At 37.5% G+C, this 61,082-nt stretch overlaps 2 protein-coding genes and 1 pseudogene across 3 annotated transcripts; 1 reads left to right on the forward strand and 2 right to left on the reverse strand.

The window, feature by feature from the left end:
• Positions 1-31,436: 31,436 nt before the first annotated feature.
• On the reverse strand, positions 31,437-36,068 carry LOC143604819 (glycine-rich domain-containing protein 1-like). The gene is made up of 8 exons (XM_077081183.1): positions 35,882-36,068; positions 35,666-35,783; positions 35,307-35,561; positions 34,774-35,229; positions 33,056-33,573; positions 32,007-32,199; positions 31,721-31,876; positions 31,437-31,634 (listed from the first exon to the last, which is right to left on the reverse strand). Exons 1-8 carry the CDS (start codon positions 36,037-36,039, stop codon positions 31,554-31,556), a joined length of 1,935 nt encoding a protein of 644 aa, XP_076937298.1. The 5' UTR covers positions 36,040-36,068; the 3' UTR covers positions 31,437-31,553.
• A 10,890-nt stretch (positions 36,069-46,958) lies between these two features.
• LOC143604818 (nodulation receptor kinase-like) lies at positions 46,959-52,402 on the forward strand. The gene is made up of 15 exons (XM_077081182.1): positions 46,959-47,081; positions 47,352-47,865; positions 47,929-48,401; positions 48,473-48,623; positions 48,694-48,765; positions 48,838-48,906; positions 48,998-49,069; positions 49,158-49,232; positions 49,774-49,955; positions 50,030-50,259; positions 50,340-50,466; positions 50,654-50,722; positions 50,824-51,013; positions 51,099-51,231; positions 51,996-52,402. The coding sequence occupies exons 1-15, from the start codon at positions 46,988-46,990 to the stop codon at positions 52,335-52,337; spliced, it is 2,793 nt and encodes a 930-aa protein (XP_076937297.1). The 5' UTR covers positions 46,959-46,987; the 3' UTR covers positions 52,338-52,402.
• A 194-nt stretch (positions 52,403-52,596) lies between these two features.
• LOC143604817 (protein BRICK 1-like) lies at positions 52,597-53,204 on the reverse strand (annotated as a pseudogene). Its single transcript, XR_013148364.1, has 2 exons — positions 53,072-53,204; positions 52,597-52,722 (listed from the first exon to the last, which is right to left on the reverse strand). The product of XR_013148364.1 is annotated as a protein BRICK 1-like (transcript).
• Positions 53,205-61,082: the final 7,878 nt, after the last annotated feature.

Here is a 61,082-nt window from a genome sequence, read left to right on the forward strand (position 1 = left end):
TAACATTGAAGCTGCAGTTTCATTCGTGTTTTCCCCAACTGGGGGTTCTACACGCATTAGCCTGCTCAGCATTCATTACGCCACGAGGTGCGTGAGTTTCCCATCTCTGACAAATGCTTCGACGATGTCCTTCAAGTTTAAGCATTCCTCGGTGGTGTGGCCTCTTGTCCTGTGGAAGTCACAGAATTTGCTTTGATCAGCGTTTAGACGCTGTCGGATAATTGGAGCCTCTGGCCATGGGAGCCTCTCCGTGGCGAATATCTCGGTGACGCTTTTGGTGAGTGGCGTCCATCTGGAGTTTCCGGTTCGACGACTGCATGTTATCCTTTCCGCCTAACCAGGGCGAGAGCTGGATGAGTAGGTGTCAAAGTTTACCCTTGACTGCCAAATGCCTAGCTTCCTCTTTTTGTTTAGTCGGGCGGTGAGGACGTTTGTTTTATCTTGTTTTTCTGGGTGTAGAGGTTTGTGCTCTGAGGAAGCTCTCTACCCAGGTGCTTTTCAGTTTCCGCGAAGCGTTTAGCTGCTGTCATGATGGCATCCCACGTGGATGGCATACCGTCTTTACCCGTTAAGGTGCGGATGAGCTCTGGGTCCTTCGCGCCCTGGATGAAAGCAGCGCGAACAAGATCTTCGCTAATAGTGCCCAGACTTAGCTTCTTTGAATTGAAGCGCGTGATGAAGTCTAGTAAAGACTCATCTTCCTCTCGGATGCAGTTGAGGATCGTCCATTGCTCTTCGGTATACTTTCTTTGTTGACTGAAGTGTTGGCTGAACTTCTGCTGGAAGTCCGCCCAATCGTAGATGTGGTGGACCGGTAGACGGTCAAACCACGCTCTGGCTGCTCCAACCAGCGTCATCTGGAACATATAACACCACGTGGGTTCCGTATAGTTTGCTGACGGTTGCCCCCCGCTATGAATCTGTTCAAATGATCGTCTGGGTCAGATATACCATCATAAGTGCCGATGTTGGATATCTGTTTGGCACTTCTCGGGGGCGATTGCTTCCGCAATGTCCCTTGCAAACTTGGACGTTCCCGCATTTGCAGCAGTTGGTCTAAAGGTTTTGGAGAAGTCACGTGGGTTTCCCTCCGCGTTCCTTGGTTTGAAGGTTTCTTCGAAATTCCTTCTCGGTTGGAAGTCCGTTTCCTTACACTTCCCTTTCGCCCTATGGCGAGGGTTTGCGTCGGTGTCGGATTCCTCCCGATCATCGTCCGAGTACTCGCACTCACTGCTCATGTTGAGCTCTTGTCGAGTGCTTCCAAATTCGTCAGCCCTGTTGGATAGAACGTAAGCGTTCGTCCAACTCAGCTTGGAATTCCTTCTGACGTGCTTCCGCCCACGCTTTAACTTGTTCAAGTGTTTGGCGGGGGAGCCTCGTCTGTTGTCTTTCCACCTGGGTATCAATGAATCCCAGGGGATGATTGTTTACTGCACTTGCCCCGGCTTGGATAACCGGGGTAGTGTTCGTAAAATTTACTGCACTTGCCCTGGCTTGGGTAACCGGGGTAGTGTTCGTAAAATTTGTGTACTCACCGGTGTTCCCCCCAGTAGCTGGGGGTTGTGGTTACCGGAGTTTCTTGGTCGCTCGTTGGCCTTGGCAACGGAGTAACCTTAACCATCTTTCCAGAAGTTTTGAAAAAACTGAAAAAAGAATTAGTTCTAACTTTTATGCACGGATGGCGCCAATGAAGAAACACTAAGTGACCCCGGCAGATTACGGATAATCTGGGGGTTAAATAGATGTTTCCCACGAGGGTTAGATCCGGCAAAGATGGTTATTCTTCTGATGACCTGCAAAACAGACACCGTGAGCTCGTCACTGAGAAGGGGGGGGGGGCAGACTACGGATAATCTGGGGGGTTAAATAGATGTTTCCCACGAGGGTTAGGTCCGGCAAAGATGGTTATTCTTCTGATAACTGCAAAACAGACACCGTGAGCTCATCACTGAGAAGGGGGGGGGGGTTACCTTCTTGTGACCACCCTCCGGCGTGAGAATCAGACTAGATTGCTCTTGAATATAAGTGTATATTAAGAGAAATAGCTAGAGAGAAGGAGTGATGATACCGTTCCAAGGTGTTGGAGTATTTATAGCCGAAGGTAGGTTGTCCAAGAAGGTACAGCCGGGCTGTATAATATTCCTTTTCTACCAACTGTGGGCTACGCACGTGCCGTGCTGGTGGTTGGTGGGTGGGGTAGCGGCTGATAGTGACATGGCTGGCTGTGTACTATTCCTTTTCCACCAACTGCAGGCTGGGGTTGTGGTTACCAGGAGTTTCTTGGTCGCTTGTTGGCCTTGGCAACGGAGTAACCTTAACCATCTTTCCAGAAGTTTTGAAAAAACTGAAAAAGAATTAGTTCTAGCTTTTATGCACGGATGGCGCCAATGAAGAAACACTAAGTGAACCCCGGCAGATTACGGATAATCTGGGGGTTAAATAGATGTTTCCCACGAGGGTTAGGTCCGGCAAAGATGGTTATTCTTCTGATGACCTGCAAAACAGACACCGTGAGCTCGTCACTTAGAAGGGGGGGGGGGCAGACTACGGATAATCTGGGGGTTAAATAGATGTTTCCCACGAGGGTTAGGTCCGGCAAAGATGGTTATTCTTCTGATGACCTGCAAAACAGACACCGTGAGCTCGTCACTGAGAATGGGGGGGGGGGGGTACCTCCTTGTGACCACCCTTCGGCGTGAGAATCAGACTAGATTGCTCTTGAATATAAGTGTATATTAAGTGAAATAGCTAGAGAGAAGATGATGATACCGTTCCAAGGTGTTGGAGTATTTATAGCCGAAGGTAGGTGTCCAAGAAGGTACAGCCGGCTGTATAATATTCCTTTTCTACCAACTGTGGGTTACGCACGTGCCGTGCTGGTGGTTGGTGGATAGGCAGCGGCTGATTGTGACATGGCCGGCTGTGTACTATTCCTTTTCCACCAACTGCAGGCTATGTACATGCCACGACAAGGGTTGGTGAGTAGGCAGCGGCTGATAGTGACATTAAGTACTAGAGCGTGCTGCTCGTCGAACTGTTGTCAGTGAGCTGTCGCAGCTTTGGTCAGATCTTTTGTCCATACCTTGGCAGGTATAGTACAAAAGATCCTCCAGTAGCGTACGGACTGGCTCATTTGGGCGGGAGTTTTCCCGGCTTTGGGCGGGAGTATTCCCGGCTTGCTCATTCCTTCTTCAGGTGACATTACTGAATTATTTGAGAGTTAGTGCCTTGTGCGTGTAGCCTTGCTGTGCGGGTAGCCTTCCCTGATGGCTAGTATCCGTAGCTTCGGGAACAGGCGGAGTACGTCACCATTTGGGAGGCTTTTCCTGCGGGAACAGCTTGCGTACTGCGCGTAAGGACGTCGCCTCTCTGAGCATGGTTGGTCCTGCGGATTCCAGTTGGTCTTTGCGCAGACGTCCCTCTTTAAGGTGAGTCTTGCGAGTTCAACTGCGCAGACGTCCCTCTTCGAGGTGAGTCTTGCGGGTCCAACTGCGCAGACGTCTCTGTTTAAGGTGAGTCTTGCTGGTCCAACCGCGCAGACGTCCATGTTTCAGGTGAGTCTTGCGGGTCCAACCGCGCAGACGTCCCTGTTCAAGGTGAGTCTTGCGGGTCCAACTGGGCTCTGCTGGGACCTACCTCTTCACCATTCCTTTGTTTTATTTGGTTAATCCATGGGAATGAAATGAATTGTTGCTTTATGTTGTTTGTTATCCCAAAAATTGTTTGAATGAAATAGAATTAATAAAAACAATAATATCTCAAAATAATATTTTTTTACTAAAAAAAAGGCTGCAATGGGGATGGTGGTGATGTTAGCTCCGTCAACGAAAATGGTGGCGACGATATTGGCGGTGGTCAAGCGATGGTAGAATTGGTAATGATGGCGGTGGTAGGGTTGGCGGGCGACGATGGTGGTGGTGGTCAGACAGCAACAGTGGGTGGTGGTGGTGGTGATGGTCAAGCGGTGGTGGTGATGACGTTTGCTGTGACATTTGTCAATTTCGGGTTATTTTATACTTGTATTCTTAATGTAAACCCGACCCGTTTTGTATCCCGAGCCTTTTGATATTATCAAAATGATGAATTGTATGTTAAATATTTGTTTTATAGTTGTTGGATAAAAAAAACACTCTTTTCGGTTCTTAAAATTCCCCGAAAAATGCTCAAAACGAACTCCAGGAACTAAAACTACCAAAATGGAGATTTGAAGGACCCATTTGTAGTTTGTGCTTTCTTGGGTCTATAACCAACCCATTTTCATGAAACATCCTTATGAAAAGACCCATTCAACTTACCCTATATATACACACCCATCTTCTTCATTTGTGCTTGCTCATTTCTTCATTTCTCTCTCAAATTCTTGAATTCTAAGGTTGTTCTTCATAAGCTAATCTTTCATTTTAACTAACTTCTCAATACTTAAAGCTTGATGTTACAACATATATATAATATACACTCCTTGTTTACCTTCGGTCTTTCATTTATGCGGTCTCGGCCGGTTTGAAATGTCGGGCTAGTAAAGCAAGGTTACATGGAGGACTTTGTAGTCCTTGTTTATATATTTAACATATCTAACCATATAACTTGTTATACTTCCTGTAACTTCTACATATTTTAGTTTATTGTTCATATTTGTCAAGTTCCATGGTATTGGGTATGTGGTGACTAGCCTCGGTTTCATCCCGAGTTGAGAACCGAACCAAAAACCGAACTTTTGTTTAAAAGCATTATTGTTAACTTTTTGAATATAAAACTTGAGTATTATTATTTATAAGTTATTTTACAAGTTCCATGGTAATTGGGTATGTGGTAACCATCCTCGGTCTTATTCCGAGTCAAGGACCGAACCAAAAACCAAACTTTTGTTTAAAAGCTTTATTGTTAACTTTTTGAATGTAAAACTTGAGTATTATTATTTATAAGTTATTTTACAAGTTCCATGGTAATTGGGTATGTGGTAACCATCCTCGGTCTTATTCCGAGTCAAGGACCGAACCAAAAACCGAACTAAACCGAGTTCACTCGCTTAAGACACACAAGTGTGTTTTTAGCCACCAAAACTCATATTTTTCTTCAAGATTATATTTTAAATCAATTTTAGTTAATTTCTAAACATACTTGGCGTGTCGGTAACCAACTTGATCTTATAACAAGTTCGAACCGATAAGGTCGTATACTCACTTAACGAAAGTTAAGGTTCTTCACAATAGAACTACATACTTGGTTAAGTCTATTTTGATTTTATTGAGTTATCTCATAACATTTATTATTTTGGGAAGTTAACTGTGAGCTTGGTCAATTATCAAGTCTCGAACCGACAAACCCGAAACACTCGTTTAAACCTCGTTTTGGTATTCTTATAACCAAGGGTTTTGCAATATCGCATTTTAACCCACATTATTACTTAACATAGGTTGAGTAAAAAAAAAAGAAAAAAACTAATGAATAGAATACCGATACCCGGTTTCGAGTAAACTTATTTTACAAAACTCGTTTCTTTAATTTCTCAAATATTTACATTTTAAATCCTAAACTTTATTTATTTACTTTATTTGTCATGTATTTTATTTAAACACTTCCAAGACTACATACTAACACGAGACCCGTTTAATATAGGTCTTGCTCGTTAAACCGATCTCTCCGATTATTCACGACACTATCTTTCAAGTTACTTGTTAATGTGAGTACTTTTTCATCCCCCGTTTTCCATCTTTCGTTTTGGGGGTGGCATTGCATACTTATTCAAATTCAAATGATTTATACTTGAGTTTTAAACCACAACACGTATTGTATATGTTTACTTAAATAAATGCTCGATTTGGTGTTATATGCTTTACATGATTATGTGCAAATTCTTGAATGCTAAGGCGGGTAGCCTCATCAAAGTATGATCATACGTTAATTCCGAGTATATATGGTATCCCCATATAGAAAGGTGTCGTCAATGTATTCTTATTGACGATTTCATTATTGTCGTCAATGTATTCTTATTGATGGTTCGTCAATGTATTCTTATTGACGGTTTTATTATCTAAATTGTTGCTATTATTTATTGTTTTCATATACTAGTTGTGGATTTCATACTATATACTTATTGTCCAAAACTATGAAAATTGCTCACCAACCTTCTTGTTGACAAACTCTATTTTATGCAATGTTACAGGTTTGATGTTAGCTTGATTGGATTACTTGAAGAAACTTATTATCTTGGTTTTAGGATATTAGAAAATAAAAGAACAAGTTATTTGTTTATCTATCTATTTGGCATTTTGTATGAACAATTGTTGTGTTATTTATGATGATATGGATTTAAATGAGTTGTTTAAACATTGTAACTTTATAGTGTCATTGTGCAATGAGCAATCATGTCGCGCCTCGATGTTTCCGCCTTCATTGGTCGGGGTGTGACATTTGCGGTGGTTACGACAACGATGGTGGCGGCGGCGGTGGTGGTGGTTGCGCTGGTGGAAGGTGGTGGTGGCGGAGGCGGTGGTGGTGGCAACGGTGGCGGTCAGGTGTTGGTGGTGGCGATGGTAGTAGTGGTTGTTGTTAGGTAGTGGTGTTGTTGAGAAAGTAGGGTGAAGGAGGAATGAAATGAAAAAAAAAAAAGAAGAGGGGTGGGAATAAATGGTTTTGATGGAATGTAATTCCATGTGTAATAGTGATTCCATTCCATTGAGCAACCAAACACCATTTTTTTCATTCCCACGCAATGAATTATTCCATTCCCCCTATCATTCATGCATACCATAGGCTACCTAAGGGCGCGTTCGTTTCACATAATGGAATGGAATTGGAATTTGCCTAGGATTGGGAATTGGATTTGGAATTTGAACATTCCAATAAAAATTGGAATTTGAAGGAATTGAAATCCAATTCCATTCTTGATGTGTTCATTTGACAAATGAATTGGAATCAAGGTTCTTTTTTTTAACGAGGATAACGGCGGAAATATTTTAGTTTTTTTTAAGATATTTTGTTCTTTATTTATATTTTGTGTTATGATTTTTTTATATTTATTTTTGATTTTTTTAGGGGTTTTCTATTAAGATCAAAAACCTCAAAAAAATATTCAAATATAATAATAAAAAATTCATAACTCTAAATATAAATCGAAAACGAAAAAAGTAAAAAAAAAATATTTTATTCATTGTTCTCGTTAAAAAAAAAACTTTGAGAAAGATTACAACGAGTTCGCTTGAAATCCTTCACATTTTGGAAAGATTTAGAATCCCTTGATTTAAAGGAATTTGAAGGAATTGTATTCCAATTCCAATTCCTTGACATCCGAAAACACCAAAATGGAATTAAGATTCCAATTCCAATGAAACAAACACGTCATGTCATGGGATTTTAATTCCAATTTCTTTGAATTCCCATGAATTATGTGAAACGAACGTTCCTTAAGGTTATTTAAAATCCTATAAGGTATTATATATTAACTTCAACTTTACTAACGTCAGTGGCGGAGCCACACTTTCACCACCGGGTTCGCCGGTTCTTTTTTGGTTTTATATATGACCTACAGTGTTGAATTAACGAGCGAACCCATTCTTTTTTGGCTAGCAAACCCAGTATCATTTTAAAAAAGTATATTCGAACCCATTGATAATAAAAAAGTTTAGTCATATTTTTTTAGTAACGAATATTCTTTTTATAAAATATAAAAAGCTTCTAAAAAAATTATAAAAATTATTAACAAACATTATATATGAGTCAATAATACCCTATTACCCCATATATAGATTAATAAAAAGCTCAAAATACTCATTAAATGGATCAATAAGCCCAACCCAATTAACATTCTTAAACATAATACCTAGATAAAAAAATATATAAATAAACAAATAAAAACATCGGTCATCAACTCAGCAACCGATCATCTTCTTTTTATCGACCAGATGACCATTGCTTCATCATCTTCACCGTTCGCCTCAAGGTTCAACCATCGCCAACAACCAATACCTGTTGGTCTAACGTTTGAGAAATGTTTTCCTTCAATGGAGCATGTGAAGTCGGATTTGTGTAAGGTTGACGATTATATGAATGATGCTTTAATTGTATTTGTTATTTTGAGAATGAGTTATTTCCAAAATCGTGATTGAAGATATTTTTCAAAACATGAACACACGCAAGGAACAATTATAATATGCAATATCTTTTTATTTTTGCTATAATAGTATGCATTTTATTTATTTAACCAAATGATCGACCCGACCCGACCCATTTGGGCACAAAAACTTTGACACCGAAAAAAAATTAAACATCAAAAAATTTCGAACCCACAGAAAAAAGTTCCTGGCTCCGCAAGTGACTAACGTATTATAATATTAAAAGTTATATATATCAGCTATTCCATAAATTGTCAACACGTGATATTGAACAAATAATGACCAGCTTTACCATATCTATATGTGCAATATATGTTATGGTCGTACACTCACTCAATATATAAACTTTTCACTCTTTTACTTATAATTATTTCGAATTGTTGATGGATTGTAAGATTCAAGTAGGTTTGATCCCTTCTATATATGTTTTTACTATTTTACTGAAAGTATGATGCACACAACTCAATTAATTATTATGACATCATTGCAAATAAAAGCACTTCATGAATCTTGATCTATGATTTGATTCGATTTTATTTAACTTCAGAGTTACTGGATTTAATTGAGACAGTTTTTCTTAAAATTTTATTTCCTTTTCCAAATTCAACAGTAACATAGTTGGTTTTATTATTATTATTATTATTATTATTATTATTATTATTATTATTTATTTTTTTCCAAATTCGATGCTATTTGTTGGTAACAAATCTTGAGGGGCTAAGGATAGGAAGGCCATTGTGAAGATTATACTCGAATTACTCGCCTCTCGATTTCAATTGTGTGGAAATGTTACTGTTGTGTATTCGATCTCCTTTCCATCCATGTCAATTGCGTTTAAATAAAAGTCATCGGTTTAGGACTATATATGCAATGGCTGACTTATACTCCTTCAGCTTCATCGATATAAGCTCTTATTTTGTTTGAATATCAAGGTATTGTTTTGCTCTCTGTTAATCGGTGAATTGCATTCGACTTAGCAATTTTGTTAAAATAAAGTAAAATATATGGACAAAGCAACTCATAAGAATAAAAGTTCAGTTCTTGATAAAATAATTGTTATTTATTTAAACCACTGAGTAATGCTACAGTATTGCTATCTTATAAAAAATATTAACTAAATCCTTATATAATTTTTTTAATCATAATAATAACTTGATTTCATATTTTTTATATAAAGACTTGATTAGAAAAAGGAACACAAAATCACAAATACTCCAATGATTAATCATAATTAAGTGCATTTTTATTCTTTTGTATATTTGAAACTCCTAAGTTTTGGAAAAGAAATACGGAGTTCCAGTCTTGAGTACTAGTAGTTAAGCACTCTACCTACAGGCTAAAGCCTTGAAGATGGGCTTTTTAACATAGCTCTAAAATTATTATCGGCCCAAATGAATATGCAGTTTGATGATGAACCATATTTTGGAGACCATATAGATTATAGATCACTGACCAGTTAGGCCTCGACTTTTGAGCAACTAGGCCCAAACAAAATTGCAATTTGATGATATCATATAGCTACAACGGGACCAAACAAATGTTTTGGTTGAATATTTGTGGAAATCCACAACACTAAAATAATATAATAATGTATACATTTGAAAGTCGAAGCATATCGGATTTAGTATAAACAAATCAATCACTTAATAAGCGCGAGTGATTACTGTCAGCTTTTTATGATCAAGTAAGAAATTATTAGTCACCCTTGAACATGTAATCATTTTTTATAGAATCTTATGCCTCAAAATCAAATGAATGCACATCATCTCTTTTTTTAACACTGCTCGTAATTTACTCATACTAATCACTTATATATATTAACTCTTATATTTATCTGTTGTAGGATTTAAACCCTCGAGCTCTTAAAAATAAAAGAAGACACCTTATCACCAGGATGTCCCTTTGAGAACTAAAAGTGTATGATGGAGTTCTATTATATTAGGAACACCATTTGAAGTGTTGGCAAAACTTAGAATCATAGTGATAAAATATATGATTATAGATGGAATTGCAACATATATTGTTATTGTACGTATTGAGGCATTTTATTTCGTGATCATCTACCACAATCTTTTAGTTAACTATGATTCTTAATTTATCCCAATATCTAAATGTGGAGGCGAGGCCACATCCTATGAGCTAAACACCTTGATTCAAATGCACTAAAAACTAAGATATAGTGTTAAGGTGTCGACTTGTAGTACACGAGATGTTTCCGTCTTACGTATAAAGTAAGTGGGGTTCTATGAATTCGGTTTAAACTTTCTTACCCTAGGTATATCTGAGTGGCATTGTATAAGAGTTCAAGGTGCAAGATTACATGTTTACTTATGCATAACTTCCTAGGGATTTTGAACTCAAGGCACTGGTCAGTCTAGATAGTTTTTGAAAGGAATAAACCAAAGTCATACGTCGCCCAAAGTGTACCTTTAGTGTATACATGATGTGTTGTAAAACACATCCATTTTGAACTAAAGTCATGCGATTGACCCGAATTCATGTGTATGAGTCTCATCAAACCCAGATAGTCTTTAATCGGGTTATAACATCTCATTAAATTAAAAATTAATCTCACCAAATATTTTGTTTGAAAATCCTATAGAATAGGGATATACTAAAAAGTAATATCCGATTTAAAAAAAGAAAGATATTATTTATAATTAAGAAATAATTTTATTGTAAAAAAAATAAGCGGATCATGGGTCTCACCAAACCCATATAGCTTTTAAACAGGTAACATCTCATTTATTTGTGAAATCCTTTCGTCATCAAATTTTAAATATATATAAACTAAACATTTAAAAGCTCTCTGGTTGCTCCCTATATCCTCTCAAACCACCATATTATTTTATTTGTAAATGAAAGTTTCTCATGCACTTGACCCGAATTCACATGTATGAATCTCACCAAACCCAGATAACCATTAAACGGGTTATAACATCTCATAAAATTAAAAATTAATCTTACCAAATATTTGATATGAAAATCTTAAAAAGTAAGGATATACTAAAAAATTAATATCCAATTTAAAAAAAAAAGATATTATTTTTTATAATTAAGAAACATTTATTGTAAAAAAAATAAGCGGTTCATGGGTCTCATTAAACCCAGATAGCTTTTAAACAGACTATAACATCTCATTTATTTGTGAAAATCTTTCATCATCAAACCCTCAGTATATTATTAACTTTCTTACAATAAATAAAATTAAAATCAATAAAATATATAAATATTATAAACAAAAACTATAAATGGATAAAACCTAGTGATGTATAAATTAAAGAAATTGTGTTTTCAGTTAAATTTTAAAGATGGAGATAGAAAACCCATTAAGAATGCTCTTATTTTCTATATATATAATGGTTATGAGTGGACGAAAAAGAAAAATAAACAAAAAGATATTTTGTAATTAGATATAGATATAGAAAACGAGATTTGAGAAGTTTTTAGAAGATTACTAAATTATAAGATTTATTTTTTAGTTAAGTTATAAAGTGTTGAAATTTGAGAATATAATACATAACTATAATTCATTCACATAAGCTAACACATGACCCTCTTCCTTTAATAAATATGATTCGATGTTCTATTAAAGTTGAAACCAGTATAACGAATTGGTATACATAGATACTAGGTTAAATCTCGTGTTACACACGGACAAAAAATATATAAAACTTCATTATCATCGTATTCAGTAGATCCCACCAATGGCAAAGCTATGGTACAGTCTGAGGAGGATAAGATGTAGACAGTCCTACCTCCACCTCATAGGAATAGAGAGGATGCTTTCGGTAAGACCATATATGTAACACCCCGACCAAAGGCGGATTATACATCGGGGCGCCACATATTGTTTCATTACTCGTGACACTATTGGGTGTCAATATTTAATAAATACATTCATTCGCGCACGCGCAAGGTTAACAAGATAACATAAATCAATATATTATAACTCATAATATTCGAACAGCAAAAACTTGTCTTGATACATTTTAATCTAGGTCCAAAATAAAGAAAACTTCCTACGTGTCCTCAAGCTCCAAAACAGCTACTGCAAACCTGAACATGTGTTAAAATAAACGTCAAACACTTGCGTGTTGGTGAGAAATCAAGTTTAATACAATACATAGATAACAATAAATCTGCGCGCAACATGTGTATGTCTGGTTTTCAACAAGGGTGTAATCTGATCGGGACCAACTCTAAGATTCATAGACTGCCAGTGCTCACAATTGAGCTCACAAACAAGACAAACTGTGCATGTGCAAACAAAAGAGAAAATCATAAACGATAGTTCTCCCGTGTTCATCTAATGGTACCATGAAAACTGCGGAATAGACCGACAAGACGGTTAATGATCCACACATACAAATAAACAGCCAAGTCTACGTCCTCAACACATGGGATACTGCGCGACTAAAATTCATAAACAAGTTTAAGACTCTAAGTTTGTATGAACACATGAACATCCCAAAACATTAAAAATAGAAAGGGATTAGGTACGAGATTACTCACTTGATAAACGATGCGGTGTAAGATAAAGCAAGAACCAACTTTAAACAAGCACAAGTTAACCTATAAATAAGATTATTGTTTTAATGAATTGATTTAAGTCTTGATTATAAGTTAGCATAATTAATAAGTAAATTATTATATATAATATATTACCGAAAATCAGGGCAGAGGAGAGAAAACGGAGGCAAGAGAGGAGGCGGCAGAAGGACAATCGGCAGAGAGCAAAGGAAGAGAAAGAGAACAGGAGAGATTAAGTGTTTTGTGTGTGTAGTGTTAGGAAAATAACATTATTATTTATAGGGAAACCCTAGGAGACATGAATCCAGAAAAAGGGGAAAAGATTCCAAGACAATCAGAACAAGACAAAACAAAAGATAACAAAAGATATCAAAAGCAAGTTCAGAAAGTAAAAGATATCAAAAGATATGGCAGCAGGGAAAAAGAGAAAAAGGCTGACAGGGAACAGTAAAAAGCATGGGCGGATCAGATAAAGGTACTGGTCAAGCATGGAAAAAGCAGATCTCAAAAGATAATGTCAGTCACTTTTTCTGCCAACCAATGGGGTTGGTGAGCATGCTGCGCCGAAAGTGGCTTTTCAGACATAAAGCAGATTAGGTCAACAGCACAAAAGATAAGACAACACAAAAGCAAACGGCTAGATTAAACAGAAGAAAACTCAAAGGGTTCAGCGCGAGAAAGCTCGAGCGCACGCGCGAGAGCGAAGGCAGACACAGAAGGACAAGAGAGCGCGAGCGCGAAGGCAGACAGAACCAACCTTAACGCGTCGCGGAAAGAACTACATTTCTAAGCGCGCCGCGGGAAGAATCACATTTCTTAGCGCGCCGCGGGAGGAACTAAAATTCCTAGCGCGCCGCGGGAAGAACTATAATTCTTCGCGCGTCGAGGGATGAACTACGATTCTTAGCGCGCTGCGAGAAGAACTACAAATCCTTAGCGCGTCGCGGGAAGAACTACCGTTCTTAGCGCGCTGCGAGAAGAATTACAATTCTTAGCGCGCTGCGAGAAGAGTTCGTCTCGCGTATCGCTGAAACAGGTGGTCTTCACGCAGGATTCCTTGTAAGGGGTCTGGCGCGTGGAGCTGCGCAGACAACCTTAGGCGGGAAGGAACAAAGGACAAGCAAAGAGTTAGAAGAAAAAAGAGGGAAACAAGGCTTAAGGGCGGGACGGCGACAAGAGGGAAAAGAAGGCGGAAAGAGAGAAGGAGAGGGACGGGACGGCGGAAAGAAAGAGAGAGAAAGAGGCGGGAAGGAAAAGTATATTATTATTATTAAAAGTAAAATATAAGTATAAATATATATTAAATCATAAAAGAAAGAGATCGGGTCAGAGAAACGGGTACCTGGGTCGGGTCGGATCAGGGCAGATGTCACAGTCTCCCCTACTTTAAGAAATTTCGTCCCGAAATTTATCTCGAAGTAGGTTGCGCAGAGAACAGGTGCGGGTATTTGATCTTCATTTGATCTTCCCTTTCCCATGTAAACTCGGCTCCGCGCTTGGACTCCCAACGAACTTTCACGATAGGGATACGACTGCGCTTGGTTTGCTTTACCTCGCGATCCATAATCTCAACAGGCTTCTCAACGAAATGCATAGTTTCATCAACTTGAACTTCATCAAGTGGAATGTGAAGGTTCTCGTCAGCTAAACACTTCTTGAGATTGGATACATGGAACGTTGGATGCACATTACTGAGCGCGGGCGGCAGGTCAAGTCTGTAGGCAACTTTTCCCACACGCGCGAGAATCTTGAATGGACCAACATAACGAGGAGCAAGCTTACCTTTCTTCCCAAAGCGGACAACACCCTTCCAGGGCGACACTTTGAGGAGAACAAGATCACCAACTTGAAATTCGAGAGGCTTTCGCCTGCGATCTGCGTAACTCTTCTGTCGGCTTCGGGCAGTCAGCAGATGATCACGGATCTTGGCGATTTTATCGGTTGTCTCTTGAACAAGTTCGGGTCCTGTGATTTGAGTTTCACCCACTTCGCTCCAACAAATCGGGGAGCGGCACTTACGACCGTAAAGTGCTTCAAATGGGGCCATACCGATACTGGAATGATAGCTGTTATTATAAGAGAACTCGATCAAAGGCAGGTGTGAATCCCAATTACCTCCAAAATCAAGAACACAAGATCGGAGCATATCCTCAAGAGTTTGAATAGTTCGCTCAGACTGACCGTCAGTCTGAGGATGATATGCCGTACTCATGTCCAAGCGAGTTCCTAGCGCAGATTGGAGAGATTTCCAAAAGCGAGATATAAAACGGCCATCGCGATCGGATATGATGCTCAAAGGAGTACCATGGCGGCAGACAATTTCCTTGACATAAAGCTGCGCGAGTTGCTCAACACGGTAGTTTTCACGAATGGGCAGAAAGTGAGCAGACTTAGTCAAACGATCCACTATTACCCAAATGCTATCATGTTTGCTTGCTGTCAAAGGTAACTTGGTAATAAAGTCCATTGCTATACTTTCCCATTTCCACGCAGGAATTTCTGGTTGTTCGAGCAAACCAGATGGGCGTTGGTGTTCAGCTTTTACTTTAGAACAAGTCAGGCATCTAGCTACGAACACAGCAATATCCTTCTTCATACCGGGCCACCAATAAGTAATGCGCAAATCCTTGTACATCTTATCAGCGCCGGGATGAATAGAATACCGAGATTTGTGTGCTTCACTCAGGATATCAGCGCGAAGATTCTCATCAAAGGGAATCCAGATGCGATTGAGATAGCAGAGAATTCCACTCAGATTAGGCACAAAATGCGCTTCCGCGCCACACGCTAACTCGGCGCGAAGGTTACCATTACTGATGGATGCTCGCTGCGCGTCACGAATACGCGATTCAAGGTTGCTTTGAATCGGCGCAAAGTGAAGATGCGTGCGCGGCAAGATACAGTTAAGCTGGCAGGGTTTTCGGCTGAGCGCATCGGCTACCACATTAGCCTTACCAGGATGATACCGGATCTCACAATCGTAATCGCTGATGAGTTCGTTCCATCGGCGTTGCCTCATGTTAAGTTCCTTCTGATCAAAGATATGCTGAAGGCTTTTATGGTCAGTGTAGAGGATACACTTAGTACCATAAAGGTAGTGTCTCCAGATCTTCAAGGCAAAAACAACTGCACCTAGTTCGAGGTCGTGAGTTGTATAATTCTTTTCGTGAACCTTGAGTTGCCTTGATGCGTAAGCGACAACCTTGCCTCGTTGCATAAGAACACAACCGAGACCTTGGTTGGATGCATCGCAATACACGACAAAATCTTCATTACCCTCAGGTAGCGCAAGAACAGGAGCTTCACACAACAAACGCTTGAGCATCAGAAAGGCTTCTTCTTGCTTCAAGCCCCAAATATACGGTTTACCTTTGTGCGTTAGAGCTGTTAAAGGCAAAGCGATCTTCGAGAAGTTCGAAATGAATCGCCGGTAGTAACCAGCTAAGCCCAGAAAGGAACGGATCTCGGAAGGAGAGGATGGCGTAATCCAGTTCTTGATTGCTTCAATTTTGGATGGGTCGACATGAATACCCATCTTGTTCACAACATGGCCAAGAAACTGTACTTCATCAGACCAGAATTCACACTTGGAAAGCTTAGCATAGAGCTGCTCGGTTCGAAGCTTTTGCAACACCAACCGAAGATGTTGCTCATGCTCGGCCTTGGTCTTAGAATACACCAGAACATCATCGATAAACACAATCACGAATTTATCCAAGAAAGGCCTACACACCCGATTCATTAGATCCATGAAAACGGCGGGTGCGTTGGTTAAACCGAAGGACATGACCAAGAATTCAAAATGGCCATAACGAGTTCGAAAAGCAGTCTTCGGAACATCTTCATCGCGGATGCGCAACTGGTGATAGCCAGAGCGGAGATCAATCTTGGAGAAACAAGAGGCACCTTGGAGTTGATCAAAGAGGTCGTCAATACGCGGTAAGGGATACCGGTTTTTAATGGTGAGTTTGTTCAACTCGCGGTAATCAATACACATGCGAAACGATCCATCTTTCTTTTTAACGAACAACACCGGAGCACCCCAGGGCGAAGAGCTAGGGCGAATGAATCCTTTAGCAGTCAACTCTTGAAGTTGACTTGCCAATTCTTGCATCTCAGCGGGCGCAAGACGGTAAGGAGATTTAGCAACGGGGGAAGCACCAGGGACAAGATCAATAAGGAACTCGACTTCACGAGCGGGAGGGATACCAGGAAGATCATCAGGAAAAACTTCAGGGAAATCACGCACAACAGGGATATCGCGAAGCTTCTTCTTTTCTTCAGCAGGTTTAACCACATGGGCTAAGAAGGCAATACACCTTTTCCGCATGAGTCTTTGGGCTTCGGCGCAGGACATAAGTTTAAGACCGCGGGAGGGTTTCTCGCCGTAGATATGAAGATCACCATTCTCTCGAGGTATGCGAATCAACTTCTTGGCGCAAATAACTTCGGCGCGATTATGCGAAAGCCAGTCCATACCAATGATAACATCAAAGCTTCCAAGAGGCATAGGGATGAGGTCAATCAGAAAATCGTTTTCGTTAAGGTTAAGCGTGCAATCTTTAATCACAGAGTTAATTAAAACAGTTTCACCGTTAGCCAATTCAACTGAAAAATCTTCTTTTAAGTTATCGCGCGGTCGCGCAAGCTTCTGCTCGAAGGCGCGAGAGATAAAACTTCGATCGGCGCCAGTATCAAAAAGTATAGAAGCATAAAATCCGTTAAGTAAAAATGTACCATTAACTACGTCATTATTCGCTTGCGCTTGGTGCGCGGTTATGTTAAAAGCTCGTCCACGCGTCGCCTGGTTCGAAATCTGGTTCACCGGATTCGCTTGCGTGATTTGCACTTGTAGTCTCGGGCACGCGTTCCGGAAATGACTGGGATCACCGCAGTTAAAGCACGATCTGGGTCATGGGTTTTGGTAGGTTGGTTGTGGGTTCTGCGGGTAGACTGGTGGTGTTGGCGCAATTGGGTTGGCGAGAGGGACTCTACAGTTTTCTGCGAGGTGACCAGCGCGGCCACATCGGGTACAAAGTCGACATGGGACTTGAGGTGGGTGGTGGAGTCTACAGGTTGGGCAAAAGGGGTGGTTTCCTGTGTAAGGTTTCTTAGGTGGCGGGGCAGGGAGTGCTGGATTGGTTAAGGCATAGTTGTGGACTATAGGGGGAGTTGGGTAGGCTGTCAGAGGGTTAGGCGCATAAACTGGAGGTTGGTAGGCGGGTTGCTGGACTATGGGCGGGCTGGTAAGCGCATAGGCTTTGCGCCTGCGCTTGAGGTTGTTACGGTTTGAGGGTTCTGGTTTGGTTTCTGTTGGTTCAGGGGCAGTCTTGGTGGGTTTGGTCTTTTCTGTTCCCCGCAGGAACAGGGTTCCTGCTCTGACATGGTTGTCGCTGAGCACAGCGGCCAACTCGATGGCGTCAGAGAGGGTTGCTGGGTTTCTGGCCCATACAGAATCTTGAATTTCCATGGGGAGACCCCCAAGGAATTTCTCTATGGCTCGGCGGGAAGGGGTAACAAGGTGAGGGACAAGCAGGCTTAGTTCATGGAAGCGCGTCGCGTACTCGCGCGCTTCACCGCTGTATTGCTTCAAGTTCCAGAATTCTTCCTCCAGGCGCTTAACTTCGTTGGGAGGGCAAAATTCTCGCGTCAGAATTTCCTTAAATTCCTCCCAGAGCATGCTGGAAGCAGCTTCTGCGCCACGCGCATGGGCTACTCCATTCCACCATGTAAGCGCTCTAGATTCCAGGACACTGGAAGCATATAGGGTTCGTCTGTCTGAGGGGCATTGGGTGTGGAGGAAAGTGTTTTCTACTTTCTCAAGCCACTGGAGCATCACGGTGGCTCCTTCAAGACCTGTGAACTTTGGAGGGTTACCCGCGTTAAAGGACTTAATGTTGTAACCAGAGGTGTTGGTATTGTTTTGGCTCAAAGCTTGGGCTATTGCGGCGGCCATTTCCTGGGAACGTTGCTGTCTACGCATGCGCGAGGCTTCTCTTCTCTGAAATCGGCGAGATAGCGGAGGCATTCTATAAAAGTTTTAATTTTAGTTAATATCTTGGTTTTAGCGCAAAGTATAACTTTATAAAGCTTGGTTTCGCAGGGTTAGATACTATCAAAAGTTAAAGTAGATTAAATGACTTTAAATGCAGACTTAATAAAGGTAACAAATTCGAATCAAGAATCGACAATTCATGTATCACCATGACTTTCCGAATTCCCAATTTAAAATATACGAGCAAACGAGTATTGGAGATTGACGATTCATGTATCACCATGACTTTTCAATCTTCAATATAAAACATACAAGAAAATGAGTATTGGAGGTTGACAATTCATGTATCACCATGACTTTTCAAGTCTCCAACCTCAGAACATAATCGTAAAGGGAAATTGAAAATCAACTATTCATGTATCACCATGACTTTTCAAGTCTCCAACCTCAGAACATAATCGTAAATGGAAATTGAAAATCAACTATTCATGTATCACCATGACTTTTCGGATTTTCAAATCCAACAAACGAATATATAAGTAAAATCAATAAAAATCGAAATTCAACAAAAATCGAAATATCGCGGAATAAAACATAAGATCATATACTGCGCAGGCGCGAGCATATTCATAAATAACGAGTAATTAACAATAAGCGCGCAAACATGAGATTTCTCTCATGCGCGAGAAGGGACTCTTAGGTATTCTAGGCTGTTACGTCTAACCACCTATCCTAAAGTCAACGAGCTCTGATACCAATCTGTAACACCCCGACCAAAGGCGGATTATACATCGGGGCGCCACATATTGTTTCATTACTCGTGACACTATTGGGTGTCAATATTTAATAAATACATTCATTCGCGCACGCGCAAGGTTAACAAGATAACATAAATCAATATATTATAACTCATAATATTCGAACAGCAAAAACTTGTCTTGATACATTTTAATCTAGGTCCAAAATAAAGAAAACTTCCTACGTGTCCTCAAGCTCCAAAACAGCTACTGCAAACCTGAACATGTGTTAAAATAAACGTCAAACACTTGCGTGTTGGTGAGAAATCAAGTTTAATACAATACATAGATAACAATAAATCTGCGCGCAACATGTGTATGTCTGGTTTTCAACAAGGGTGTAATCTGATCGGGACCAACTCTAAGATTCATAGACTGCCAGTGCTCACAATTGAGCTCACAAACAAGACAAACTGTGCATGTGCAAACAAAAGAGAAAATCATAAACGATAGTTCTCCCGTGTTCATCTAATGGTACCATGAAAACTGCGGAATAGACCGACAAGACGGTTAATGATCCACACATACAAATAAACAGCCAAGTCTACGTCCTCAACACATGAGATACTGCGCGACTAAAATTCATAAACAAGTTTAAGACTCTAAGTTTGTATGAACACATGAACATCCCAAAACATTAAAAATAGAAAGGGATTAGGTACGAGATTACTCACTTGATAAACGATGCGGTGTAAGATAAAGCAAGAACCAACTTTAAACAAGCACAAGTTAACCTATAAATAAGATTATTGTTTTAATGAATTGATTTAAGTCTTGATTATAAGTTAGCATAATTAATAAGTAAATTATTATATATAATATATTACCGAAAATCAGGGCAGAGGAGAGAAAACGGAGGCAAGAGAGGAGGCGGCAGAAGGACAATCGGCAGAGAGCAAAGGAAGAGAAAGAGAACAGGAGAGATTAAGTGTTTTGTGTGTGTAGTGTTAGGAAAATAACATTATTATTTATAGGGAAACCCTAGGAGACATGAATCCAGAAAAAGGGGAAAAGATTCCAAGACAATCAGAACAAGACAAAACAAAAGATAACAAAAGATATCAAAAGCAAGTTCAGAAAGTAAAAGATATCAAAAGATATGGCAGCAGGGAAAAAGAGAAAAAGGCTGACAGGGAACAGTAAAAAGCATGGGCGGATCAGATAAAGGTACTGGTCAAGCATGGAAAAAGCAGATCTCAAAAGATAATGTCAGTCACTTTTTCTGCCAACCAATGGGGTTGGTGAGCATGCTGCGCCGAAAGTGGCTTTTCAGACATAAAGCAGATTAGGTCAACAGCACAAAAGATAAGACAACACAAAAGCAAACAGCTAGATTAAACAGAAGAAAACTCAAAGGGTTCAGCGCGAGAAAGCTCGAGCGCACGATCGAGAGCGAAGGCAGACACAGAAGGACAAGAGAGCGCGAGCGCGAAGGCAGACAGAACCAACCTTAACGCGTCGCGGAAAGAACTACATTTCTAAGCGCGCCGCGGGAAGAATCACATTTCTTAGCGCGCCGCGGGAGGAACTAAAATTCCTAGCGCGCCGCGGGAAGAACTATAATTCTTCGCGCGTCGAGGGATGAACTACGATTCTTAGCGCGCTGCGAGAAGAACTACAAATCCTTAGCGCGTCGCGGGAAGAACTACCGTTCTTAGCGCGCTGCGAGAAGAATTACAATTCTTAGCGCGCTGCGAGAAGAGTTCGTCTCGCGTATCGCTGAAACAGGTGGTCTTCACGCAGGATTCCTTGTAAGGGGTCTGGCGCGTGGAGCTGCGCAGACAACCTTAGGCGGGAAGGAACAAAGGACAAGCAAAGAGTTAGAAGAAAAAGAGGGAAACAAGGCTTAAGGGCGGGACGGCGACAAGAGGGAAAAGAAGGCGGAAAGAGAGAAGGAGAGGGACGGGACGGCGGAAAGAAAGAGAGAGAAAGAGGCGGGAAGGAAAAGTATATTATTATTATTAAAAGTAAAATATAAGTATAAATATATATTAAATCATAAAAGAAAGAGATCGGGTCAGAGAAACGGGTACCTGGGTCGGGTCGGATCAGGGCAGATGTCACAATATATATATGTGTGCGCGCGCGTGTGTGTTATATACATTTTAATGAATTGTAAACATCAGATAATCTAGCATTATTATTATTATTATTATTATTATTATTATTATTATTATAAGGTTGCACATTGTTATTTTAATTAAAAAAACCCAACATACAAAGACAAATAGAGAAAATTTACAATTTAAAACATAATTCTAAGTTATGTCATATATTTATAACTTATACCATTAAACATAAAAGACATATTAGTTAAAAACTTCATCATCTACTAAAGTCATATGTTATAAATTATGAAGTGTAAACATGTAGATGTTGTAACATAAGTTGTGTGTTACAAAAACTATTTTTATAGAAATTATAAAACATTTAAGTACACAACATAAAAAATGCTAAAAATATGAATATCACAATAAGTTATAATTATAATTTTTATTAAACCGCGCGTTTAATAAAGCAACAATATAATCCAAACATTGCGACTTAAACCACCATTTCAATCCAAACATCCATAGATCAAGTCCAAACGTTCATAAATAATTTCTCAAAATTCAAAAAAAACAAAGTAACAAAGTCTCAAAATTTTTAAAAATAACAATGAAAGCATTCAATTGTCTTTATTACTCAATAAATAATAACTATAACAATTTATTTTGAAACTTTTTTCAACTTAGGAGTTAATGTTTAAAATTAATGTTTAAATTAACATGTGAAAATTATATAAATAGAAAGTTAATGAGTTGGAAGCTTATGTGGACATTCTAGTTGAATGTTATGTGAAAACCTTATATTACTTTAATAGTATAGTAAAATTCTATTTTGTTTACTTTTTTTCTTATTATTTTATTACTTATTTTTCTTCTCTTTTTCCCTATTAATACTTGTGTATAATTTTTTTTTAAAATCAATACTCGAGTGAGCCTTCTAAGACGACATGTTAGACATTCATATTGATTTTGATACTCACTCAAGAACCCCATCATAAAAGAAACCTATCATTATGAGAAAACCTGTTAAATCAGATTTCAAACATAAAACAATAAAGATCTCAACCATCAACCTAAAATCATACCATTAGGCTTGAAGGCCAACTACACTTGTTCAAAAAGTAGTTAAGTGTCAAATAATTCATTCTCTTGGAACCTATATATTAATTACCTTCATTTATTTATGGCACATAATACTTTAATGCTTATTAAATGGTTGAGATGAAATAAAAACTTAAAAAGGATTTAAACATGGAAAAAGGAAATAAAATAAAAGCAATGACGACGAATACTAACTACATGCAAATTGTTAAGTTTTAACAATATTATATTGCACACAATTAGATACAATTCCAACCAATAAATTCCTTAAAAGGGGAAAACAAACTTAGAAAAAGACCATTTAAATTATAAAACAAGTCAAAATTGGTCAGCATGCCAGACCAGTCTTTTGGTCACGGCCCCACCCAAACCCGTGTGGACCCCACCCACGTTACAATTCCAGATCACAATGGACGGTCACGATCACAAGCGATAATTGATACTGACATTTGGTTATAACAACATGCAAAACAAAACCCTAACGAAACCCCAAATCCATTCTCTTCAATGGAGAAAGTGAAATTGATGTGTAGTTATGGCGGCAAAATCCACCACCGTCCTCATGACCAGAAACTGTCCTACATCGGCGGCGACACGAAGATCCTCACCGTCGATCGCAGCATCAATTTCTCCAACCTGATCTGCAAATTGAACGCACTGTGCGAGTCCAATTCCGAAATCCGATTCAAGTATAAGTTACCTGGACAAGATCTCGACGCTCTGGTATCAGTTTTCGATGACGAAGACGTCGATAACATGTTTACGGAGTACGATCTCCTCCGCCGCGTTTCCGCCGCTCCGGCGAGGCTACGACTGTTCGTTTTCTTTCCGGCGACGGTTACGGCCACGACTCCGGTCGCACTGCGGTCCGTGAATCCGGACTTTCTGTTCGGATTCGATAAGGAGTATTCAAACAACAACAGTTCCGAAGCTACGGACGCAGTCACCGGAAAACAGTTGCCGCCGGAAAATGCGGTGCTGATTCAGCAAATTCCGGCGCCGGATAACACTACGGTGACACGTGGCAGCTACGTGACGCCGGTTGTGAACCAGACGTCAAGCGGTTATTTCCAGAGAGGAGTGGGAAACCGGGAGCAGCCGGTGGTGTATGGTTATGTTCAGGGTGGGAACCGGGAGCAGGCGGTGGTTTATAGTTTTGTTCCGGTTATGCTCTCAGGGGAAGGGGCGAATATTCCAATGAGTGGGAGTCCACTGAGCTATGATGGGACGCAGCTTTCTACGGCGATGATGAACGCCACGTCTAATCATGAATCTAAGTTTGTTCCTGGGGCCCACCTTGATGCTTGAATTGAGGAATAATAATGAAATGGTATATCTTTTGTTGATAACTTGATATCTTTTTGGTTTTGTTTGGATTCAAAAGTTTTGTGGTTTATGTGTTTAGTGGTTCAATTACAGTTATCGGGTTCTAATCTTTTGCCAATTTGTTGCATTATTGCCATTACTTAATATTATTATTATAAATAGTTAAATTAATTTATCATTATTAAAATTTAAAAGTTATAAACCAGTTGCTTATGTCAATGAGCTAGTGGTGGAGTGGTAAGAAAGAGATTTGGTGTTTTATGTGATCCAGGTTCGATTCCTGCCCATAGCATTTAGTTTCAGAGGCACCAAGGTGATGATGGGAGACTAGGCGATTAGGTGGCTTTCACTAGTTGAATCCTTGAACTGAACGAGTTTTATCTCACCGCACTGTCGTGCCTTCGGTCTAGTGTTCAAGGGCGTTGGCCTTAGGTGAGGGCTTTTCCCGGATCGAAAGACGAGTGATCCCGATGCGGTGAATTTAGTCAGTAGCCAATTTGGAGGATTAGTTGGACGTTCAAAAAAAATAAACCAATTGCTTATTTGGGTATGAAATAAACCAATAATCAGTTTTTATTTTTTTCATCTGAAGTTATAAATGCTAAAAAGATTATTTGGAAAACACAATCTCAAACACTCCTTAAACAGATATACATGATTAATTGATTACTAACTACGTACGTCTGAAAACATGTTTCAACATTTAAACGTGTATTGATTACTAACAACATACGTCTGAAAACATATTCAACATTTAAACGCGTGAAACGTACGCATTTACTATATCTTCTTTTTATCTTATAGCACGTCTTTATTTTCTGGACATGCTTATCGTCTTGCCGACATGTGTTTTAACATATGATGCTATGTTTCATTTTTCATGATTCATTTAATAAAGGCGTCATAAATTGTAATTTCTAAGGCTGAGGGGTGTGAGGCGCTAACCTGGGCGCGAGAGCCCCTCCGCTCGCGCCCCCAGGCACCAACCCCACACCACCGGGGCGCGAATCTGGGCGCGAACGGGGCGCGAGCGCGAGCCCCCAGGCAGGCGTGAGTATGGTCGCGGGAGAAGAGAGAGAAAAGTGAACATTGGAAATGTGAACGTTGGAAAAGTGAACGTTGAGAAGGATTAAAATAAAAAAAAAAAGAAAAAAAGTCCTATATAATACACAACTTCAAAACACATTTCAACAATATCAACCATATCAAAACACAACTTCAAAATAAAACCCATTTCAACCCATCTTCCCAACTTCTTTTAAAAAAAATGTCTGGAAATTGGTACCCAAACCTAGATTCAGATTATATTGACGACGATTTATGGTCGTCACCAGACCAACCGATGTTTTATTCGGGGCCGCAAGAAACATCCGGCTTTCAACCATCCAACATACAACCGTCTCCTAACTTTGTTGTTCCAGAGACACAAGAATCACACGGTGATGCTACCGGAGCAAGAAGACGCGTCCACCGGAAAAAACAACCTGTAACGGACGGGCTGGGACCGGCTTCGACTCCGAGGACGAAACGGAAAACCACTCCGTGGTCATCGGATGAGAAGGAAGCCTTGTGTCGGGCTTGGATAGTCATTTCTGAGGATCGGCGTTGCGGTAATTGTTTTAACGTTTTTAAAAATGATTTTTAATAAAAAAGTTAAATAAAAAAGTTAACTGTAAATCTAATTTAATTATTCATTTTGCAGCCGACTACCAAAAAAGCAAGGTTTTTTGGACAAAGGTTAGGGAGACGTTCTATACGCTCGTTGGGAGTACAGAGCAAAACGCCGATATGATTTCGGGTCGGTGGTCCGAAATCAGAAAATTTGTCGGCTTGTTTACTAATCTTTTCAACAGGAACGCCGGTCGTATGAGACCAAGTGGCAGTGATGATTTGGCGGTTTACAATTTCACGGTCGAAGAGTGGAGGCAGGAGTGTTTGCGGAGGTATGGGACGGTGAAGACGTGAGACGATTTAAAGTTGTGGGAGAGGTTGAAAAGGTGTTCCAAGTGGGTTGAGCTTGTGGCGCCGGACCATGATGCGGAAGTAGAGCCGAAACGGACTAAAACTAGTTCATCTGGAGCGTATAGCACTTCCGCCGGGTCGGATTGCCGCGTTGGATTCGACCTAAACATTGTGGGGGAGGAAACGTCTTCACCGCCTAGGAGGCGGCCATTGGGACGGGACGCCAAGGGGAAAAAACCGGCTGAGGGGGGAGCCGTAAACATCGTCGATCTTGTTGAATCCCTCAATAAATTCAACAAAACCATGGAGGTGGTCTCTAATGACAAAAAGGAAAAAAGTCGAATGAGAGATTTGGACTTCCTTACAAGAGACTTCAGTAACCTAAATCCGGTCGATCAAATGCTGATGGAAAAGCAAAAGGAACGTATCCGAAAGAGGTTGATCGAAGAAGATCAAGCCGAAAAATAAGAATAATGTTTTTTTAGTACTTTAATTTTTATTTTATTTTTAGATATTAATGTGTTTTTTTTTAATGTGTGTTTTTTTTAATAATTTATGAGTTTTTTTAATAATACGTTTTTTGAATATATTTATAAAAAAATAAAAAAAAATCCGCTGGAGCCCCTGCTGGAGCCCCTCCACACCAGGGCCAGGGGCTCCAGCGGGGGCTCCAACACCCCCTTATCCAGTTTCTCTCTTTGCCACACGTCACAATATTATTGGCTGGAGCCCCCACTCGCGCCCCCGTTAGAGCCCCCACACCCCTCAGCCTAAGACCATTACTTGTGGGTTGGCGCCCCCTTCAAATGGAAGATTCTGATGTGTTGTCACATCTCCTTTCCCTTTTGCGCTCGCTAAACCACTCACGCCTCCCCATTGGCACCTAAGGCGCGGTGTTTGGAACTCAAAAAGTGCTGATATTGGGGTGGGCGTTAACCATAACAAATAGCCTACTAAATATTATATATATCTTATTAGAATAAAGTGAAAATGACAATACAACTATGCATGCAGTTATGAAGAATCTTTCTCTCTTTAGTAGTAGATGCTGCCTAAGGTGATGAAAGAGTGACATGGTCCAAAATGTGAATTGACGGGATCCTTAAACACCATCACTTCAACATAGTATAATGTCTCCCTAAATATCTAACCAGACTTTTATAGGTTTTAATGATTTGGTCATGTCTTATATTAATTTATATTACTGAAGTATGCAGATTTTTTTTTTAATAAAAGGTAAATTTACGGTTAAGTTTTTTAAGCAAATTTTCAATGAAAATTGTATATGAATTCTCGGTATTTTAAAAAGGATGTATCCTTATATTATTGAAAGATTAATATAATTAGAGAGAATATAACTGGATATTTAATTTCGTTAGTTTAATCAAGTACAATTTTGATTTCTAAAGGAGAGAAGGGTGATGGTTGTGGCATGGGCAGAAAATTAAGGTTGTGACTAGGGGAGTCTGGAAAACATCATTGCCAGCAACGGGAGCTAGGGCTGGGTAGTGATGCTTTGTCGAGGGACAGGGAGAGGGTTGGTATTTATAAAGTGACTTCCCTTAACACACTCGCGCGTTGCTCACATGAGCCAGTAAATGGCCTAGGTTGATCGTCATTAAGCCAATTGACCATTTACGAAGGCATATAGTATCCCAGAGGGACTTATTGCGTAAAAGTCGTGATCGAGAGATAAAACCCATAATGTGGGAAGAGATGTACATTACTCTATATTATAAAACTTCTTGTAGGGTAGAATTTAGACATAACAATCAGATAATTATAAGTCTCAATATTTTGACAAACCGGACCGTTGCTTTATTTGAGCTTTTAACCCGGTATCCACAACATATGAGGCCTGACCTGATATAGGACCATCTAGTAGAAGCGGTTCATGACTATTCCCATGTAAATTATTGTAAAATAATGTGTTTCATAAACCATAACACTATATTTGTGTAACATCCCGAAATTTCCAAAATGATATTAATTATATTACTTAATAATAGAGGGAAAGTTGACTCGGGTTCGGGAAATAAATAATAGAGTAGGAGTTGGTATGAGTCGGGCTAGTGTTAGATTATTTGAGATGGGTTAAATGAGAATGGGTCTTAGGTCCATGGGCTTTAAGGGATATAAATATCCCCTAAACCACCATAAAACCCTAAACCTCATCTCTTTCCATTCTAATCTCTACACATTCAAAAACACACACACCATAAACGAGCAGGATCCGAGAGAGAGTAAACGTTAGTTGGTGCTAGATCGTCGTGACGAACCAAAGCAACACGACCAGCTCGTGTTCGTAAGTCGACTCGTTCAAGGTACGTTTATGGTTAGAAATCGTTCGTATAGGTTCGATTTGATTTGAGAAATGGTAGATCTGAGTTTGTATGGTAAAAACGAATCCAACAAAGCTAAACTTACTAAAAATGGTTATGATTTGATGGGTTAATCGATTGATAAAAAGGACCCGTAACCTATATGCCTAAATCGCACCCTCTAAACATCGATGTTAGGTCGATTTGATAGTTGGGGTTTGTAGGCGCTGGTCAGACGATTCCATGGGTACCTAAATTGAGTTATTTGGTTAAGGAACAAAGGATTTAAGAGCGAACAGAACCTGCAGACGACAACTTCGCCTGCAAGCTAAGTTCGCCTGATGAACTTCGCCTGCAAGCTAAGTTCGCCTGATGAACTTCGCCTAAAGCTAAGTTCGCCTAAGGTTTAACTTCGCCTAAAGCTAAGTTCGCCTAAGGTTTAACTTCGCCTAAAGCTAAGTTCGTCTATGGTTTAACTTTGCCTAAAGCTAAGTTCGCCTAAGGTTTAACTTCGCCTAAAGCTAAGTTCGCCTAAGGTTTAACTTCGCCTAAAGCTAAGTTCGCTTAAGGTTTAACTTCACCTAAAGTTAAGTTCGCTTAGAAAATAAATTAAAAACCTAATGGAAAATGTGTTAAGACAGTTAATGTAAATAAAATTTTTCCAAGCTGACCTGGTAGCTCGACCCCAGCCAGGGGCTCTGCCCCTTGGACCCTGCTAGGGGCTGCCGCCCCTAGACCCCGCTGCCAGGGGCGCTGCCCCCGGACCCCCGTTCGTTGTGGGTAGTAGTTAAGACTGGAAAGATGATATGAGTAGTGATAGTTGTTTGATACGTGTACTTGTTATACAGTCAGCCGTGCACAGCTGAAGAAAGGGATTATGATTAACGGTGAACGTAACCGTGTTCAGGTGAGTTTCTAGCCCCATTCCTTGTTATGTTTTCGGGGCTGTGTGCATACTCGATGTGTTGTTAATACATTTATCCTAAGTGATAAGTGTATGTCATATGTGATATGTGTGATAGATTTGAATGATTGTTTGTCGGTACGCGAATGATCTTCGGATATTGCGCGTACTGTCAGGTTAAAAATAAAGGTACGAATATTATATATCGAAGATGTATGAATATTTCAAATGAATACTTGTCGGGGCGTGAACGATCTTCGGATATTGCACGTAACGACAAGGGGTATGGTTGTTAAATGAATGAGGTAAGGAATGCCTAGAGTGTTCTTATGTTATAATGTAAGTATGTGTATATAGGTACACGAATGGCATGTGAGTTCTACGTTCGACATAGTAAGTTAGGATGGCAAATCCCTCTAGCTTCTGTCGGACATAGACTCGGCTGGTGATGGCGTAGTTAAGGACTGCGAGCCTTATACGTGAAGTAGATGATATATGTAAACGTTGATAAGGATTGCGAACCTTATACGTAATGTAGATAGGCGTCAGCATAGGAAAGGACTGTGAACCTTATACGTGCTGTATTTGTAGCATAGGGGAGGACTGCGAACCTCGTACGTGCTATGAATTAGGTTGCAACATAGGGAAGGACTGCGAACCTTGTACGTGTTGTGGATGTATTTCAGCATAGGAAAGGACTGTGAACCTTATACGTGCTGATTTTGTAGCATAGGGGAGGACTGCGAACCTCGTACGTGCTATGAATTAGGTTGCAACATAGGGAAGGACTGTGAACCTTGTACGTGTTGTGGATGTACTATGGTATAGGGAAGGACCGCGATCCTTGTACGTACCATAAATGGTGAACATAGGTAAGGACTGCGAACCTTGTACGTGTTCACGACCTTGAGTACAGGTATAGACGGTGAACTATGAACGTACTCTCGGTAGACTGAGGTTAGTGATTGTAGATATGTATGTATGTATGGTAGCAAGTATGTATGTAGAACAGAAGGGTAACTAGTGAAGTATGGATATGTATCTATAGATATGTATGTATGTGTATGTATTGTATGGCGTTCGATTAACTAGAACTCACTCAGCGTAGCTGACTTTTAGTATGCACGCAGGTGAGCTGATTATAGAGTTAGCATGAGGATGACACACGGCATGGATTGAACGGCTGGCATCTGAAGAAAGAAGTAAAGATGTTTTAAATATAAAGTTTTGTGTTATGGTATCAAATAAAAGATTTAATGTTTTGTAACAAATGATTGATGTTTTATATTCCGCGAAAAGTTTTAATAAACTCTGATTTGAAGAACTGTGTTTATGAGTAAATCCGACGCTAAAGTAGGGTCACCGGGTTCGGGGCCTTACAATTTGGCTCTAAACTGTAAGATTACAAGAAGTCCAAAGTCCAAACCGCATGTTGAGCTTGACGAAACAGTGAAACACGACCTGGAGGTGATGATATTGAGACTAAACTTTAGACGACAAAGGCATGTTGTATCGTAAAAAAACATAGATCTAAAGGTTGGAATATCAGATCAACATCATAAATTGAAACACGAAGTGTTTTATGGATCGCTCTCGGTTTCTCCTAATGAGATGCAAAAAGCCGCTTATGGGCATGGCCCTCCTCTTATCCCTTATGCTGATAAGCTTGAGTTAGCCCCTAAGGCCAGTTTCCATGCTCAACCCTGCCCACTGCCCGCGCCCATTAGCCGATCACCAACAACTGTGAGATTGACTTGAAACCCAACTCGGTACTCAATCACCAATTGGTTACCAAAGCTGGGCACTTAGTGCTGAAATTACTGGAATCTTGGTGGTAATCGACTAGCTGAAGAAGCTACTTAAGAGAATTATGTCTCAGTTTCCGCATAGTTTAGTTCCCTTTGTTTCAACTTAAGGACAAGTCTTATTACTGGGACAGAAGTAATGATAGAAACCCTGCTAAGGTTCATCTACGGAGCAGTGGGTCAGTGTGCAGTTTCTATCCAGTAACCGCTATAAGTAGTATTACTCATTTCGTTCTTTTCGCTTACGTGTTTTCTATTATCTAATCCTTTCGATTAGTTCCTATTAGTTCCACGCTTTACTGGAAATCAAAACTGAGATCTTGACAACTATGAATGAAACAATCCCAACTCCCTTTGACAACAAATCAACCCATGATATTCTTTGGAAATAAAACTGTAAACAAAATACTAATGCATTATCATCTTTAGACATAAATATTATATATATATATTCTGCAACAAGCACACAAACTTTACATTTTCAAATCATCAAATGCTTACATATTTCAAAAACCCCTGTTTATTAGTAAAGAAATCGTATTGAGAAGTAATCTCGATGGAACCTGTGAGTCGTCTATTGGAAAAAAGAAAACTATGAACAACATGCAAAGAAAAAGTTAAACGACTATACAACCTTAAAACCAATCTAATTATATTCTTCCTTTGTGTAAATGTTTTGATGCTATAAAAGCTGAAAGTATTCCAATAAATGCAAACCAATCTTCTTGTAACTGAGAAAACAGAAACAGAGCATGTAATGATTATTAGCAAGTCCACAAATCTTAAAATAATCAAAAACTGAAAGGGCGAAACGTACCGTTAAAAGTCCAGACTTGAGGTCAATCAGTCCTACTGCTTTCCCATATGGATGTTCAGCCGAGAACTCGACCGCTGTCATGAAATTGTGTTCGTCTGTTTGCTTATGAATGTGTTTTGGTTCATAATCTAGCTTTCTACCAGTAATGAGTTTAACCTTGCAACATAATAATAATAATAATAATAATAATAATAATAATAATAATAATAATAATAATAATAATAATAAAAAATAGTTGTAAGATATGTAAATGTAGATATGATTGATTAACACAAGCAATGCTCACCATGTGTGGGCCCGTGAGCAGGAAGACGGAATCTTTATTGTTGCTGTTCTCGGGCTTAAGGGACCATAAGGAATCCAGTAAAGACCACTCTTGCCCTATACGTTGACCAACAATGATCGTTTCTCCTGCTGTTGTGAGCCCTAGTATCTCTTTAGTAGAGTTATTGTCTGTACTTTTTGTTCTTTTCAACCCCCTGTCAACCAAAGTAAATTAGATTTTTTCATGTATTTTCAAGCATATAATAGTGTCACGAAAATTAAAACATTAAATGAAAAGCAGTATAAACAGATATTAATAGTATCTTTCTAGCCTAGATTTTGGCCCATTTATATGAGCGAGCCGATTTGAGTTTTGTTTTCTCTTTTGATTACTCGAATACAAAAGAGAACGGGTCAAATTGGTTGAACACGTAGAAAAAGCCTCTTAAATCATTTTATACGAAGAATTAGATCATTACTGTAATAAGATTGTTTCTGTAATCATAAACTAGCGCATCATTTATTTATAGAAATAATTTGTTAGTTGGTCAACCGTCCACCCAACACATGTTGACCTATTACCCAAACTGGGGGCGCGCATGGGTAAATTTTGGGCTCAAACCAAAATTCCGGTTTTTAAGATTTTGAAAAGCCACCCAGTTTCGATTTTACCATTTTGGCTTTGAAAGTTTTTGTCCGAAAAATAAATTGGTCAAAAATAACGAATTTAGGCCTAAATCTTTTTTTCTTTTTTCGTTAATGATATACATTTGGGCTAAAATATTTGGTTAACACTTAACATTATTTATTAGATTCTTATAAATTACTTAATATCCAAAATAAATAATGAAAACACATAAATTTGGTTCAGTTTTTCGGTTGTAAGTACATACAAAACCAAAACCGAACCGAAAATTTGGTTTTTACAAAAAAATAACACGAAATCCTGGGTTTTTGTTTGGGTTCTGTTTTTTCGGTTTCATACACACCCCTATCCCAACCTAAAGTTGATTTTCACAAAAACAGGTTTATGCCAAACATTATAGTTAAAAACAATATCATAATAAATACCTCATTCGAAGTCTAATAATCTCATCGCCAGCTGCATCTATAACATAACTCCAACTCTTGGTCAACCGCAGCATACTTGGAAGTGGTAAAAAGCAAGATTTTGTTATAGGACGGGACGTTTGTAACATCTGAACCACATGTGGTGCGGGAATTGGCACGGTACACGAAACTGCAACTCGCAGTCTGATTGGTTCAGAGGTAACAGTATCTGAACTAGGAGCCAAATCCAACCATTTTTCCACCGAGAGTTTATGAATAGGGCCAAAAAACTCTTCCATAGAAATATAGCAAGAACCGATAGTTTTGACCTTTGTTGCCTGCGACACGAGTTCAAATACCAAATATCCAGTAGGTTGACATTGAAATACGGCAACCTGTTTCTGGCCCGACTCAGATTCGATGTTGAGTTTCCTTTTCACATTGAATATTCCATCGGGTTGTTCCTTGCTAAACAAGGTATTGACTTTTCCCTTATGATTCTCTGGTAGGTTCTTAATTTCTACAAACTCCAAAAGGGCCTGTAAAATTAACACAGTTTAGGCCAACTCTAGTATTAAGCAACAGACGTGTGAGTGGATCAGAGAAGAAGAGCTTAAAGCTTGAATGTTTTCTCAAGTAGAAAAAGAAAATTCTGTTATTAAACATCAATAAGAAGAATGTTCATCTAATATGGAAGATTGGAAGTAACAGAAGAGATAAATAATTTATAGCATAGAAGCTACCATAAAGCACATCAAATAACAAATGTACCTCAAAGTTACATAATAGAAACAAGAAGGCGTGATTTTGGCCCAAATAAGCAAAATTTGGTCCACTTGGGATTTTTTGTTAAGGATCCTACAATTTACACCAAGTTTTTTTGCTTATTGCACCAAGGTATGTGACTTTAGTTAATATGTAACTTTTACTTTTGTTTTATAACTTTTAATATATAATGTTTTATGAAAAAACAGAATATGTTGTTGAGATATGTTTATTTTTATCTACTTTTAGTGTTAAGTTTTTTAAAAAAACGGAACCGTATCAAATATACTAACCGACAAAAATTTTATTTGATACGGCTCCGTTTTTATTTTCAATCATGTTAACACTAATACGTAGATAAAAATAAGCATATCACCACCACATATGGTTTTTTTTTTAAAACATTATATATTAAAACAGAAGTTAAAGGGTAAAAACATAAATGTATATTAACTACAGTCACATCACTAGATATAAATAGGCAAAATGTTGGTGCAAATAGATTCACCCTTCAGTTAATACTTTTTGTTTATTTGGAGAAACCAATACAACGGCGTTAGCTACTGCAAAACAGTGCTAAATATCTTGGCGCTTTAATCAAGTCATGTTGACACACTTAACAATTATAAAAAAATAGGTTTTTAAGTATGTATGTATGGTTACTAGTGACAAATTAATCATATACTTATTTGTAATAAAATATTAAATTTAGACCCATTAAATCTAAATTGTAATTAGTTTTAAAACTTATAATGCTGCTCTTCATTACTTCTAGTAATAAATAATACACCTTTAAAATGTATTCAATATATTTTTGTTATAAATTATAATTTCAAAAGAAAAAAAAAATGTTAGCAGGACAGTCCCTCCGACCCAGCCATATCCATTTATGGCCCTATTTTGGCCTGTAAACAGACCGTCCATATTGATACATCTAACAAAGTTGAATCTTCCAATGAGAAACAAAGAAATACCTCAATGTAACATATTTTAGAGCCATCAATCAACCTCTCAAGCCCACTAACCGAATCAGATTTACTAATGGCAATATCTGGTATGCAAGGAGTGGTAGTTACAGGAGACGGAGCGGTGCCTCTATACATTGCACCTGCCCTCCAATATCTTGAACCAAAAGTTTCCTCCCACTGTTTGGTAGTTTCAGAAAATCCCGTGTCCAGTTTCTGACCTTTTGCTCGGTTTTGATCTGTGTCATCATGTTCTAGAACCTTCCCAATTAATTCTGTAAGGTCTTTGCAGTAGGAAGCAGGGTGTAACTGGTGAGTATGCCACATCAGATCAATATCATAAGTTGGAACACAAAACCGTTTTAAGGATCGCTCCCTGTTTCTCCTAATGAGATGCAAAAAGCCTTTGTATCTTGCAACAGCTGCTTTGAGAAACAGATCACTCTTCACATGAGGTCTGGATACCTTAATCATTAACAAACAAATTGCATAAATTAGCCTCCAAATAATACAAATAAAGCATGTTAAGGACTCATGATTACCTGATAAAAGAACGGGCTTTGTCTCTCAATAGCCAAAGTGAAATCATACTTTGAAAAGCTTTGATTTTTATACATATCTTCAGAAAACTTCGTTGATAAAGCACGCGTCATGTCAAAGTCATAGGGCTCATTAGGGTATAATTTGTTCCATATTTCTTCCGTTTCCCGTCTCGATATTCCTTGAACGGAAGACACAACGTTACGGTTGTCAAGAATCTTTTCATAAAACTCTTCACAATCAGACTTGTATCTAACCTGATAAAGATACCATGAACGAATTGCTTTTAGGCTCCAAAAGCATAGAGTCACGAATAACATGTACTGGAATCAGAAACATTTTCAGTTAATAAGAATCATACTGGATTGAGTCTGTGACAATGCCAAACCCATTCACAATCAAGAGGAACCACTAACGGTCCTTCAGTGATCCGAGACTCCGAATGTTTAGCAAGCAACGGAAGCCAGCACGCATTGTACCTCAAAATTGAGTTTACCAAAATTATAACATTACCTAAAGAGAAGATCACAGGCAATAAACATTTTACGCATCAAAACCGCATAACTTGTTGATTTACCTATAGATTGCCCATTGTAAGGCCTGGCCTTGATAAAGCCAACGGTTTCTATCTACCGCTTCAAGAAACTGCAGTTGACGTTTAGCAGCAGCCAACAGATCTTCACTTATTGAAATACTCTGTGCTGCATTCCACTCTGACTCTTGTTCCATGTCCATTTTTATTCTCACCTACGAAAACCGTAATCTAGTTTTATAATAATATCGGCGATGTAATATTATTCCGTAAAACAGATTAAAAAGAAAAGTTGTATACACATATTTACAGCTAAACAAGAAAAACACTTGTCAAATAAGCCATAAAATATTCCTGATCCTAAATTACTCGGTGCAGGAAAAGCAATTATTAAGCCACTTTAATACACAATTGCAAGTTAATAGACTAATCCTAAATTATTGTAATACGATTGGAGATAGCTATATGAATCCGTTAAGAACCCTAACTTCTGGCATATCAATTTTCTGTATAATTGAATTGAATTGAATTAAGCTATGAATTGAAGGCCTAATGGAGTTAAACTGAAAACTTTGATTGATTAGGTATAACAAAACTTCAAATTGATGGAGTAAAACTAATAATTGACTAATAAAAATAAAGTGATGAAAACAAGTAGGTCAAAATTGTAAAAGCAAGCTAACAATTACCGGCAGAAGTTAATATAATACTCGCGTGTGTTTGTGTTTGTGTTTGATAACGTCTGAGAAGAAGAGTGCCTGCCGGTGACGGTGGATAATAATTATTTGTTTGATCCAACTACCAGAGCCGATCTACAGGTCTGGGTATGTTATGTATGTATATGTATGTATGTATAGCTTTCGAAGATTTTTTTTTTCTTTTGTTGGAAATTTCGAAGAAACTTATATATTTCCAAAACACGGTCACGCAACACAAATTCTTTTTTTTTTCTTTCAAATGAATGGCATTAAAAACGGTTGAAATAGATAAATAGATTAAATAATGATAATGATGTATAAAGTTTATTGCTTTTTGAAAGATAATATGTACGGAGTGACCAATGGTAAAATGTCATCGTCAGCTAGCCTAACTTAGCCGTACGGAGTCCTTAAGCGTCTCTAAATTATCTCCATTCCGGGGAAACCCCACCCGCATGAAGGCTCACTGGTGGTAAAACCCGGATGCCCTCATGACTAAAATTTGTTACTTTATTGGGCCACTCATGTCCCCCTCAAAGTGCTGTAATGGGGATTGAACTTGGATCTCCATTAAGAAACTCGTGTTTTCTACCACTACACCGTATCGGAAAGAACACACCAAGTTTATTTTAAATAATGTTTTTGAATTTATTACTTGGATCGTGTATGTTTTTTAACCAAAATATTATTTAACTATGTTACTATTTTATGTAAAACTAACAATTGACACGCGCGCGCGTTGCAACACATTTAAAGACCTTAATGTATGTACAAAGTTCTTTACCTGAATCAAAATACAAAGTTGTTAATATTTTGGGTCAATCCAACTATGACCCATATAAATAGTTGCCACTTTTTACTCGGTATCCGAATGCTGGCTCGGTTAGTCTTCTCTCCAACTATACATTCGATTCATCTTGTAAAGCCCATATATGTCAAAACAAAATGCACAGTTTAACTCACAAAAGTAAAAATGATGTGTATTGTTTAACCTCCTTAATTTATACATGTGTGTGATATATAACTAAAGCAAATTGTAAGCATCAATGCACCAAATCCAACATAAGAATAGTATGTACACTTGCAATTTTAGTCTTGGTCACACAGGTCAAAGCAATACATGAAACGGGTTAAATAACACAAAATGTCAGCTTAACTTACGTATTTGCCCTTCTGCATCCTTGGAATTATGAAAAACAGAAGGTGACTTTACCTAAGAATCGATAATAGAGATGAAAACATGGAAGGCGAGAAAGAAAGTCTAATTAAAGAGAAATAAGAGAAGGTTGTAGAGCTGCAGAGAGTGATGAAAGTGAAAGGAACCACAACTTGTAGACTAAACGGAAAAATGACACATAGGAACAGGCAAGGACACTTGTCAATACGGCATATAACCAAAATGAAGAACCCAAGGTACATACATCACAATCGTAGGTACAACACCCTAAGCACAAGCTTAGACGTAAATGTTAACATATAAATATATATCATCTAAACATACTACTTGTTTATGCCATTCCTGTTTTGATGTAATAGAATAATTCATTCCTTAAAGGGTGTAACATTTAACCGATAAAAAACATATTACCTGTTTACATGAAGCTGAAGGGACGAGTCGTGATTTATAACTTTATTTTGATATGTATAAGTTTTACATTTTGATTTCAAAAATTTTAATATTAAACTAGGATATCTGTTCAACTTGTTTGTTTTTCAAATAAATGTGTAGAATGACCGATTTGCTCTCACATAACCTAAGTTAACGAAAAAATTAAGTGGGTTAGGACCAAATGACATACAATGTAGCATTTAGATGCGTAAAGTACAAATCATATCAATTTTGAAAATAAATGACATACATAGAGGACGATCTTTGTAATTTTGCCTAAAAATTTTGAATTTAAGTATATTACTATTTTATGTAAATTATATCATATATGATAGACGAAAAATAAATATATTGTTGTTTATATGGAGGTGTGACTTGAAATTTTGATATACATAAAGGTCATGCTTAATGGTTAGGCTGATTTAGGCATGTTCAAAACGGTTTGGGACTAGGAACCGGAACCGGTTCCTAACCGGTTCCTATATTCAAAACTCCCTTTTAAACCGGTTCCAGGCTCGAACCGGTTAGGGAACCGAACCGGTTCTCCCACCCTCGGACCCCTAACCTATCTAACCGGTTCTTACCGGTTCCTAACCCGGTTCCTGTACCGTAACCGGTCAAAAAACGGCTATTTTTGACCCCAACGGTCAAAAAACGGCCAAAAAAACGGTTAGGAACCGGTTCCGGATGGTTCGGTTCCAGAACCGGTTCCGGTTCGGTTCCGGTGCCTACCCGCCCCCACTCAGAAATGCAAGAACCGGTCACGGATCATCGGGTTGAATCAGATAGGGTCCAGTTCCTACAAAAAACGGGTAGGAACCGGTTCGGGTCCACCGGTTCGGTTCCAGGAACCGGTTTCGTTGAACATCTCTAGGCTGATTTGTGAATGGGCTTTAAAGACAAAGTTAAAACATCATGCCACTATCATGTAAGCAGTGAGACTTTAAGTCCAATTCCCTTAAAACCCCATTTTGGTTTAAAGCCACGTTAGTCATTACCATGCTAGCTTAAATTATATTTTAAATTTTATAAAATTTTAACAATACAATAAAAAGTAAATAAAAACATAAAACTACTTAAACTAAAATAATAATAAAAAAAACCAATAAAAACATAAAACTACTTAAACTAAAATTCAAATAAAGCTATCCTTCATATTTTTAAGCTTCCTTTTGAACCTTTCTCTCTAAATATAAATAATTTTCAAAATTATTATTTTTATTTATTAATCTCAAGTGATCGTTGTCATCATTGCTAGCCCCACCTTTCTCACAATCACCGCCCATTAACGTGTACCAAATTTAACTTTGTCGCCCCACGGCGTGCCGGGCTTTAAAGCCGGCCACCTCACTTTGTCGGACTCCTTCCACGCCCACAACTAGGGGTCTGGATGATGTCTTTTCAATCATTACCACTTCAAACCACATAGGACGTTATTGTAAAATACTCATGCCACTTCACGCTACTATAATGCCTCAGGGGTGGCGTAGAAGCTTTATCCACCCCTATGATGCCTTGTTACACACCGACTAAGTTTTACATTAAGATATCACTGTATCAATTCAACTCGTTTGCTCCATCCATCATCCACTAAATGTAAATATTTCTTATTTTTGACATAATAGTTTAGTTCCATGTGAGGTTCATTTCATATCGAAATTATCAACCATTCCATAAGATCTATCTCATCACACTTGAACGCAGGTTATTATCGCACATGAACTCAATTTTAATGAAATGCATTAAGTGAGTGGAAAGTTTTGAATTACAAAGCCTAGACAAGTGTGTAATCAAGAATAATAGATGAATATTACCGGTAAGGTGTAGACCATGATAAGATGTTAAGTCCAATGCTGCTACGTTTGATACTTTGATTAATGGAGAGAATTTTTATGATAAATAACTAAATAAGAATATTGAATATAAGATGATGATAGACTATCTCGATTTATATAGAAGTTATTGTGATATATTGTAATGTTTATAGTTGATATTATTTCCATAGTTAATCACATATTATTGTAATTATATATAGTGAAGATGAATGGGAAAGAGGCAACGATTTTCATTGTGATTATCATTATTTACATGGTATCACGAGCCAAACCCTAATCCTCCTTATAAACTCTTTTCTGGCCGGCCCTCCTTCTCCCGCCACCGCCCTCTACCTTCATTCTCCCTTTCATCTCCTCCTACCGTCACTCATTAACGATGGAATCTAAAATCCATCCGGCAATAACAGTCTCCAATATCAAAACTGTCATCCCAATAACCCTTGAGATGGAATCGGCACACTTGTCTTCATGGTCAGAATTATTCAAGATACAATGCAAAGCCTTCCTTGTGTATGATCATCTTTTTCCACGAATCATTCCCGACACGACAAACCACAGCCTGGACCCTATGACGTTGACGAATGGGAACGCTTGGACTCCATTGTCTTACAATGGATCTATGGAACTATTTCCAATGACCTAGTACATACCATTATGAAGCCCAACACCACTGCTTGTGCCGCGTGGGAAACCTTAACGAGCATTTTTCATGATAATCAAGTTACCCGGGCTCTTCAACTCAATAGGAAACTTACTAATACCCGCCTAGACAATTTCACTAATGCCTCCGCCTACTGCCAAGGACTGAAGAGCTTATCCGATCAACTAGCAAACGTGGGGAAGCCGATATCCGATGTTGATTTGGTGATGCAACTCATTACGGGTCTCAATGAAGCCTATGCACCACTAGCCACCGTTCTTAAACACACCAAACCCTTACCCACGTTCTATGAGGCACGCTCTCAATTAATTTTAGAAGAAACTACAAAAGTCGCCACGGCTATGGCGGCGGCTACTGCGGCGGGGGCTGCTTTACACGCCTCCACCAACAAACCACAGCCACCCGCACCTGATTACAACACCCATTCTACCGACCTTTACCGTGGGCGCGGGACAGGCGGGTGTGGGCGTGGGCGAAGCCGAGGATCTGGGGGTCGGGGACGCGGATCTGGATACAACTACAACTCCAATAAGCCATCTTTTGGCTATTCGTGACCTCCAAACATGCAACTGCATACCTACAATGCACCATTGGCTCAATCTGGTCCATATTCTTGGCAACACCAAACTCAAGGCCCAAGTACAAACCAATCTACCTGGCCCATTTCCCCTTGCCCCAATCCAACCGTGAATTCCCAGCAAGCTTCTTCAGCAAATGGCATCCTTGGGCCTCGGCCCAACCAGGCCCATTATACGGCATACGCACCGACAAACATCGAACAAACTTTATACACTATGTCTCTCAACCCTCCGGACAGTTAGGCCATGAACACCGGAGCTACTCAACATATGACAAACAACCCGGGTAATTTCCAATCTTTTTTTAATAATGGCATTTCTCATAATATTATCGTTGGCAATGACACGACCATTCCGGTTGCCGGATACGGTAATCAAACCTTACCCAAACCTTTTCCTCCCCTCAAACTAAATAATGTCTTATATGCACCAAAATTAATCCAAAACCTTATATCTATTCGTCGCCTAACTATTGATAACTGGATTTCAATTGAATTTGATCCGTTTGGTTTTCTTATGAAGGATTACAAGACTCGGATTCCTATTCTCTGGTGCAACAGCAGCGGTGATCGTTATCATCTAATCTCGTCCATGCTCTCAGGCCTCAAAAACCCATCAACTTTTGCTGCTATATCACAAGACATTTGGCATCGTCGTCTCGATCACCCCGGACACGATTTATTGAATAAATTGAAAAACTCAAATTCCGTTTCTTATGTTAAAAATAATACAAACATTTGTCAATCTTGTGTGTTTGGTAAAAGTGTTCGTCTACCGTTTTATGATTCTACTTCTTGCACGCATTTTCCCTTTGACATAGTTCATAGTGATCTATGGACTTCACCTATTATTAGCACGGTCGGGCATCGTTATTATATACTTTTCTTGGATGATTATACAAATTTTTTGTGGACATACCCGCTCGCGCATAAATCTCAAGTATTTGACACGTTCAATAAATTCTATAAAATTATTGAAACTCAATTTGAACGTAAAATTAAAAACCTGCAATGTGATAATGGTACCGAATACATAAATCACAATTTTCGACAGTTTTGCGTCCAAAATGGAATGCTCTTCCGCCTATCTTGTCCACACACGTTGTCCCAAAACGGCAAGGCGGAACGAAAAATTCGCTCCATAAATAATCTTATCCGAACCCTCCCAGCTCACTCATCTCTATCTCCCAACCTATTGCATCATGCTTTAGAAATAGCCACTTATATTCTGAACTTCTTGCCAAACAAACTTTACAAATATAAAACACCAACTCATCTTCTTTATAATCAATCTCCCGCTTACGATCACCTTCGGGTCTTCAGATGCTTGTGTTACCTCCTCTTTCCCCCCAACCACCGAGGCTATAAATGCCTCAATCTCCAAACTAATCAAATCATCATTTCACGACATGTCGTGTTTGACGAAACCATCTTTCCCTATGCCTCCACAATATCCCCTCTACCTACCTATGAATTTCTCAATAATCATTTAAATCCTATCTACTGGCCACAATGTTGTAAAACTCCCGAGTAGGCGGCCGATTACTCCTCGCCTAGATCGAGTACTCCCCGCCTCGGCCGAGTACTCCTTAGGTATTTTCCGAGTAATCCCCGACTACTCCCGAGTACTCGCAACTCCCCAGTCGACCGCCTAACGACTTTTACAATATTGACTGGCCAAATATATCCGTTTCATCTACAACATCACCAATTACATCCCACCCCACGGTTCCACTTTCCCAAACCACCAGCCCAAATCCCACGTCACAATCACAACCTACTAACTCACATTCTACAACCCAAACATCTACTCCTCCACATATACCCGGCCCACTTTCACCATCATCTTCGGCCCACTCTCCACCCCAGCCTACAAACCACCAACATAGTCCTATCCCACCTTTATCAACCTCACCTAACCTACCAACTATTCCTGTTCCATCCCAACCACTCACACAACCCACCCGCACTATACGTACTCGAGCAATGGACGATATTTCCAAACCCAAACTCCTATTTAACCTTCAGGCCACCTGTCCCGTTCCAATCCGAAAAAACCCTATCCATGCCTTGTCCACACCGGAATGGTACACTGCCATGACTAACGAGTTCAATGCCCTTATTAAAAATGAGACTTGGGAATTACTCCCAAGGCACCCCACCATGAATGTAATTCGTAGCATGTGGTTATTTAAACATAAATATAAGTCGGACGATTCTTTGGAACATTACAAAGCGCGTTTGGTGTGTGATGGTAGGTTACAACAAGTTGGCGTGGATTGTGGGGAAACTTTTAGTCCAGTTGTTAAACCGGCTACGATCAGAACGGTGTTAACTTTGGCTTTATCGCAGTCTTGGCTGGTTCACCAACTAGACGTTACAAATGCCTTTTTGCATGGCAAGCTTCATGAGACCGTCTATATGTATCAACCCTGGGGTTTCGCAACAAAACTTACCCGAATCATGTTTGTCGATTGAAGAAATCTTTATATGGCTTGAAGCAAGCACCACGAGCTTGGTACCAACGCTTCACAGATTATGTTCTCACTATGGGTTTCAAACAAAGCACGTGTGATAACTCGCTTTTCACGCTACATCATGGTCACCACACCGCCTATCTTTTGCTTTATGTGGATGACATTCTTTTAGTCACATCCACTAATGGTCTTCGTGAGCATCTCATGAATGCTCTTGCCAAAGAATTTGCCATGAAAGATCTTGGTTCGGTTAACTATTTCTTGGGGATTCATGTCTCTCGCTCAAAGGACGCTATGTTCTTGTCTCAACAGTCATATGCTATGGACATCATTAAATGCACAGGTATGCAAAATTGCAAACCGGTTGACACACCGGTTGATACGAAGCCGAAACTCAGGTCTTAAGCCGGGGCACCATTTGAGGATCCGACACTTTACAAAAGTCTCGCCGAGGCACTTCAATACTTGACTTTTACTCTGCCCGATATAACATACGCCGTGCAACAAATCTGCATGCACATGCATGACCCTTGCATAGATCATTGGGATGCTTTGAGGTGAATTGTTTGATATATTAAGGGCACGACTGATCATGGACTGGCTTTAAATAAAAATGCAGATCTCTCACTCGTTGCTTATACGGATGCCGATTGGGCCTTATACGGATGCCGATTGGGCCAGGTGTCCGGATACTCGGCGTTCTACTTCGGGCTACTGTGTTTATCTCGGTAACAATCTTCTCTCTTGGTCGAGCAAACGCCAACCCACCGTCTCAAGGCTAGTGCTGAAGCCGAGTATCGCGGGGTGGCGAATGTTGTTGCTGAGATCTGCTGGTTGCGCAATCTACTTCTTGAGCTTCGACATCCATTATCACGTGCTACAATTGTCTATTGCGACAATGTTAGCGCCATTTATCTTTCGGGTAACCCAGTTCAACATCAACGAACCAAACACATTGAACTCGATATTCATTTCGTCCGTGAACAGGTTCAACAGGGTCGTGTTCGGATTCTTCATATGCCAACTCGTTTTCAAATTGCGGACATCTTTACCAAAGGATTACCTCGCACTCTCTTTGAAGACTTTCGCTCCAGTCTTAGCGTTCGGTCACCTCCGGCTTCGACTGCGGGGGTGTAATAGACTATCTCGATTTATATAGAAGTTATTTGTGGCATATTGTAATGTTTATAGTTGATATTATTTCCATAGTTAGTCACATATTATTGTAATTATATATAGTGAAGATGAATAGGAAAGAGGCAACGATTTTTATTGTGCTTATCATTATTTACATATGACAATTTTCCTCTAGGTCTCTAGGGTTTAACAACAAATAATAGTAGGATTTAGTGTAAGAATTGTGATTTGTAGAAAGAGAAGACTAGAAACCATTGGGGGAAACTAATTAGGTTTTTTAATGAGGGACTTTCAGAGATTTGAAGGGCTTAAGTTGTAGACGTTATACAGTTGATGCATGGTTCGACCGCGGAAATTACCACACCTCTTCGGAAATGAGTCGTTTTTAGCAAATGTGATACGATTTATCTTATAGTATCAGGCATGTATCACTTGTAATATTTCAGTGACATTTGTTCATGCTTTGCGCAGTTCACAAGTTGTAGCACAATTTCTATTTAACACTATTCAAGGAACATAGTATTGCTAGAAACCTTTATAGCTTTTCAAGTATAAGCATCAATACCTATTTCTTTGTATAGTTCACATAACAAAGTTCTACAATACAAAGATAACTTATCTTGACTTTTGAATGATAACAAGATGCTCTTTTTAGTAAGCTTTTAATATATGTTGTTCGCAATTATGAATTTATGATTATCATGATTAGCTTCTTAGTTATTCATTTTACTACGATGAAATTTCAAGAAGAAATGCGTGGCACCCATTGCTTCATCGGTCCTCGTTGTTGGTATCGAAGATTGCTACCTTGATTTACTTTGAGATCATTCTTCTTTTTCTATGACTTTATTTGTCATAGTTTTTCTTGCACCATCTCCTTCGATGTGCCATCCGATAGTTTCCATGCACTCGTGTACTTGAGCGTGTACTCATTCTTACTTCCTTTTAGCAATTCTTTGATTGCCATAAGAGCTTTGTCATTTTTATCATTTATTTTATAATAATCTTTAACAGAATCATTTTCGTTAATTATAGAACTTAAATAAAAATCAACTGCTGTTTAATATATTTTAATGTAACTTTTTCATTGATAGAACTTATGATTTACAAGAGTTATTGATTCTTGTTTGAACCTTACCTTCTATATTTATTTAATTATTCATTTTACTTGGCTAGTTATGATTGGATGCAACTCTAGAAGAATCTTTCTTTAAAATTGGTCACCAAAAGATAATTTATATGCACCTTGGTAGGCATATTCTTGAGAGGAAACAGCATATAAAACTGTCTCTTAACTTATTATAAATAAGATTTCAATCATCCATAGAAACTTCCCACACCAAAATTTTATTTTGTTAGCAACTATCACAAAAACATATACTTCAGTTAATGAAATATTAAAAATAGGCAGTCTTGACTTACCTGGAAACATATCATCTTCCATATACCTGCTCGATTTTCTTGTCGCATGCGAAATTGACACATCAAACATTTGAACTCGTCACAGGGTCAATTTTGTAGGTCCCGCATATGAAAAAATCCTAAATAATATATAGCAAATGATGGCTGTGGGCGTCTAGTAGGAGAAATGATTGGTGGTTGAAGGTCGCAATCGATGAGTCTTTTCTTGAATAAACAAAGTTTAACGTTGTTGGATTCTAATGTAGCAGACAAGAGGAGAGACGGAAGATCCACCAAGATGAAAAATTAATACGTCTTAACCTTACCCTAGTTAATTAAATCATTAAACATTAGTTTAACATAAACAATGCCCACCTTCCTCACTAAAACTAACCAATCCCAATTAAACTAATAATAATAACTGGAAAATCAAGTAAACTGATTGAGAAATTAATGTTATATTATTCTAAATCATGCAATTTCCCTCTCATGTTCAATGTAAAGCATCTGCAATACTTCAAACCTTAAAGTCAAACCCCTATTCTACATTTCTACCAATACCTTCTCCCTTCCAAGAACCCTATTATTACATGCAATTTTGTCCTCAAAGATTCATCCTTTATTGACAAAGTCAAAAGGGTTTCTCACAAATTTGAAGTTGTGATCAGTCAACACTTTGTGATAATTTTGAGAGACAAATTAAGTTATGAAGTTGACACCAGATGGAGAAACTTAAACTGATAATAATAGAGGATAATGGAAGAACTGAATTACAAGAATTCAAGATTGGTTACATGTTGTATTGTTCTCTGCATCTTCATATCCATCCAATCAACTTGTTCACAAGAAGGTATGTTTATTTTTCTCAAAATTCAGTTCATATCAATTTCATATTAAAGAATTATAATAATTTTCAGGATAATAATTAACCATATTTCATAAATGATAATATTGATCAAGTATACTAAGCAGAACTTTTGCAAGACTTGATCTTGTTAAATAAGATATTTGGGCAAACTAATAATCTTGATCAAAGGTTAAAAGATATTATATTAGGTAGCTTATCTGCAATTTTGCTATTTTAGGTACTAATAAACACTAAACTATCAAATTTATGCAGATTTTGTAAGTATACAATGTTGCGCCAATTCAAATTTCACAGATCCAAACAATATAATATGGATCCCAGATGATAAATCGTTCTCTGACAACAGACAATGTCAAGACATAGTGAGACCGTTACAAAACGGTACAACATATGATCATGCTCGATTCTTCAACTCAAATTATGGTACAAAATGGTGTTATGAATTACCAACAAAAAAGGGTCAAAATTATCTGATTAGGGGCACATTCCCTTATGAAGATATTAGCACATCACCAACAGGAACATTTTTTGATGTTTTAATTGGTATTACACCATTAGGCCGAGTTAACTCAACAGATGAAACCGAAATTGAAGGGATTGTTATGGCTACTAATGACTATATCAATTTTTGTTTATTACCAAAACAAGGTAATCCTTATGTTTCCAAGATCGAATTAAGACCGTTGGATTCAGATTATAAAGATCCTTCAACAGTTCTCAAAGTTGTGCATAGAGTTGATGTTGGGAACACAAAAGGAGAAATCAGGTATTTTTTCAAAACTTTATTCATGAAAAATAGTTGTAATAATATTAAAGTATGCAATTTCAGGTATCCACAAGACCCGTATGATCGAATCTGGAAACCCGAATCCGATATCAACCAAAACAGCAATTCCACGTCACTACAAAACAGCAATATCAATGGTCCAAATGGCACAATAACATTGCCGCCTATTACAGTGCTACAAACAGCTCGAACACATTCAGATCGCTTAGAGTTTTGGCACAACCTCCACTCAGGATACACCGATTATATTCTTAATCTATATTTTCTAGAACTTGATGAATCAGTGCAAACCGGGCAGCGAGTGTTTGATATTTATATCAATGATAAACAAAGGGAGAATATTGATATACTATCTGGTGGTTCAAACTACAAGGCTGCCTCTATAAACTTCACAGCAAGTCAATTTCTTAATTTGACGATAACGAAAGCTAAAGGTTCTCAGTGGGGCCCAATGTGTAACGCGTATGAAGTTTTGCAAGTTCGCACTTTGCTTCAAGCTACTGACCAACAAGATGGTAATTTAAGTACTTAACTCATGCCTACTTTATAGTTTATATACTAACATTAATTATTTAATTTCGTGCAGTGGATGCGATTTCGGTCATAAAAAACGAGCTATTGATGGAGAATGAAGATAATGAAGTATTGGAAAGTTGGACCGGTGACCCGTGTCTCCCGTACAGCTGGCATGGGGTGGCGTGTAACCAATCGAATGGAAAAATGGTTATAACTAAGCTGTAAGTTTTTAATATTGTAAGATATCATATTAGCATGAATTAAAGATATAAAAGCATATACATTTTGCAGGGATTTATCAGATGGGAAATTTAAAGGACCACTTGTAGTGGCCATCACTATGCTGACTCATCTTATGGAACTGTAAGATTAATCACCAAATTTTCAAAATTCAACAACATTATCAATTACTTACCTCTTGGTTGTCGACTATAGGAACGTGAGCAATAACCGTTTCGCCAACAGCATTCCCATATTCCTGCCTTCCTTGGTTCTCACTTCATTGTATCCTTCCTTTCAAAATCAATGTTTAACAGTTAAATGTTATTAATCAGTTTTGAACCGAAGTAAATAATTATTGATAATAATATTTTAGGGACCTCCGAAACAATAATTTCACAGGAAGGATCCCAAACTCGCTTACCTCGCTTCCAAACTTGACACAGCTGTGAGTTCTCTAATCAGTTACATAAAAATTAAAATGTTAACAAAATATCAAAAATAAATACAACTAATATGACTGATTGTACTTATAGATACTATGGCTGCAATAAAGATCTTAACAAAGAGCTTCCCACAAGTCAAAATTCATCCAGGCTTCTTGATACAGAGTAAGGACTTCAAATTTTTAATATTATAAAAATTAGACTTGTAAAAGAACTGATCGGACATGAACAACTAAACGAAAAGGGTTTTCTTGTTTGTGTCCAGTCGTTAAGGAAATGAGTGTATTTGTGTTGATTTATGTTTGGTCGTTAATAGTATAAATGAATGGTTCACAAACGAACATAACTGAACATAGATGAACGATCATAACTGAGCTAAAAACAATAAAAGTAAATGCGAACAACAATGTATTGGCCCTAAAAAGTTATTAAAAGTAGACTAAATTGGAACGCGCCTAACAAATTCAAATGAATATATTAACAAACAAATTTACATAAAGTAGCGAACACAAGAGAACGAATATAAAGGAACGAGACACGTGTTCATATTCGTTTGTTAAACTAAATGAACAAAAACTTCTATTCATGTTCATTCATTTATTAAATAAACGAATATTCTGCCAAACGGTTTACTGGAATGTTCGGTTCGTTTAGAAGCCTAAAAAATTATACAATTATACACAACATATAACTGTTCTGGTTTTAGCAACGGAATATGCAGGGAAGAGAAATCAAAATCATCAAATCGAGCATGCGGTGTTTTGATAGCAGCAATTGCAGGTGCTGGCTTTTTACTTATTATAATACTGGCGTGCCTAATTAGCATCTACAAGAAAAGGAGAATGATCAACAGGAAATCAGAAAGAAAAAGAAATACAATGACCAAGAGTGAGTATAATAAATGCTTAACCTTTTCTTTCAATATTTTCTATTCATGTTTGTGTCACAAACCTAAAATGCAGATGCAATTTATGCAATACCAAGCAGCAAGGATGATATAAGTTTAAAGGCGATAAATATACAAAACTTTACTCTTGAGCAGATAGAAAATGCAATACATGATTATAAAACATTAATAGGTGAAGGGGGGTTTGGATCGGTTTACCGTGGGACCCTACCCGATGGCCAAGAAGTAGCTGTAAAAGTTCGGTCAGCAACTTCACCCCAGGGAACCCGCGAATTTAACAATGAGGTGAAATAGTTAATTTTAATTAATATAGTCGAATACTGATATAGTGATATAAATATAGATGTTGACACTCTCGTCTACAGTTGACACTTTTATCAGCAATTCGTCATGAAAATTTGGTGTCACTTCTTGGTTTTTGCTCTGAAAATGATCAACAAATTCTTGTTTATCCATTTATGTCTAATGGATCCCTACAAGATCGGCTTTATGGTATGTCTTTCCTGTTTTGCCACTAATTAACTATTGCCATCATAGAGTTTAATATGACACGAGTGTTTTAAATGCAAGAGTATAAATGACATTCTATCACCTTAAAACTGACTTAATTGACCTAAGAACGCTTTGGTTTGTCGACAAAGGGAATATTATTCTTAACGGTTTCTGTGTTTTAAAAAAGGTGAAGCATCTAAACGAAGAGCTCTAGACTGGCCAACCAGACTTTCAATAGCTTTAGGATCGGCTCGAGGTAAGTTAAGCTTTATTCATATATTTATATCGACTATATTAATATTATGTTTGTTTATCTGTTATATGTACATAACACTAATACAGAGTTTCATCCTCCAGGTTTAAGCTATCTTCATACATTCTCAGGACGTTCGGTCATACATAGAGACGTGAAATCAAGTAACATACTCCTAGATAATAGCATGTGCCCCAAGGTGGCAGATTTTGGTTTTTCAAAATATGCACCTCAAGAAGGTGATAGTAATGCTTCCCTAGAAGTAAGGGGGACAGCTGGATATTTGGATCCAGAGTGAGTAATTAAGTATAACCTTTTCACTTCCCATATATATTCATCATTTTTCAGACAGTAACAAACTAAATCTTTTGATTTTCAGATATTATTCAACCCAACATTTGTCTGCCAAGAGTGATGTCTTTAGCTATGGAGTCGTGTTGCTTGAAATCATCACTGGTCGGGAGCCTCTTAATATACACCGACCGCGAAACGAGTGGAGCTTGGTTGAATGGGTATGCTTCAATCTAACAAAAATCATAGTTATTAAATGCGATAGGCGCACTCAAGGCGAACAGGCCTCCCCCAGGCGCTAGGCGCAAAAAGCGTGGGCCCGAGACAAAAAAAACGCACTTAAATAAAAAAATCACAAACAAAATTATAATGGCAAACAACACTTTATTTAAATACCAAAACAATTCAAAAGCATGATCCTCAAACATAGTTTCCAAAATCATATGAAAATCCAAAATAACCAAATTGTTGATACTCAAAAGCCACAAAAATTCTACTTGTAGCGTTAATACTGTAATTGCAAAGTTTCTGTTTTACATGCAATTTAGCAATTTTAAGCCATTCTCATTGATTAACTTGAAGCTCATTAACAAGGTGGACTAAATTAACAAAACAGAATATTACTAACCTAATAATCAAAAACAAAAATTAAAATATGTATATATATTAAGTAAAGAAAGAGAAATATTAAGTAAATGCCGTTCATTAGAAAGATAAATATTAAGAGTTAATTATGTTAATCACATGAATTTTGGGAAGTTGTTCAAGTAATTAATCAAATAAAATCAAGATAAATAAAAAAAATTAAAAAAATATGCACATGCCGCTTTTACTCCTATAATTTCGCCTGTAGTCAACCAAGGTGGGAATACTGCGCCTCGTCCTAAAATGTCGCCTAGGCGCCCAGGCGCTCCGTTTTTGATAACTATGACAAAAATTATATAAAAGTAAAAAGATTGTAACTTCTATATTGTATATTATGTAGGCAAAACCTTATATAAGGAATTCACGAATAGAGGAAATAGTAGATCCTAGTATAAAAGGAGGATATCACACGGAAGCTATGTGGAGAGTTGTGGAAGTAGCATTAGCATGTATTGAGCCATTTTCAGCTTATAGGCCATCTATGATAGACATCGTTCGTGAGCTAGAAGATGCATTGATTATCGAAAATAACGCATCTGAATACATGAAATCAATGGACAGCTTTGGTGGATCTAATCGGTTTTCCATTGACAGGCCGATAGTAATTTTACCTTTACCTACCCCGACCCCATCAGAACCATCATCTCTTCTTTCACAACCCTCTCATCCCCAACCAAGATGAACTTGTGTCTAAATGTAGCACATGATGTATGATATCAAGTAAATATGTACACTTTTCGATTAATCAGAGGGCATCATTTGAATATCTTTATATTATTACGTCAATATGTTGTAACTCAAATCTTCATCAAGACATAAAGTGATATGAAAAAAAAGAGACGCGAACTCTCGCATTAACAAAATGCACATATGAGCTGCATATATAAATATATGCAAAGCAGGCAAACGGTGTTTATTAACAATGGCAACATATAGTAGAATCAAGTCTTGAATAAATTCGGATTGGCAGTAGCGGGTACTAACTTGTACTACAATCAATTCTAGACGACGCTCTAGCGTATCCAGTTTCTCATTCAGAGACGCCAATTTGCTCTTTGTTGCAGCCTCTGAAAGACAAAATATCTTTCGTAAATACACAAAAGCAATTCAACTTAAAGGTCTAGGATACCGACACGATGTGAAACACCTTAATGATTATATCTATTTGTGCCCTAACCATATCAAATGATGATGATGAAGATAAGTTGTAAATTGTTAGTTAGAGTTTGTTATCAATTAGTTAGTTAGTTAGTTAGAGTTTGTCTATAAATACTAATTCGTAATCACATTTACAATTTGAATGAGAATCATGATTTGAATTTTATATAAATTCAATTTTAGAGTATCAGATCTACTAATAATACACAATCGTCGATACAAATTCGTGGTGTAAATTAGAATCGAGTGAGGATTTACCGAACTGGACGAGAAAGTCAAAGAGTTGACGAACGTTGAGAGAGATGTGAGAAATGAACTCTCGATTCTCCCAATCAGCTTGAACTGCGATCCCTACGTTTACTGCATTTGTTATTCCACCTGCTCGAGCCATTGTATTGATGTTGATTCTGATTTCTTTCTGGATTTAACTTATACGCGGTGATGATGATTTCTTATTACGGTGAGTTGTGTGATTTAAGCAACGAACGGTTTCTAAAGCAAGCATGATGGTGTTCAGCGATCGGTTTAAGACCGCGAAACCGCCCAAGCCGGTCATCGGTTTGTCTTCGTGGTCGGTCTTTTTCTCTACATTCGGTCGGTCGGCTTCAAAATTTTCAAACCGTAATGAACGGTTTGACTTGCGGTTTTGGACCGGACCGTAGGATTTATTTATATATAAATTTTGTTTTTTTATATTAGATTTATATAATTATTTATAATATATCATATGTTTTAAAATTTGGGCTTCTTATCTTAGCCCACTATAAGAGCTAGTGTGTTATTTAGCCAAAGTTTACTAAAAGTCTAGTATCCCGTCATGTTCTAGGCTTAAATTCTGGACAATATGATTAATTATGGGAACTTGCATTTCGGTTGTTTTATTTTTGGACAACTTGAAATCTGAATTTGTGAATTAGAGTTTAAGTTTTTGACAACGGCATATTAAAGCCTAAACCGTGAAACCGGCCGGAGCCAAACCGTTAGTAATGGTTCGGTTTGGTTTTTATTTTAAACGGTTTGGCTTCGGTTTTTGATTAGCAAAAACCGTACTAACGGTTTGGCTTACGGTTTGACCCAAAAACCGTCAAAACCGGACCGTGAACACCCCTAGATGATGGTTTTGCTGGTTAAGGGAGGAATTTATTTTGTAAGAGGCCCTTCAACTTTTGTGGAATGTAATAAACACCCCAATCTTTGATCCAAAGGAAAGACAAAGTTTATGTTCCAAATGTGATTGTCATAATTGATAAACCATTTTTCACTTTCAAGTTTTGTAAAGTTTGTTTCAAGTACTCGAAAGAATGTTTTTCACGGCATTATCTTATCTACATTGAGGTTCGGAGAAGACTTGGTTTGACTATTGTTAGGTAACGGGTCAGAGAACACTTTATGATTTAGCTCTAATAATAATGACAATAACTAATTAATTTATTTCATAAATAAAAGTACATCACGATCCAAACAAAAACCATTCATCATACAAACTAGTTTTTTATTTAATAAACTAAAGTCAAACTAAATGTCTTCCCAAACATCCAATTCTTTAACTAGCAAACCTGTAGTACGCATAAAAATAAAGTTTGATCAATATAAAGTTGAGTGAGCAATACACAAGTTTAGATATTTAATTATATTGTAAATCAAAACAATTCGTATGTGAATATGAACAATTACAACATTAATGATGTATAACAATCACAAAATAATATAGATATGGACTCTTTCGGTCTAGCACAAAAGCCAGCTTATCAGGGTACTATGCATACTATATGGGATGAGGTGGCCGGTGGCCCAACCGCCAAACAATAAAAATAAAGAATATGAGTGATGCATTTATGAAGTTTAAGGAATGGAAAATTATGGTGGAGAATCAGACCGAAAAGAAGTTGAAAAAACTCATAACAGACAACGAAATGGAGTTTTATAGTGAGGAGTTCAACAAGTATTGCAGAAGTAATGGTATAGCTAGGCACTTAACCGCACTTCAACAAAATAGTCTAGTTGAAAGGATTAATAGGACAATGGGTGATAGAATGAGGTGTATCATGTATGCTTGTAAGCTCCGGTCTGCCTAAAAGTTTTTGGGCAAAGGCTGCAACTACTGCAGTAAAAGGGTATGGTTTTCTTGTTATGGGGAGTGTTGTAAGTCGAAAAGCCCAATTACAAAAGGTTGTTGCCTTACCCAACAACAGAAGCAGAATATATCGCATTAGCTTAGGTAGTCAACGAGGCCTTGTGGCTGGTTTTGTGCTTTGTCTTGGTTTGGTGATTGAGAATGTGGTTGTGTTTTGTGACAATTAAGAAGTTATGATGTTGTCTAAAAACAGCGTGCATGTTTTATGAGATAATCAAGTACATCAATGCAAACGTATCATTTCATTAAGAAAGTGATTAATTCAAAGCAGAATCAAGTGGAGAACGTGGACACAAGCTTGAATATTGCTAGCTACTTATATTTTTACAAATATATTGCCAGGTCCTAAGTTAGATTTTTGTATCAAGGCTTTGGGAGTCAGTTAAGCTGGTTATTAACAATTAACATCTCTAGGTGGAGATTGTTAAATAAAGAGTGGTAATTCTAGTTAATATTCTTAGTTAAATAAAGTTCTTGTTTTTCCAATTCCTCTTGTATACACAATAATCTTGTAGTCGTGATTAGTAATACCTTTTCAATTTGATCGTATCATGTTAAGAAATATGTGTTTTTCATAACAAGAGCAGAAAACACGGAGATTGAGTGAGGAAATGACAAACTTTAGCAAAATATATCAAACACCCCAAACATTTTTCCTAAGGAAATGACAATTGTAAGTATAATTAATGTGTTTTAGAGTTGAATTGATGATAACGTGCAAAACCCATATATTTATTTGTGTTAAAAAGATCAATTCAAACCTCAACGCACTTGAAATTTTTAATAAATAAATAATATGAATACAGTTCATATAATTCATTTATATAAATGGATCAAACATATTAATGAAAGTGTAATGTAATTTATTTTAAGTAGTCTACTTTTAATTATATGTTATTTTAGATATTTTAGCATTTTTGGTTTTCGGTGTTGTTTTGGAATTGCCTTTTAGTGTGAGTGGAACGTATTTGGTACATATGCAAGTCAGTCATTTGTCCGCTTAAGGTGTTGATGATGATTACTACTCGCATGAATAACAAATACAGTCCATCTATTACTTCCTAAATTTAAATTTTAAGTTATTTACAAGAATCTATATAAATAAAACACCAATCAGGCTGTTCTAAAAGAATGAGCACCTAACTCGTAACATGCTTAGGTTGTACACATCCATAATTATATATATTGTTTATACATGAACTAACTTCTACTCCTGTCCTTATTGCTTGACCCAACTAGGCTTTCATATAATACGTATCTATCACATGACACAGATGAGGTGAGCCATGCCTCAAAAGCCTAATGAATATACAAGATTTATCACTAAACTATCAATTTTAGTGCGTAAAAAGAAAATTAAAAATACTTACAGCTTTAATAGAAAACTTTACATAATCATTTTGTCTAGTGGTTTGGAAATCTACATATGTGTATAGCCAAGGAAGGTGGCATACGTGTCATATCCCACATATTGCTCATGTAATTATCACACACATACCATTTATCTTTCTTACATGAGATGTCAACCGTTCATACCGATATAGACGTTTGAAACCTGAATCACCTAGAAACATCATCAAGGAGAAAACCTCCCATTATGAGAAAACCCATTAAGGCAAGTTTTGAACCTAAGGCCATAAAAATCTCAAGCCTTGACTATCATCTCGATGCCAATGAATTAAAAGTCCAATTACACACGCAATTTATTTGTTCCATGATGTAAACATGCAACAATAACCACGCCATAGCTAGCAATATGATAGATAATTGTATGTAATTGTCAACTTATCATGCTCTAGCAACTTTCGTGCAACCAGTAAGTGTCATCGATAATCAAATCATCCCAAGCGTGCACTCTCAAGTGCCGACAAGCTCACGAGGGTAAATAAACAAAAGAAATTGACAATAACACTTCGAGCGTTCTTGTTGTTTCTACTCATTAGATGATATTTTGATAAATATTTTTTGTATTTAAGTTTTTAGTTTGTGCCTACTTTACACTCGTATACTAATACAGTGCTGATATTTTTGCACCAACATACATTTCTTTACATATTTGATGAGAGAGAGAGAGAGAGAGAGAGAGAGAGAGCATTGATGTAATATAAAAAGTATGAAGAGGTTGAAAAGACAAAAATCCCGAATATATTCGATACATCTTAGCCGTGAGAGACTCTAATTAACGTTCATTCAAACAACTGTATACTTAAAAGATCACCATTATCATAATTTGTAAACTTAAAACACCAAGTTAATTTCAAACAGACTAAAACGGCATCCAATATCTTAAATCAAAAGATATTATCTATCTATTTAATTTAACAAAAATATCTTTTTATGCATTAATGTGGTCCAACGTATTTTGGTACTAACACATAAATCGTGTCGACAAAATGGAACAGGCCAACAAATGTAACACAAATAGCAATGTGGGGTCCATGGATGACAAAGAATTAACGGCTACAAATAGGTAGTTTGGCTAGAGTTGTGGTTTGTATTGTTTCTTTCTCAATCCGAGTAATTTTTATTTTAATTTCTTTCTGCATAGATCATAGATGAATATATTATTCTAGCTTTGGGTTTTCGAATTTGTTACGCTTGTAATTACTAATTATGTAATCTTGTCTATTTTATACTCTACTTATGGGTGAAAGTCATCTTTGATTTTATTACGTTTATAATTAAATGCAATTTAGATTTTCAGTTATAAAAACTGGGTGGTTGTACCAAACTCACATGCTTTTTTTCTTCACTCATGGTGTCCCTCTTCATCAACTTACTACCTTGGTGATTTGCTGTATCTCCCACTTATGCAAAGTAATAATACTCCTTTTTCGGCCTTTAAAATTAAAAATATGATTTTCTATTTTTATATCAATTTACACTTTAACATATATGTATTTTTACTATTTTGTCATTTAGTCTTATTCATCTCTTCGTTTTTGTTTCGTCTAAACTTTCTTCTGTTGGTGCTTTAAATTCTTAAACAAGTTTTGTTAATTCAAACACATACATATAGGACTTGCTATTTGTTTGACTTAGAGTTGTTTAAAAAGTAATTGGCATGTGGCAGACTCGAAACTAGCTCGAAAAAAGCTCAACTTGAAAAAAGCTTGAATCTAAACGAGCCGGCTTGGCTCAATTTCTAAACGAGTTGAGCTCAAGCAAGCTAGGGTTGGCTCGACTCTTTGGCTCGTTTAAATTAAACCCTAAATTTGAATTTCGTAATATTAATAGCATACCAAAATAGGGGGAAAAAAGTAATAGATATGTTATGTAACTCAAGCTTTGAAACATTATATAAAAAGAAAAAAATAATAAAAATATAAGGTTATAAACTATTTAATTTGTAAATTTTATATAAACTTTACGTTAAAAATTATATCTTTGACGTTTATATATTAATATGTTTAAAATAAATATATAATAATAATAATAATAATAATAATAATAATAATAATAACTAGCTCGAGCTTCATTTTTAACTCGATAAAGTTAATGAGCCAAACTCGAGCTAGCTCATTTAAGTTTGAACTTGAGCTTGGCTTGACTTGGCTCGATTACATCCCTACTATCGAATAAAAAAGTACATTTATAGTGTGCACGCAAATATTAACCCGCAACTCATTTTAATTTTCTTTAACACAACCAAATTCGTGTAAATCAAATCTATATATATATATAACAAAATGCACTTGCATTATCGTTTATTAACTTATCAAAGTAAATGCTAAACTTAAAGCAAAATGTACAAATATTTATAAGTTGTAATACATTCTTCGAAGTTCTCCGTTTATTTTTGATTTTGTATGTATAAATAAATAGTAATCTCATCACAACTAACCATTGGCACTTCAAAAAGTTTAGGGATAGTGTCAATACTTTATATAATCATACATTTGTCTACAATGAAAAAAATAAAAATCATATAGAGAAATACACGTCCCTCACACGGTATTGGTACACGACTACACACTCCCAAAGTAGATGAAATTACCAAACTACCCCAAAAAACCAACAAAAAAATCTTCACAATATCCCTTCCTATTAGCATCAAACGTAACCAAAAAACAACTCACACATCTCCTTAGAAAATGTCCACTACAACTGACTTCATCAACACCACCAGCCACCGACGATCATCATACTTAACCGGATGCATGTCGCCGTCATGCGTCCCCGTCCACGAAGAATACACACTTGTAAACAGCGGCACTCGCAACAGGCGTAGCCGGAGGTGGAAGAAGCTGATGAAAAAGGTGGTTGAAGAAAGTAAGAAGAGCATTTATGGATCCTCGAAGCCTTCCGAATTCAGGTACGATGCGGTTAGCTACTCACAGAATTTCGATGAAGGCAATCGTTGTGATGAGTATTATCTCTATGGTAGTCGATTTTCGCGAGCTTTAGGTGAATGCTCATAGGATGATTAGTTAAGCAGATGGTCTTGTTATGTACAGGTTTTGTTTGTTCAGTTAAGAATGACTAGTTAGAGTTTATTGGATCTTTATGTAAGCTCTTTTTTATATTGAACTTATAAGATCCATATATACATTTTTAATAAGATTTTGTATTTATATACTCCAAATTTTGTAGTCATGTTATAGGGGGTAAGCAAATAACCAAATTTAGTTCTTAGAATTTAATAATTGCATAGGTTTGATGCAAATGATTTGGTTAAATTTTAAGCTTGTTACTATTAATAAATTTAATCAAGTTTTAGACAAATAGATTGAAAAGGGGGGGGGGGGGGGGAAAACCATGTTACAAGATTTTTTTTTTCTTTCTTCATATGAAATAATTTCAGACATTTATACATATATAATCATAAACAGGCCATATATTCAGCTAAAATCATTGCTTCAACTATAGTTTGTTACTTTGTTTAACACTAGAAACATTAGCTTTATAAAATTTAGTTTGACTTGATTTAATATTATTAAGACTTAATATTTATCAATAAGAATTTAATAAATCAACATAATCTTCATAAAATTGTCATCTGATTGGGCAAATACTCTAAAGAACCATTTTATTTAGGTAGTTGAGTTCAAGTTATAATGTTGATGAAATCTAATTAAAATGTGTGATTTAAAATCTGTATTTTATTAATGTACAGAAACACAAGTATTTTGGGTTCTCCTTTGTGCAACAAGAAAAGATAAACGTAATGGGCCATACGATAAAGAGATCCATTAGGCCCATCACATACAACTTTTCGTGCTTTTCTGCTCTTTTTCAACGTTGACATTAGTGGATAAGACTTGCAACGTGTCACGTTATTAATCGAATAAAAAAACAGTTGTGCTTTTTTTACTTTATCCAAAAAAACCGAAGTGGCATTTTCTTTCTCATTAATAAGAAAAAGAAATAAGAAAAAATAAGATATTTTATTTATAATTTATCTAATTTTGGATGATGCAAGACCATCCTCATTGCAAGATGCTAAATGCATTTATAAACATGCCCAGTCAGCTGCCACGTCAGATTTTTACAAATATACTAAAAACCTTTATTTTCTCTCCAACCCTACAAACATTCTTCCCAATACTTACATTTACACATCACCATTACTTTTACATTTATTTTTAATACTTAATCTTTTTTGTGAATTAAACATTTTCATTATTAGAAATATAAATAAATCATAAAAATATTTAAATATAACTAAAATTCATAGATTAACTTGAATTATTATAACTAAAAGCAAAACATTGCATAGACTAGAAAAAAAAATTACTATTGAGTAAACGAGTGTTCGTTTGGGTTTGATTCATGATTAATATGTGGTAAACTTTGATTTAATTGGATTTTAATTAGGTGTGATAATATATAAATCTGTATAATTATTATATTTATAGTGGTTTGAAATATGTTATTATTATTTAGCTGTTTTTAGAATTTGAACATATATAGTTTTTTTTTTTGAAGATACAAGCTTTTCTCCTACTATTTACATTATACCGCCAATGCCAGGAATCGAACCCTAGACCTCTCACCAAAAGGCCAAAGCCTTTACCACCCCACCAAAGTGGTGATGGCTGAACATATATAGTTTTGTTTTGGCTTTTAAAGCATGTGGCCCCACCACTATGCCCAAATGCAACGCACGTCTAGACGGATGACTCTCTAAATGCT

The sequence above is a fragment of the Bidens hawaiensis genome, unplaced genomic scaffold (genome assembly GCF_021521415.1).
Source record: "Bidens hawaiensis isolate Kalapana, Puna unplaced genomic scaffold, B.hawaiensis_p1.1 tig00066913_1, whole genome shotgun sequence".
NCBI lineage: Eukaryota > Viridiplantae > Streptophyta > Magnoliopsida > Asterales > Asteraceae > Bidens > Bidens hawaiensis.

Coding starts and splice junctions, on each gene's coding strand:
- LOC143604819 (XM_077081183.1), bottom strand. CDS start 36,039: ATGGACATGGAACAAGAGTCAGAGTGGAATGCAGCACAGAGTATTTCA. Junction 35,230..35,306: donor AAAGCCCGTTCTTTTATCAG/GTAATCATGAGT, acceptor TTAATGATTAAG/GTATCCAGACCTCATGTGAA. Junction 31,635..31,720: donor TCAAGTCTGGACTTTTAACG/GTACGTTTCGCC, acceptor CTGTTTTCTCAG/TTACAAGAAGATTGGTTTGC.
- LOC143604818 (XM_077081182.1), top strand. CDS start 46,988: ATGGAAGAACTGAATTACAAGAATTCAAGATTGGTTACATGTTGTATT. Junction 48,766..48,837: donor CTGACTCATCTTATGGAACT/GTAAGATTAATC, acceptor TGTCGACTATAG/GAACGTGAGCAATAACCGTT. Junction 50,723..50,823: donor AGCTTTAGGATCGGCTCGAG/GTAAGTTAAGCT, acceptor TTCATCCTCCAG/GTTTAAGCTATCTTCATACA.